Source organism: Rhea pennata, chromosome 8 (assembly GCF_028389875.1).
Source record: "Rhea pennata isolate bPtePen1 chromosome 8, bPtePen1.pri, whole genome shotgun sequence".
NCBI classification, from domain to species: domain Eukaryota; kingdom Metazoa; phylum Chordata; class Aves; order Rheiformes; family Rheidae; genus Rhea; species Rhea pennata.
Window position 1 is genome coordinate 531,663 of NC_084670.1, and position 71,353 is coordinate 603,015.

Below are 71,353 nucleotides of genomic sequence, written 5' to 3' on the forward strand. Positions count from 1 at the left end.
CAGGGAAGTATACAAATTGCAAAACGAAAAAGAGAGAAAGGGGAAAAAAAAAAAAAAAAAAAAAAAAAAAGGCCTGAGGGTTAGACAGGATGTCATGATTTTAAAAGTGCTTTTAATGTAATTTTCATTCTTGACACACAGTCCAAAAATCAAAGGAATCAAAGCCTACATTGTACATATGATTCAGTATTTTATTTTTTCATACATAAATATTTCAGTAAAACAATGTGTTGCAGAAACATATTTGAAACAATTTTTTATAAAAATACAATTAAAAAAGAATGACAAATGTTTGAAAGGATATTAGTTTTATAGTAATGTCCCTCTTCCTGAAAACCAAAAAATTATCTCTACCTATTTAAAACACTAATTTAAAAAAGATGACATGAAAAGAGAGGAATATAACTTGTACTACATCGCACTATTTTGTTGGAGCTAATACCCTACTCTGAAAAACTTTAAAGCAGTTTTCAATCAAATTTCTAATTAATATGTTCTCTATCGTTTTCTTACTGACAAAGACTAGAAAACATAATGGGCATCCTGAAAAAAGCCACCAATTAGTATTTCCATTGATTTGAAATATTTCATTACTTTTTTTATCAAAGGAATACTTTATCTGCATTTTCTGCATTATTAATGTTATGCTATAACAATGCTGTTCATGCAATTTCATTATTTCTACTTCAGTGAAACCAGGGAAGATCTGTGTATTGTCTCTTTGTGCTTCTACAAGCTTGAAAGTAATCAATCATCCAGAAACTGAAGACAGGAAAAGTATACAAATACTGGTCTTCTACAAATTAGATTTCTCTTTTTGTCTTTGTAGACAAATTTCTTCATAAATTTGTTTCCTAAACTTCAGCATGTCTTCTACATCTTTGTAGGTCAGCATTTCTTCAACAGATAAGAGCTTAAAGTCACTCAGTTTGAAAGCTGACATGTGCTGCACAGAATTTAATAGTTTTAATGACATTCTAACTGATTCACTTAAAGTAGAACAAACAGGAAAAATCCTAGCAGTCCACAATCCAAAATTTGTGTTATCACTGGAGAAGAGCTGGTGTGAAACCTTTAAATCCCAGAGATCCAAGCATTCTAGTAAGCTGACTCCAAAAAACTGCAGAGAATGTACATCTGACAACAATTTCACATTCTTTTTCAAGTTATCTTGTACACTAAACACCATACTTGCATACTTTACTTGATCGTTCATCTTTATACTCAGTGAACTCAGAAAACAGTCTGAGGGTATATCTACCTTCAAATTTATGTATGTCCCACTAATAATGCTATTACTCCCTACTATTACTTCAGGTCCAATTCTGGAGTATTCAATAATGGTTCCAGGTCCTACAAAACATCCAGGCTCAAGTATACTTTGAATGATACTTGCTGATGGATCGCAGGTCTCGGCTTTGTCAGAAAAGATGCTAGAAGCTACAGACAGTAAGTCAAGCTCAAATTTCAGTTTGCTATCAGATGTAAAATGAAACAAATACTCTTGAGTAGTCCCTATATGATAGAACTTGGAATTGTTTAATACTATAACATTGAGTGCAGTTCCTTTGAGAAGAGAGTATAGCTTCTGTCTTACTTCTACTAACTGTGATTCCTCTTTTGTAACATTACTTGTATTTTTTGTGTAATCTTGAGTGGCTCCAGGTCCCAGTGCCTGGAGGAAGTCACCATATGCATCTATTTCACAGCAAAGAGTATCTATCTGCTTATAAAATGCCAGTAATATTTCTGCAGTGTTATGATCAATGTAAAATATGCTGTCTGTATACACAAACTCTGAGTTCATTTCTGAGTCACTGTGGTCTCCAGAGGAACTTAGCATAGAACAATTTCCTCTTATGCATACTGCACCACACTGGTGCATCTTCTCAATGTCAGGCTTGTGCAGGAAACAATGGCAAGATCTGTATTCAAGTCCTCTGTTTCCTGAAAAACTGGCTGGATCTAAAACAAACACTCCATGAGTGGTCCCAATTGCCAAATCTGAAGGATGAGCTAAAGCAGTAAATCCAGGTTTATCAAATGTGATGGTTTCTGTTATTCCAATGCTGTAAAGTTCTATGTCATCTGAACAAGTAATGAGAATTCCTGGCTTCATGTGACTGGGGAAATCAATATACATTGCAAGCTTCAGCTCCAACATCTGGTAAACAGGATTACCAAAAGGCAAAGCTGTGAAAATTTTTCCCAGTGCACTTGCACTTGGTAAACGTTGACTATAACCACCTTGAAGAAAAAGATATTTTTTAATTATAGAGTACATGCTTTCTTACAGACTGATATATAAAAAGGAAACCCAAAATTTATATGGTTAGTTTTTGTATACACTAAAGTACTGAAAAAAAGGTTAGTCTTAAGCTACTGCATTTCTCCAAAATTAAAGAAATTAAAGAAAGATGTTTAAAAAAAAAAAAAAAGAATCGTTCTTCTTCAGACATTTCTCAAGGTAGATCCTAGCCTCAATCCTACTTGTGTCTGAAATTTAGTATGCCTTATGTAGCTTTTTTTCAATCGTGTTTGATTTTATTATCTTTAGTTTGCTTCCTAGCTGGAAAATGAACCTTCTCTGTATAAAACTAAAGTGAAGAAACCAAGTGACTACTGCTCTTTCCTTGAAACATAGGAGGAGTAAAATGCCCTTTACCCCAAAGCCACTCTATTTCAATTTTAAATCAGAGATAAGTCAAATAAGGAGCAGTTGGGTAAGGTGATCTGTTATTTACCTAGTTTCTTTCTTGTACAGTTTCTTAGCTAACACTTCTTGGAAGTGCTCTGATAATTAGATTTGAAGCCAAGTATGTAAAAAGTCTGTATTTAGTTAAGAGGACTAGGCTTCCTATACAGCCTAGAGAGAAGACCGGACTCCTTAAGTAGGTATTTCAAGGCAAAAGGTTAATTCAGATTCTCTGAATTACATCTTTTTCTCCACTGATTGATTTAACAACCTAAACGCCAAGAAGAAATGGTTAGGTGATGGTAATATTTCCTGAAGTATTGATCTAAATTCAAGTGATCAGATCAGCTACATTTGCGAGTACTTTTCTGAGGGAATTGTGTTTCAGAACTCTTGTTCCTGTTTTGACAAAACATTCTTCTTAAAACAAAAAAACAAAATAAAGCTTGGATTTTAGATCATGAAATATAAAACAGAATTTACCAGAATGAATTAACAGCACAATAAAAGAAGTCCATGTATCACCATAGAGGTTTTGCAAGCACTGAAGAACGTGAAGTGTTGAACCACCATTTCCTAAAGAAAAGAACATTTTAATATGTGCTGTAAAGAACATCAATAATATCTGCACTGACACATGAAACATACTGGGGTCAGGTTATCAGGGAGTGTGTTTAAAAAAACTCAGGAGAGTCTTCTATTGCAGAAAATAAACTGTCATTTCTCTTTAAAAAGTCCTTATAACTGCATGAATAATTTCTTAAACACTGAGTGTAAATGGATGCCCAGGTGTCTTTCTGAAATGGCCTAAACTAGTTCAGACAGAATTGCTTTTATATTGTATTGTAGCTGATGAAATCATGCAAGAAAGATGACAAATCGTCACCTTCTGAAGCTTTGCGCAGTCAAACTGAAGGGCATCTTGAATGGACAGGTCTTGGGAAAATACCATGTTTCCCCTCCAAGTCATTCTCTTAACAACCTCAGCATTAAAAGTATTTCATAATTTCAAGGGGGCCGTCACTTAGCCATAGAAACTGGTTCCCATATGAAACATGCCATGCAAAGGTTCACTAATGACTTGAAGACAGGTTTCAAAACTACTTCTGACATTTACAGTATGGAAATGAAGAAGTGTAACAGTTTGGGATATTTTTATGTGTTCCTACAATTTAAAATACCTAGATTTCTGAAAATTAATCTTTGCTTATTGTTTTATACTGCAGACAAGACTATCTAGATTAGTTACTTTCTATATCAAAGAGAACTGGCATTAAGAATTACAGGATAGTATTACGAGTAATCAGACAGTACTTTCTTCTAAGTTCTTGCTGCGCACTGGGTAATATATGGAAACATATTTAAACTGTTGGAATTCTAGATTAAGGTAAGTAGTATGAATTTTAAAACCATGTATTAGTGGTACTGTGTACAATATACTTGCAAGAGAGCTGTATCATCATCATCAGCAGCACTCATTCAAAACCCACTGTAATGGAGTCCCAGTTTCTATAAAGTTTAATGGCTGAAATGAACTTCTATGAAGTCCAAAGGACTTCCGACCCATGAATACCAGTAGTTGCACAACTGAATCAAAACAACACACTATTTAATGGCATTAGAACCTAGATTTATAGTTTAATTAATATTTCGTATTTTAACTGCATTTTAGAACTCTTTTGTTGCAAGAGGCAGCTTTCACAGCACTTGCGCACAAAGCCTACTTTGACCTGACTGATGAGGTTAACTGTGAGTATAAAAATATTATATGAATATATGAGCACATGTAACATACTAAATGATGATGGTCAGTATAATAGTATTTGTAGCCCCACTCACAGAAATGCAGCCTGCCCACGAGGCGCGGGCCTCCTTCGCGTGCCGGGTACCACTGCGCAGTGGGTGCCGCAGGCCCGGCACCCTGCGGCTGAGCCCACGCACGAGTAGGCGCAGCTCTCCGACGGCCTCCCCGCTGCGCATCCAGCACATACGCCCGGGAGCGGTCAGACTCGCCCCAAATGGTGCCCAGCTGACGTGCACCGTGCAGCAGCTCATTCGGGTTTTTGATCCTGTGCCCCCAAAAGCTTGAATTCAACCCGGAGCTGGAGTCGGGGCAGTCTACGAACAGCGGGGTACGAGGGGTCCAGCCGGGGGATCACAGTGTCCCCGCTGCCCCTCGCAGTCAGAACTAACTTTGCACAGCTGATGCAAAACGTGCCTCAATGAACTGCTATTTCTTGGAGGCATCAAGCGAAAGTTAACAGTAACAACCCACCGATTTTCGGTCCAGGGGGATCCGCAAACACGTGGTAGCGGACCCCGAGAGGAAGCTCCTTTCTGCTCAGCTTTTCGGCCAGCTGCTGCCGGTAGGCGAGCTCCTGCGCCGCGTCGGCGGCAGTGATGGCGACCACGTCCCAGAACTGCCCCGGGCGCACGGTTTCACCTGCCGGGAGCGGGAGCGGGAGCGAGCTGGCGGGCGGCTCCGCACCGCACCGCGCCGCGCCGCGCCGCGCCGCACGCAGCCCGCCCGTCACGGCCTGCGCCCGCCCCCGCGCCGCGCCGCGCCGCCCGCCCACCTCTGAGCGCGGCGAACCGCGCCAGCCGCCGCGCCGTGGCCTGCCGCCGCGCCGTGCTCCGCGCCGCCGCCATGGCCGTAACGGCCGCGCGGCCTGCGCCGGGCCCCGGAAGAGCCGCCGCCTCGGGCCGGGGCCGGGCCCGGGGCCGGGGCCGGGCTCGTCGCAGCGCTGCAACATCCGGGCCCGCCCCGCGGCGCCACGGGGCCGGCGGCGGGGCGGGGGCCGGCGGCGGGCGGGGCGGGCCCTGCGGCGCCGGCCGCCTGTGCGCGCCCGCGGCGGGCGGCGCGGGAGGCGCTGCGCGGGGCTGAGGTTCGGGAAGGGAAAGCGAGGTTCGGCCGTAACCGGGACTCCGCGGGAGTCCGGACGCCCGTCGGAAAGCCGAGGGCGGAGGAGGGCGCTGCCGCGGTGCGGCGCCGCGTGAGACCCGCCGCGCCGCACGGGAGAGCGAGCGCCCGCGGGGCGGCCTCGCGCGCGGGGCGGCCTCGCGCGTGGGGCGGCCTCGCGCGTGGGGCGGCGTCGCCGAGCCCTGCCGACGGCCCGGCTGCGCCTCGGTGCGGGCTGCTCTGGTCTGAGCTCGATTTTCACCGTGCGCAGCTCCGTCGAGCGCAGTGAGAAAAAGATGCTGGATCCTGAAGTCCGGGTTTAAAGATCTAGCCGCAGGGTTCCGTTGCAGTGGGTAAACTGATCCCTTTCTAGCGCTCCTAAATACTTGTTTTCCCCATTCTTTCTGGCTATTGTAGCATTAGTGATGAATCCTGTGAATTCGGTCTGCTTCATGAACCCGGTTCGAAATGTATCGTCTGGATACGTCCATGATTACATTAGGAACTGTTGTAGAGCTTCAGCAAATATGTCCTGTTTTAAGGCAAAAGGAGGAGTGCTTCTTGACAAAGCTGGGAATCCTCACCTGCTCACCAGCCAATTTTTAGTGTCCCATTTTGTATGAGTAATTTATTTGCCAAGGGAGAAATCCTAAGAAAAGAATAGAAGTCAGGAGATCTTTTGTTGTGTTACAGTAGATTCCTCTTTATTTGATTTTGCTCTTACTAACCTATTCCTGACTCAATGTATTTTGGTTGTTTGTATATTAGAAATACAGTTTGGGAGAGGTGTCTTTTATGGCTGACATGCATCCTGCTCAAGAGTGACACAGTTTTCACAGTGTGATTTAAAATGTATGCTAATTTGCAAGTAATTTAGGAAACTACTAAAGAGACAAAGTAATGAATGGTTTTTTGAAAATAATAATTTCTTTTTAACTGCATCAAGCCTTTGAAGCTATAATTTGAGACCCTAATGTTTGCAGTAGGTACTGCTGTGGTTGAACAAAAAAATTGTTTTGAGCTTTAAGGCATTATTTAAATTACATAAGTTTTGTTTGTACTTTCTAAGACAATTCAAATCTAGAATAATGATTGAATCAAGCTATTTGTGGTAATCATTCCTCTTTTTAATTTCAAGTGGATGGTTATTCCTACTTTTGTTAGTAATATTTTACAAACAGTTAACCTTATACTTGATTCCAGGAAGTAACAGATTTTCGTCAGTACTGGATTGCTTTGTCCTCCATAGTCTCAAATCATACCTAAAGTAACGTTAATGATTCAATAGATCCAGCGCCAGAGGCAGTATGCTGCTCCAGGAACACTTTGAGTGATAAAAGCAGAGGTGTTCATTATTTCTGTTTAGTAAAGGATCTTGGTAGTTTTTGTAAGCAAAATTGTTTGCCCTGATATCTTAACTGAATTGTAAGTCTGAAGTGTGCATTTTTCTACGGAAACTGTGGATGCCCAATGGCAGAGATCACGTATGTTGTTGAGTGTTGTTAAAAGCTGCCTCGTCTCCCGTCTGGTAATGCTCGCCTCCCTCGTACTGCTGTGGTTGGTACAACCAACCTCGGGTACTGCCGAGGCCTGCAGTGCCTGCTTGGCCGCAGTAGAGAAGGTGGATTAGTAAGCAGGTTCATTGTATTTATGTATGAGCGTTTGGTTAAGCAAATACAGTGCAAGTGTTGTGGAATCAAGCCAATAATTAGGAAAGTACTTTCTGTGCCCCTTTGGAATGCAGTATGTTGTATAGAATATAATGTTAGCACGACAGTATTTCTTACTTAAACAGTTAGTCCCACCAGTTTTTTTTTTCTACCTTGTGGGTGTATGGTATTTCATAAGTATTGTAGCAAATACCTGGATATTTATTTTTTAATCTGAAATACTGTTTTTTAATGCTGAATACACATAGACAACACATGTAGTCTTTCTTATTTTTCTAGATTTCTGAGTGATGAATCAGAGCAGATAGCTCATCATGAGGAAGTTAACCGACTATCTTCTCCCTACTTCAAAAAATATGATACTTGAATGTGGACAAACTATTGATCAAAGTCTTGGAAAAGAGCTAGAAAATCTGATTATAGTTCAGTTAAATGGACTGTATCTAAAGAATGTGGAACATTTGCAGTATTGTTTTTCACTTAAAATATGCATCCTGTCAAATAATTTCATTACAAATATTGATTCACTTGTGTGTTGTCCTCATTTAGTTGAACTGGATCTCCATGGAAATCAGGTAAATAATGATGGTTTATGAAGAAGCATGAGCTATGTTAGTCTTTAAACTTAAGTATTTGCATTCCTTGGGTGCAATATATATTTCGAATTAAGTATGATTTATTTACGGAGGAAGCTTTTCTGATTTGATATATTCTGTTTTTAGTAAGAACTGGGAGTTACATTTTTGCTTCACACAATTAAATGGGAATTTTGCCATTAGTGAGAATGAGACAAGCGTTTTTCCCATGACTACCCTGCTGTTTTTAAGAAAGCATTTTATACAAGTGAGTTTCAGTTTCTGAGGTCTCCCTTCATTTTTATAACTTAATGGAAGTGATGATGGTTACATCATCAGTTAGTTACGTGTGAGTTCACAAGTTTTTCAGCATTCAAATGGATATAGGATTTGGCTGAAGAGCTATAGTATGAAGTAGAATTCTTTGCTGTACATACAAATGATAACTTCTCATTGTTTTTTTTTAAATGTATATAGATAATAGGAAAATTCTATATGACAGTTTATATATTGTAACCTGGTGAGGATGTATTGTTCTTAATGTGTGTTGAAGTGCTTCATTTGTGTGGTTTTAAGTGCTTAAAACAGCTCATCTGCTGCTTCCTCTATTCCTGAAATCACTCGTAAGTTTTTTTTGGTAGATATTTGGTATATATTTTCCAGTTCTCAGTTTTAATCTATTGCTCCCCTTAAAGTTACGATAAAAATGTATTTTTTTTTATTCGTAGGGAAGTCTGTTTTCCTGGGATTATATATATTATGTAATGATAATAATGGCTGTGCCATGTGTCGGTGGGAATCTCACCACTGATCACCCTTTCACTTCATGGAACGAAAGCTGAACTTTAATCTACAGTTTAAGATTTGTTCTTCTGAGTTTCATGTGTTGGACATGAGACAGAACAAACTACAAGAAGAAAAATACTGCAGTCCTATTTAGAAGAGCCTAACCCCAAATTCCAGTCTAATGGATGATTTGTGGTAACTTCAGTTTTGTAAGATGTGTAAACAGAGGTGGCATTGTAATGAATCCCTCAAAAGAGTGCTCTGTTTTTATCAGTTACAGTGACACCAGTTACATGTTTAGTACGGTCATCATGCAGTAATGAGATCAGATTCAGGCCTAGCCCTTGTCTAGTCAAGAAATTTGCTTCTATTTATTCCAGTACTTAGTTGGCTGTATATGATGTTTTATAATCCTAGGTGTTTAAAAAATACATTTTTGAGGGATGAATTTTCATTGTTATTTCAGATACAGCATCTACCAGGTCCAGTGTTTTGGGAAGGCATGAAGGAATTAAATCTACTGTATCTTCACGATAATGGAATTGGAGAACTGGATGATGTGCATGCATTATCTTGCTGTCCTAATCTGATAGGCCTCACCTTGTTTGACACTCCACTGAGCCTGAAAATAGCCTATAGGCATAGTGTTGTTAACAGCATTTTCTCTCTCAAAGCATTGGATTACTATGTAATTTCTGATGAGGAAATTATTGAGGGATGGAAACTTCCTGAAAGATATAAATCATTTTGCCACTGTCTTTTCCTTGATTTCTGCCCTGTTGCTAGAAAGGTAAGCCATCTCATAGCAGCTGGTTTTCTAAAAGGTTGAGTTGTGAGTTTTCTTTTTTTAATTGCATGGCTCTTGTTTGATTAGCACTGTATTAATGCAGTATTTTATTGAACTATATTATGATTAGGGATCATTACTGAAACTGTATTTGACTCTTACTGCATAATATTTTTAGTGTGATGTAGTGAAATTGTATGGTATCTTTTTTTCAGAATGAAACAGTTATATATTGGAAAGAATGCTTAACTGAAAATATACAGATACTAAAGTCCCCAATAATTTTTCCTTTATGTTTGTACTGTTCGGTGCATCCTTTCATTAAAAGACGTAACATCATAAGTGACCTTTTCGTGTATGTCAAAATTAATTTAGCGTCCCACTTTGAATGATTTGCAGAGCCATCAAGCTGGGCTGTAGTCATGCAGCCCTCCTTTTAGAAACAAAGAAATGGTTCGTGCTTTTTGGGGTGTGCCTAGAGCAATGTGCCCGTGCAGCAGCACTGACAGTGGCCCCTGATGAAAGTGGTCAGCCCTGCTGGACCGGCCAGGCAGCCGTCCTGGCGAGGCCGATGCGCGGAGCTTCGTTAAATTTCTGTAACTCCACAACTTTGTCTTGAGGTCTCTCCAGGATGTCTTCATACTTAAATAGGCTAGGGCATTTCTCTGCCTCTGAGGTCAGCTGGCACACAAAGGAAAGTTTTAGAAACATTGCTTAAAACCTCATTTCTGCTTACTTAGTAAGACAGTAAATGCGTAGATGTAGACAAATAAGAAGCCATATTACATTACCTTCCTGGATTTCCTTCCGGTTCAGTACCATGTTGTCCAGAGTCTTACCATGCGTTTCCTTGTCTTTTTTATAGAAGTCTTCTAGCATACCTTTACTCACCTTGGCTAGATCTGCAGCTAAACGAAATACTTCTTTCTAACTACAAAACTGTACTAATTTATTTTCCTGTATATTCAAGGCTTCCTATTTGTCTTTGTAAAATGTCCCCATTTACTCTCACTGTGAGTCCTTTCTAAACATTTTTATTGTCATTTTTGTTACTTTGTCCTTGGGGAATCCAAGTTCTCTGGCTGAAAGCAGATAGGGAAAAATTCATTCTCCTACCTCTGGCCATTCTCTGAGCCTAGTAGTTATTGTAAAGTATGTTCCATTTTTGTTGGCCAGTGGGCATGTTGCAATTTTTCATCAAAACTAAGTGCATGGAAATGTTTCATGGTAAAGCGATTTTTTAAATTCCTAATGTTAATCAAAATCTATAACTTAAATACAGGCAGGATCTCGCCTTACGTTTTGCTATTCGGACATTTCAAATGCTGTTGTAAACTGATTGTTGCCTTGATGGCTAAGGATAGCAAAGACACTACATAAAAACATTTAAACTATCTTTTTAAATTGCTGCCTGTATTTTGTGAATGGCAACACTTTATTTAATTTTACTCGGATTCCTTTTGAGCACATGGATAATTTCAAGGACCTGTTAATAATCAATCATTATTCTATTTGTAGAGTTTGCACTATACTAATAATTTAAAAAGAAATAATTGTTTAGATTTTCAGCTTTAAAAACAGAAGTTAAAAGTAAAAGGATTGAAAAATCAAGTACATAGAATAGACCATACTTTGGTTTTAGTTTAGCAGATTTTTATTTTCTAGGGTCTGTAAATTTACTACCATTGTATGATATGAAAATGTCTGTTATTTGTTTTCCTCAAAATAAGATAATGTGAGAGAATACCTCAAAATAAAAATACACAATAACTGTACTGTAAACCAAAATTTTAGATCTGAGCAATTTTGAACATGGATATTTTTAAATTCTCTCTGACTTTTTATGTCAGAGTGCAGTCTTTAAATTGAGATTGAGGACCAGACCAGTGCTTCATTTATTCACAATTTTTATTGAAGTAATAATGCAACCAGTTGCTACACAAGAGAATGCATAATAGCCAATAGTTATCTCTTTGTAGTAAAAAATTAGCACATTAATGACAACCAGAAATGGAAGTAATACTATGATCATATTATGTGGAGTGACATGTGCAGCTTCTGTCTATCCTGATGAGAGATACTGAATAAAGTACAAACAAAAAAGGACTTCCAGCCTTTTTAACTTAAAAAAAAAAAAAAAAAAAAGTGCAAGATTCTGGAGAAATGGATACAAGAATTGTAGAGCAGTACATGAAAGAATTCCTGAAAAGTGGGCTTTGGCTTAGGACAGGTAGCTTTCATGGATGATCACTGATGTTCATGAACTACTCATTTCTAAAGTGTGAAGACATGGGGGGAGTCCCCCAAACAAGATACCTGAGAACTGCTAAACACACTTGAGAAACATCGGCCTGAATTTAGCTGCTGTGCAGTGCCGCCACAGAAATGTGTATTTTTCTTCTCATAGCATACAGTTATTTTTCTTGCTTACGATCTTCAAATTGTTCAGTATTACTATATATCTACTAATATGACTAAACCACCCATACCTCGTAAACTTTTGATTTAAGAAACATTCCAAAATACAAATTAATATATTTCTCTAGTATTTTACTTCACTGTTTTAGAAACCTCTCTTAGTTAAACAGCTTTCCACAAATTCCATGAATAAATGATCAAAAATACTTTTATCTTTTTCATTCTCTTTACTGATGTTTTCTGCATCTGAATGTCTGTAAGTTCTCCTCTACAACAGAAAATGGCAGATGTTGTTTTGGGTCAGATCCTTGGAGTTTTTTTGTATAAACAGTTTTAAAAACTGGAGCCTATAGATGAGAAGAAACCTTATGCTTCTTGTTAAATTAAAAAAACACATTTTTTTTTTTCTTGAAGATGAGCTAAACCCTACGGAAGAGTAATCTGTGCTATGTTTTATATTGAATATACACGCAATAAAAATAATCTGATTTTTATAAAGTGTTTTAACATTTCAGTCATAACAATTATTCATTAAAATAACTATAAATGCATATGTTTGATAACTGTATTGAATAAATATTTTTTTCATTGTCCTATATTCACTAGTAAAAATAGTGCTTTAATAACCTTTATCTGTAAATTGAGAAGGCAAATAGCTTTCCTGTGAAGTAAAAGGAGAAACATTTCTGGGTAGGAGGATAGTGTCCTACACAACTGTTGCAATGTGTTTTATATGAGAAAGATACTACTTAGAATTGAATTTTTCGTCCAATTTCAGTAATGACAGAAAGATTTACTCTGCTTAAATTTTTCTTTCATGAAAGTGCCTGATGCTCCTTTGGATCTTCAGGTATGAGGTGAAGTCTAAAATAGTCTCTTTTAAATCTGTGTCTTGAAAATTATGTATGATAGAAATACGGATTTTAGGGCAGATTGTATTCAACAGATTTTTCATCTGAATTCATGCAGGAAGGAAATGCTGAAGAGGCATTAAGTCGGGTAAAAGATGTCATTTCAAAAATCAATCGTGTTTTAGCACACCATTCACCGATCATAATTGTTCAAAGATGGATAAGAGGATATTTAACTAGAAGAAGACTTGGGTATGTGTTTTTTTTTTTTAATTTAATTTACTTCAAGAAAAGAGTTTTTTCAAGAAAGCCGGTTTTAGCATAGTTATGCTTTAGTATAGTCCTAATCGTTTTTATAGACTGTAAATACTAGGGATTTCAGCCATTACTGAGGACATCACAAGCACTGTACCTATTGGTATTTTGATAGCAACGATGATATTGGGTGTTACAATAATAGAACTGTATATGCTGCATTCAACAAGATATTTGTCCTTGAGAGTGAATTCTTGTAGTTTCGGCATTTGTTTACTAATATATTTAGTTTAATATGTTAATGGGTGAGTAGCAGAAAACAAGTACTATAGATAGCATTTCTACTGCAGATAAAATTACTACTGCATTATTATATTGTTTTCATTTTCTCTTGCATTATTTAGAAGTTGATTGTATTTCCTTGTGAAGATTAAAAAAAAAGTCTTCATTTTCATGTAAAACTGTCCATACATTTTAACTACAAGAGCAATTACTCCAATAGCAATGATAAGGAGAAGATTTTTGATATTTATATTGTAGAATATTCAGTTGGATGACTATATCAAAAAGTATGTATTTTGAGTTTGCTGTTTCTTCATATTATAATGCTGAAATTATTTACAAGAATTATTCAGACTTAACACATTTTTACTATTTGGTGAGGTATTCGATAATAAATGATACTGTCAAGAGTTAGCTGAGTTATAGCTGTTCTGTCTTTTGCAAATAGGGTTCTAAAGTGGAAGAAGCTTATGAAAATTCATGCTCGCTATACTCTTTCTGTAAGTTAAGAATGGAATAAGAATCGAATTAAACATTTATTCTTCAATTGACAAGATAGGCTATTTTAGGAGAGCAGAGGATGCCCTAGCAAATCTTGCAATTGTTTGATTTATCTAGAGAAAGGTGACATTGTATGTTGTGTTTCTTTTTTTTCTTTTTTTTTCTTCTTTTTTTTTTTTTTTTTTTAAGAAAAGCTAAGTCATAGTAGGATACATTTTTCCTGAACTCTGAATAGGTAAATTGAAGAATCTACTTCTAAGAGGAACAGTTCGCCTTAGGTAGTCACAACTGTAGCACAAATACACACCCATGAAAGGTCTGATTAAAAAAATAAAAGCAACCCTTCATTTGAAGGGAATACTGCTAGATGTTAACATATCTGTATAGTTCTGATAAATGACATCTTTCACAAATAGAGCAGTTCTTACTTTTGTAGCTGATCACTGAAATATTAGTCAGAAATATTCACTGGCTGCTGAGATGAAAGGTCATCACTTCATTCTTGAAAGGTTTTCTTTCACAGACTTTCTTTCTGGCATGATGTGTGTTACTAGGTTGCTAAACTGATAGTAGACCAGAGGGCCAGGAGCCAGGTGTTGCGGCACTTCTCTTGTATCATTCTGGTTAATTGTTGCACTTCAATGTGTTTTAGTTTTCTCTCTCACCTGAAAAATTAGGATAAACTTGGGGAAAAAAATATATAAGAGGAATGTATGTTATTGAAAGAATCAGATGCTCTAAGGGCAGGTTCATCCATTTTTGTAATAGATTGTACTGATTTACTGAATTTTTTTCTCTGATTTGGCAAATTAATTGTTGTTATTTTGATAACAGATGCAATACAGATGCAATTCTGTTCATTGAACTGTTTTTTCATTCTTGCCCTTTTTTGATAAATCTGTATACTTTTTCTTAACTCCATAGGGCACATGGTTTATTCTGTGTGCATTTCTCTTCAGCTTGTATATGCAAGTGTGACAATTTGTAGAATTCGCTACTGTACTTGTGTCCTTGGAATGGAGTCATTTTGTTGGACCTACACGTTTTGACATTTTAACATATAGTTGCTCTTTTCGTACTTTCATGAAATAGGTTGTTTTCTTACCATCTTCTAGAATCAGGGTATACCTTACAGTTTTCATTTACCATCTCTGCTGTCTAGTATAAGAATATATTAATAGAACATCAAAGTGTTATTATACTTCAAGGGAGGAGAATTCCCTTATATAAATGTTTAGATTATATTGTCAAAAATGCATTTATCCTTGCAAAGTGCATCTTCAAATTCAGGAATCTACAAAAAGATGAAGTACATCATACAGAATTTACTTATTTTAATTCTCACAAACTTTGGTAAGCTGAAATATACAAAAGACAATGGAAAGTACAGAAGTATATCTGGAATGAAAAAGAGTTCTCATGAACAAATGAAGCAGCAATGCAGAAGAATGCCTGTGAAGCAGGGAGAGTATAAAATAATTTGACTTTATTCAACATAGTCAATAAAAGATTAGCTTTGAGGGCAGATTACTTTTCTTCGTGTCTTTCCTCCCCAAAATGGGTGGTGGGTGTAAATGAAGCCTCAGCTTGGTTATCTTGGTTTTAATTTTTACAGAACTGTGGTTTAAGTGTAAAAGAATCAATTTTGGCCTTAGCCTTTCCATGGTGACAAGTAAGGTCTGTAAACTTTGCTCCGCGTAGGTGGTTGTTCGTGCTTTTAAGTGATGTCATGTTTGTCCTGCATGTGTATAAAGGCTCTGACAGCGGAGTTTTCAGGGGCAGGGCTTGCCTGTTGGGTCTTGTGAACGTGTCCCTTTTCTCCGTTGTTGCTGTGGTTGCTTGTTTCAGTGGTGGCGGGAGACGCTGCTGAGAGCAGGACCCGGGGCGGTGCCGGGCAGGGTGCGAGGCTGCGCAGAAGGACCCTGCGAGCCCAGTGCTCGCGGGCGCCATCCCGTGCGCCCAGAAATGGATCCTTCTATACGTCCGTCCTTTCATCAGGAGTGGGTATTGATTAGGGTATGTGCACACACTCACACACTCACTCACGTATATTTAAAGGGTCTCTTTGGTGCTTGTATTTTCCCAGCTCACATTCCTTTCCTGAGAATCATTCTTTTCTTTGTATTCCGTCCATCAGAATAGTAATCAAGACAGACACAGGATCATGATGTTATTTTTCTTGCTATTGATCCTCCTATTTCAGTTTATCTCAGTGATATTTTAATCTATTTTTAGATAGTGAATTAAAAAAAAGACAAAAGTTCTGAGCTCCAATGATAGTTTTGTTGAACCACTAAGCTTCTGAAGAGTGGCAGTTTCTGTGTTATTTTGAAAGGTGAAGTTTTTCTTTTGGGAAAGTAACATTTTCTTTCTCCAACTACGTAATTAGAAACAACTTGAAAACATAAGCAGTGCAGTTTGCGGAGTGGCATGCTGTGCTTGCAGGAGAGCTGGTGGAGCTGTTGTAGGCCACGGTGTCACAGCTGGGCCGTCAGCCTGGGCTGTCTCGAGAACCTGGTAAAGATGCACTTGGCTTCTTCCGTGGTTCCCAGAAGCTGTGCTGGAAATGATTGTAACAAGTTTTTGCTCATGCTGTTTGGTACCCAGTGTTTGAAGAGTCTCAGTATTCATCAGCAGAGATAGGCTACTCTAGCTTCCTAACTAGCTCCATCTTTTAAAAATGTATTTTAGGTGTATGGGGGGAAAAAAGCTTGAATGAAGAAATACTGTGTCCAGAATTTTCTGTTCTGCTGTAGTGGGTCATGTGATTTTCCTTGTTATTTCGTGTAATTCCTTTGTTAGGGTAACCATTGTGTCCTAGTGATCCAGAAGAAAAACAGTTCATGGTTTATATTAGCTCATTGTTAATAACATGGAGAATAAAGCATATCACCACAATTTGGCTAGAAAACAACTACTATACAAGGTCTGTAGTAATGTCTAATGAGATTTTTACTACACAGATGCCATTAGAATGTTAAAATAAAATCTAAACTTCTGGCAGATGCTTTCCCACTGCAGTATGCTTTAATGTGAGTTTGCCACAAAGAACTTCCCACAACATTAGTGTGTATATGTTGCAGGTGAATGAATGCAAGTTGCTCAGGACCCTGTTATGACTAGCAAAGTGTGAACAAAAAAAAGCACATGTCCTGGTTTTCTTACTGGTGCTTGAGTTGTGTTTATTTAGAGATGTTCGTAAGTCCAGGACTTACTTTAGCTAGCTGCCTCTTTTTACATGCTTTATTAGCTTCATTCTTCTATCAGTTCAGATGTCAGTAATTCTGTAATAGATGTTCCTTTTCTGCCATTTAATACATTCACATACTGTTCTTACTAACATTTTTAGCTGTATGTTTTCTTCTGCAGTTATTTTCTTCCATGATCTAAGCAGCTCACTTTGCTCTTCATTTATTATTCTGTAGAAATTTGAGATTCATTTATACTGAATAAAATAATTGTACTCCTTTCTTTCCCCATTTATAACATGCCTTCTGGAGTTAAACAAATGTTTTTGATAATGAACACATACTGTGAAATAGCTGTTCATATTGACTAATAACACACTTCTGATAATGTTCATACTGAAAGCAATGGGACCGCTCAAGTCATGAGCCTTCTATAATGAAATAAGCCTTTACCTTAGTTATGCTTTTGTCTTACACTACTTCATTTTAGCCTGATTTTTCAGTTTTCCCATCTCTAGGGAAAGCCATTGCAGTCTGTGTAGTCTCCCTTCCTTAAAAACCTGTAGTGAATCTTTGATTATTTTGTTCACACCTCCGTGAATAGTTTTCAGTTCTACTGAATCCTTTGGGATGGCCAGCACTCTGCAGGATGAGTGTACCGGGGGGTGTCCTGGGATTGGCACAGCCACATAATGTGCTGTTTTGGGGTTCTTTTCTACTTCCCTCATAATTCCATCATTTGTTTTGAATTTTTGTTTGAGAGTGCTGAACAGTGAACTGACTTTTCATAATTGTCTGTCAAAACTCAGGAATCTCTTTTCAGACTGGAAATAGGTAGTTCAAAGCCCCATATTATGTACTTAAAGCTCTGATTTTTTTTTTTTTTTTTTTTTTGATGTTCGTCACTCTGCATTTATTAGTACTGAATGTTTATTTAATATTTTATTGTCATTCCATATCATGAGATCTTTCTGTAACTCTTTGCAGTTGACCTTTTCTGTTATTACCCTGAATATACTAGTATAATGTAGAATAATAGTGTATGACAACAAGCTTTGTCATCTATCTTTTTTCAGTCATTAATGAATGTGTTGAACAAGACAGGCTTTCACTATGATCTCTGAAATGCCACTGGTGATCTTTTGCCAGATCAATCATTTTTTACCCTTCATTTCCTCTTTTATAGTTAGTTAGTTAAAGCTGAGTTCTTTTAAACTCTTTACATGTACACTATTTGTTTCTAGTTATTTGTTTCTGCTTTTTTTCCCTGACTTTTGTAAAGCCACATGTCAGTACTTGAATTATAACAGATCTTCAAGTGCACCCAAGAGCTAGAACTGAAAACTGAAATGGTTAGGCTTCTTGCATACCATGGTGGAAGTAGTGAAATTATAACATGATGCATTTACAGGACAGATAACACAAGAACTACTATGCAATGCAAGACTGTAGGTCAAAATACACTACTTTGCAGAAAATTCTGGCCACTGTGTCAGAGTCATATACTGGAGAAATTTGTAGGTGTTGCCAGTTCTGTGGCAGTTCTGTCCACTCCCTGCGGAGCATCAGAGTTAGTTCTGTGTTGCAAAGGTGACAGTGAAGTCAGAAACCTGTGCAACAACGTGGTATCTCTCCCACGAGGCACTCTGTGTGGGGTGGATAGGAAGCAGTGGAGAGAGGTGGAGGAACAAGCAGTAAGTCAGAAGAGTAAATAGAAGAATTAATGGAGGTAGGATTAGAGAGAGCACGAAAGGAACTGTGGGATGAAAGCCAGAGAAGGTAGGAGAGCCTGGCATAGAAACAAAACCAGTAATACCAACCCTAGGAGGCGAAACTCAGAAGGGTAGAATGGAGAGCGGAATGTACAGTACAGCCTGGTGCAAAGCAGAAATGGGAGGATGGTTTATCATACACCTTTGAGTTGGTGAGGGACTAGGAACCGAAGGATGAAAGGAGAAAAATGATACTTTGCTTTATTATTTTGTTGGGAGATTGTGTGTTCTGATAAGATTCAAAGAAGGATATTTGCTTAATACTTTCCTGATGTATCTGGTGTTTGATATGAAATCCTCCAAAAGATTCAAGCAGCATGACTGTTGACTAATTATCTGGGGATCTTAGAACAGCAGGATTAAACACAGTCACTGCCATAGTGTCAAAGCTTGCGCATTTTTCTGACTTCTACTCAAAACATGCTGGCTTATTTATTCCAGTATAGTGTCAGTGCTGTTATTTATTACAAAGCAAAAAGACGTGTTTTGCAGAATTGTGTGTGCAAGTCCTGTGTTGCCATTCTGGAAGATAAGTACATGCAAGTGATTTCAATGCCCTGATCGTTTCCAGAGGGGAGACAAGTAGCTGTAATTCCTAAACACAGCTGTACTCTTAAACATGTTCAAAGCATGGGCCTTTAAAATTTTTGTCCTTCGTGGTTGTGCATTTTACAGGTTATTAATGCCATTTTGCATATTACCATTAAAACTTCAGTGTCTCCATAATTGCTTGAAAACTGTTTCATTAGTATGTTAATATGAAGTCCTTTGTAGATAATGTTTTGTCAGTCTTTTTAAGGTACTGTATGTTGCATTTTAAAAACTATATACTTATTCTTTGTACTTACTGAGTAATTACTGTGACTAGTCAGGGTTTCCTTGAAATTTGAAGATCACTTCCAGACAGTCTTTAATTTGATTAAACTCTTGTTATATTAGGCTAGAGTTAAATCTTTCAGGACAAAAAAATCGATCTTTTTATAAAAATAATAATCCTAATTTTTATTTCTGATATATTAATATCAATCTCTACGGTTAAATAAAGAATACGGTTAAATAAGTTAATTTAGAATCACTGATGCCTCTTCAGTAAAAAACTGAAATTTAAATTGAACCAAAAATGAATGTTTTTCAATATTGTGTCTTTATCAATTACTAGTGCCAGGTGCTTTAGAAGATTAAGAAAACTCATGAAAAATGAAATTCTAGAATTTACCTCATTTTTATATGCTAAAGCATATGAAAACATATGTAAACATTCGAAATCTATGAAACTACATGTTTAACACTTTTTATGTGAAAAGCCTGTTTTTAAGGTATTGTGCCCGTGGTATAAGGGGGTGTTACTCCAGAGCTTGCTCTGCGCAGCCCGCGGGAGCTGTGGGTGGGCGCGGGGCTCCGGGCAGCGCTTCGCTCTGGTCTCTGCCGGTGTAGTGTGCGCAGAGGAGCTGCCTGCGCGGTGCTAGCTGTGCCCCTCGGGAGCTCCCGCTCCCTGCCCGCCGCCGCCGCCGCCTCCTCCTCCTCGCAGCAGCCCTCCCCGCGCAGCGCGCGCCCCTCTGTACTCCTCCTGCGCTGTGTCTCTCACCCTGGCTTTTTACTTAGGAGTCAACGTCTAGAACAGTGTGTACGGGGAAGAGCGGCAAGGCAGGAGAGGGGCGAGATGACTTCTGGAAAGGAACGAAGGTCTCTGTATCAGCATCTGTATTCACTGCGGGATACTGCCAGATTTACTTGAAAGGCACCATATCCGAGCAGTTAATTTCTAAGATCATATTTTTTAAAGAGAGTGGGGTATACCAGGTATGAGTTATATGCATAAGAATAGGCAACATGCTTATGTCTCTTTATGTGTACTTGTATTTATTTTAGTCTTTATTTTTAATCTTCATTTGAACAGTTATATATGCCTTAAGTCATTTCCCTTTTCTCCCACCACATCTTTTCTAATTGGTGTAATCAGAAATGAACAGTATCCTTGATGATAGGATCTTGGTGATCTAAAAGGGTTTTTTTTTTTTTTTTTGCCTTTTTGTTTTGCTTGGCACTCATTTATTACGTATTTTTATTAGTCCTGCACATTTAAATTGTTTTCCAATGATGTTTCATTGCTACAGCAATTTGCTTTCATGATTTTACTAATATTTTAGAAACCAATGAAGTTTATCAGTAAGTCAAAATATCCCTTTAAATATGCACCGCTTTGTATTTATCAACACTGAATTTCATCTACTGTTATTTGTTCATTTACTTACTTTCTTCATTAGTTTCCTCTAAAGGTCCTCTAGACTTTACTGTCCCATTTAGTTTCATGACGTGCACTTTTTGCCATGAAATAATAGTTAAAGATGACTAATAAGTCCTCGTTAGGCTTCAGGAGAGTGTGCTTTGTATCAGCCATGTTCGTTAATATGCTGGCGGTTCCAGCAGGGGACTAGGAGGCATTTTTCTTTCTGCTCAGAAACTGCGCTGCTTTGTCTCCGATGTTTGGGAGGCCTTTAGTTCTTAGTTTTGATCATTTCATTTGGCCCTGAAATAGGGCTCACTGTTGGTCTCTCATTTGCAGAATTACTGCTGATGCCCTAGAAAGAAGTTACTTTTACTGTATACTGGCGTTTCTGTAAAGCAGCAGATCTGAAATGAGAAGGAATATTACTGTTGCTTTACATACCCATAAAAGAAACCCCGTGTTAATACTGCGGTTCCATCCTGAACATTGGTTAAGATCTTGCAGTTGATTCCAGTGGGAGAATCGACTTTATGGGTGTGAGGGTGAACCCTAGGCAAGAGTGGAAGAGGCATGAATAAAGCTCTGGGTTAATGGCAATGTGATACAGCACAACAGTAGTAAGATGAAGTAAATTTGGCACCAGACAGTAGAAAGATTTCCTCTCAGTGCCTGATGATGATGCTACAATGCTGTGGGAAAAATGCTGTTCATCATATGTCATTGATCCAGTATTGTTACCAGTACCATCACTTCTGGGGCTGTATTAAATGGGAATGGTTATGTCTAATGTAATTTAAGTGATATAATTCGTATCTAAATAGAGTTGTTAGCTGTAAACAGCTAAAGAGATGGAAACTCCATCATGCTTGTCAGAATACTGTAGTTTTCATTTTAATAGCTGTGAAAAGAAAGCAGGCTGTCTCGCATAAGTCAGGTATTATCCCTCAGATAGATTCTACCTTCTAAATAGGACAGATTCACCTTATTAGCAGGTTGTTAAATTCTTAGTTTAGATAGGTCTAACACTGATAAAAGTAAACCTCTTTACATTCTGTTTTGTTTCCAATTGATGTCAGTCAGTCAGTCCACCCCAACTTGGCAGACTTAATACACATGTAAGATTCTTCCTAAAGCCTTTGAATGTTTCTTATCTGGGAACATCACTGTGTATTGTATATGAAAAAATATTGCATATTTCAGCAAAGTGGATAAATTATGTAAGCTTTAAGGCTTATAACTGTGGATTTTCTTACATTTTCTGAAGTTTCCAATTAAATATTTCATTAGTATTAAATATTTCAGTATGGAGGTTTGCTTTACTTCAGCTGCAACAATGGAATTAACTCAAGTTTATTCCAGTTCTGAATACTACTTACTTTGTGTACTGTGAAATAGTAACAAAGTTTCTGTTTTTTACAGTAGAATTCATCTGCATGAAGTTCCACTGCAGACACACTACAAAGATGAAGATAAACAAATTCGTAGTCAAAGAACATCTGCAGTGTGTGGTAGTAGAAGCTTTATGTATCACATTGTTAAACCAGGACAGAACGCTAAGGATGAGAAGCATTCATCTGAGAAACAAGTAAGTATGCTATTTAGAAACATTTTTTTCTCCCCTAAGCAAATGTCTGAGCTCTGCAAATAGGAGCAAGAATCATTCTAAGCATTCCAGGAAAGACTATTAAAAATAAAGACTAGATAAAGAAAACTTTCATGGAATGGTTGAGGTTGGAAGGGACTTGTGGAGATAGTCTAGACCAATCCGCCTGATCAAAGCAGGGTCACTTAAAGCAAGTTACTCAGAACCGCGTTTAGTCATTCAGAAGATCTGGTCAGTCTTTTCCTTTAAGCATCTCTGATGCCACATAGTCTGCTGACCGCCTTGCACAGCTCATTTACGTGACAGCACAGATCCTCAGCAAGCACCCATCTCCTGTAGGCTAGGAGACCTTCTGCTGCTGTCACCATGGTGAGAGGCCTCAGACACTCCCTGCAGCTTGAGAGCTGCATCCTTCTTCTGGAACTCCATTTGGGTCAAAGCCTCAGGCATTTTAGAGACAGTTGTGGCAACAGCTGTGGGGGACCATGTCCTGTGGTGCATCATTACCGTTGCTGAGGACATGCATACTGAGCAAAGCTGCTGTACCCCTTCCGCATAGACTGTTCCCTCTGACAGCTGTGTGCTAGGCCAGCATTTACATAGCCTCTGCCTAGTGCCTGCTGAAAGGGTACCTGGGCAGCAGTCAGCTGGGACAAAAACTGAAAGGACCCTCAAAGATCAAAAGCAGCTGACAGCTCATTAGAGGCTGCTAGAACCTGCTGGAAGTCACTGTTTTCCGTAGCTGCCCTTCCCCGACAGCGGCAGGCACCCTCACGTTCCTCAAAGATAACAGCCTCAGGTGAAGTTTCCAGAAGGTCCAGGAGATACCAAAATGGAGCCCAGAAACTGCTGTGCGGAAAACTGCTGTGTCTGTTGACTACCTCTGTTAGCTGCACTCTATTCTTAGTGTTTGAGATTCTGTTTTACAAGTAAGAATTATGTTGACATTTAGTGCAAATGCAGGATAGAGGTAAATCTCTAGGCTTAAATGCTTTATTTACATATGTAAAACCTACACTCTTGATAAGTTACTTGTGTTTAAATGTCCTGGTGCTTGAAAATAAGTTCTTACAGGACTAATGCAAAATTAAAATATTAAAATAAAATATTAAAATAAAATATTAATTGTTACTGCTATGGTGTTTTGCATAAGCTCCCTGCCACTCAGCACAAGGTACATGTTTAGATATGCCCTTCTTTAAGTAAGAACTGCTGTACTCTTTTCAGGGGTGCAAAATACAAAGAATATACTTTTATGAATGGAAGAAAAGGTTTGCTTCCTTTTTACATAAAACTTTCTCTGTTTTTCTGCCATTGCCGTGTCTTTTTGCCCTTTACAGTTACAAGATAGTATTGTATTGTCCCACTTTTGCCAGTTAATGATAATTCTCTCTTCAGAGAGAACTGAGATTTTCTTCTTCTTAAGTTAAAAATAACTAAATTATTTCATGTAGGCTATATGGTAGAAGGAAAGGAGTTGTGGCAGATGAAAGGAAATTCAGAGGAAGTTTGGAAATCAAAGAAATGGGTTGGTAGAGTTGTTGGATTTGGTTCCTTCTTGTCTCTGTAATTGATTTACCTATAACATCTCTCTGTTCCATCTTTAAATCCTATAGGAAAAAAAGCCTTAATGGGGAATGAGATTATTATTAATATCTAACCAACCATCCTGATTATTTGAACTTAAAAGAAGCAAATATTACTGAAGAGATGGACTCGAACATAGTTTTTTGGAAGCCAGTATTTAATAACAGAGACAAAATAACCATCATTTTAAAAGTGTGGATTTTTTTCTCATCAGCTGTGTTTTCAGTGAAAGGATGTTACATCTTTATTCTTTGTGCTGATCCATCAGAAATAGAAAAGTCCATGGAGTATTTTCTCTCTTTGATAATTTATGAAATATCTGACCTTAAAATAAGAACATTTTTATTAGAACTTTACTCTGTCTGTCCCTCAGTTCATTTCACAGATTTTAACAAATGTGTAATGAAGTATTACATTGGTTGATTCATGCGTTATTCTTGTGAGTTTGGTCACTGGCTTCAGTTAGTAGATCAAGCTCTAACATGTGATTGAGTGAATTAAAGGTTTCAGATGCATGTTGTCTTGATTTTAACACACAGTGGCATGCTTACTGTAGCTGAAGTAAAGCGTAGAGAGAAGAAAACAAACAGCAGAAGGATGCTGTTGCCAGCAGTGCAGAAGTGCACTGTGATACGCAATGTTAATTCCTAGCTGTGTTAGTATTGTTTAAAACTGCCAGTTTTCTTTCAGTGTAGCAATGCGTTTTGGTGTAGGTCTAAAATCAGAATACAGAGATTCCATAAATAGCATAAACTGTAAATAAATAAAGTTTTGAACTATGAGACCCTAGAAGGAGATGTGCTACTGAAGGTGCTGTTTTTGAGTAAGACATTCAGAAAATCCTGACAGGTGGCAACTGTTAGAGAAGCCATTCAGCAGCGAAGTGAAACTGGATCTCGTATTCGTGAGGTATTCGTGTTTCAAATTAAATCTTGTAACAGTAATGGTTTTGGAAGGTCTATAAGAACCAATAATCCTTTTGAAAAACCTACCTAAAAGATTTTCTAGTTTTGGTTAAATATGTGGAAGAGTAATTAGTGCAGCAGAAATAGGTACAGTGTCTTGAAATAACTGTGAAATAGTTTTGCTTTAACATAAAAGAAAGCACATGTTTTTGTTAAGGGAGTAAAAAATTGCAGTTACTGTTGTAGTATGTTATGTTACATTTGAAATGTTTTCAAAACAGATAGTCACGATCAAGCAACATCAGGTTTGCTCATAAAGTCTCTGCTTGTGAAAGGGAATGGCCTGCTTAGAAAGGGCTGACAAGTTCCCTGCCCCTTGTTTTCCAAGCTGTGCCATCAGTCTTTTAGAATCATAGAATCATTGAATCAGTAAGGCTGGAAGGGACCTCTGGAGATCATCTAGTCCAACCTCCCTGCTCAGCACGGTCACCTAGAGCATGGCAGACAGGGTTGCATCCAGGCGGGCCTTGGAGATCTCCAGAGAAGGAGACTCCACAACCTCCCTGGACAACCTGTCCCGGTGCTCCGTCACTCTCACAGTGAAGAAATTCCCCCTCACGCTCAGGCAGAACTTCCTGTGCTTCAATTTCTGCCCATTGCCTCTTGGCCTGTCACATGGGACAACTGAAAAGAGTTTGTCCCCGTCCGCTTGACACCCTCCCTTCAGGTACTTGTACACATTGATAAGATCCCCCCGCAGTCTTCTCTTCCCCAGGCTGAAGAGGCCCAGCTCTCGCAGCCGTTCCTTGTAGGGCAGATGCTCCAGCCCTCGGATCATCCTCGTAGCCCTACGCTGGACTCTCTTCAGTAGCTCCATGTCTCTATTGTACATTTATCCATAAATGTCCAAATCAAACATGAATCAGCTGCAAAGCAGCCCCAGTCTACAGCCTGACCATTTAAGATCTGAAAAGAATTTCTGGCTTGCTCTAGAAATTGTGAAAAAACTCAGTAGCTGATTCACAGACAACTCTGAATAATTTGTGGAGTACACAGCTGTGCAACAGAGGTGGAATAGGAGAATGGTAAACTTATAACCTGACCTACCTGTGTTATTTGACAATCATGGTCAAGCCATCAATGAAGTCAGGATGTATTTTTTCTAGTAGTTAGAAGTGAAATATTTGACTTCAGCTGATGGTATTTTACAGAATCAAAGAATGATTTAAGTTGTTGGAAGGGACCTCAGGAGATCATCTAGTCTAATCCCCCTGCTCAAGCAGAGTCACCCAGAACACATAGTCCACAATCATGTCTAGACTTTCAAAATGAGACTGTATAGCAGTGGTATATCTACAAAGCAGTTTTTGGAGCACTTGAATATAGTTTGTGAATGTGTGCTAGAACAGAGTCATAGAAAAAATTCAGTTGAAAGGAACAACCTAGGTGTTTGGGAAATATGTTTGAGAGCTCAAAGGCATTGGTTCCATAGGATGAAGTGGTGGGTGAGTTTGTGGATGAAATTGTGGTACTAGTCGTTTCATTTTGGAAAGCACATAAAGCCCACAAAGCTGAACGTCTTGCATAACAACACTCTTTGCAGCATGTTTGTTTGTTCGTTTTTTTTGGATGAAGTAATACATGTACTTAGGAGGCTGATTCTGATTGTTGTTTACTTCTACTTTGTAGCAACAGAGCTGGAAAAATTTGATGTGGCCTTGGTGTTAGGGAGGAATCAACCTCATCATCTCCCCTTTCCATAAAGCTATGAAAAGTTCTGTTTTATATGTATATTATTTTTGTGTTATTGTTTCTATTACAAGACTTTCCCTTATTTTTCAATATTAATCATTCTCAGGTTAGAGTAAATAACTCCCTAAAACCATCATGACTTTGGTGACACATGGCTTTGAGTGATTGAGCACTGGAACAGGTTGCCCAGAGAGGCTGTGGAGTCTCCTTCTCTGGAGAGACTCAAAACCTGCCTGGACACGATCCTGTCTAACATGCTTTAGGTGACCCTGCTTGAGCAGGGGGGTTGGACTAGATGATCTCCAGAGGTCCTTTCTGCTCCACCGTTCTGTGATTCTGTGACAAAGTGTAATGATTTCAAACAACCAGAGCCAGTGACAGTTCCATGACTGTTGGTGAGTCATAAAGTCAAGTCAAGGTCAAATCCAGCCTTAAATAAGCTGAGAAAATTCCATTAACACCAGTGGAGTTGCTTTGTTTTGACCTGGACCTGAAGCCAACTTCACCTCCAATGCCTTTAGTGTTTTTGCTTCTGTTTAATACTTTCTGGATTGCCTATGAAGCCATAAATACTGATTTAGCAAAATCTGCTGAAAGCAGTATTTTGAGTCATAAAAAAGCTGAGGAGTTCAAAAAATAGATACTGTTAGGATGAGTGATTATATACAGAATTAACCTTTTGTTTCTCTTTAAAAAGCAGAATGAAAATAAATATAGCTTAGTTTATAATAAATGTTGTTGGTATTGCTTTATTAAAAAATTTAAAGATTAGAGGAAGGGATGGGAGACCTACATCAATTTTTTCCCAGCTGAATATTTATATGTTTACAAGTTAAAATGTACTTCTAGCAGTTATGTATTGTAAAATGCTCCTTTTTGCAACTAAGGCTGACATAATGCTAGTGTATTTAAGAAAAAGGCTAGTTATCACTTTAGTAGTGAAATTGAGGGCATCTACTGTAAGCTTCTAAATTGTTTTTCAACCCTTCTAGAGCAAATATACTTAACACCTGTATGTATTATTGAAAAATTGGAATTCTTTCATGGTTCAAGCCATTACTTACAGCAGAGTGAAGAGTGAAATAAATTGTTTTTATTCTGGATGACATTACTTTTCAGTAGCTTGACTTCGTTAATCACAGTGAGAATTCATTCTTACCCTGTGAATTTCATACTGGAGGATGGCATTTTCCATTCATTCAGAGGCAGAAAAACATTTTCAGTAAATGTATTTATAGGCAATAACTGCTTAATACTCCTTGGAGAGCTGGAACATGGACAGTCAGAATAAAGTGTTTGGGGCAGCATTAGTATATATTACCAATTCTGTAAATTATCATAATATTATTTCTATAAATTTTGCATACTTATAGTATAGGAAAATGTTATCAACATGTCTCTTACTAATGAGAAAAGTCATACTGAGCTATCCTTATGTGAAGTAACCTTATTCTTTGAAAGACCAAAGCAGCATCTTAAGAGAGACACATTAACATTTAGTTGCTAAATATGACTGCAGAATTAACATGATTCCAGCTTTAGAGCTTTTTCTTTGGCCATTTGTATTAACTGCCAATTTTTGATGCCATTGCTAGTGTAAATGTACAGAATTAAGTTTACTGTTTGACATAAAATGCAGAAAATGTTGAGTGTACTTTCTGAAGATTTACTTTAACTTATAGCCAGAGTGCGTCTTTGTCCTGTTTCTGTTACATTTATATATCAAATTGCTTTAGATTGCATCATTTACCTGCTGTGTAACAGCACTGCTCATGTACTTCCTCAAATTCAGTATTTTTCTTTCATCACTTCCATACCTTGTTTTCTGTTACTCATTTCCATGCCTGATGGTGGTACCATAAAAATCCTATTGTGATCACTTTCCGTGTTGGGATATTATTCATATTCCATGTTTTTGTTGAATTTTTCAACACATTTTTTTCAAAAATGTTGTTCTCTAGGCTGAGATATCTTTTAATGAGAATAAAATACTCATTTTAGCATGTATTTTTAACTTACGGCATGTATTTTTAACTTACGACCTCACTCCACAGTTAGATCATGCAAATTTTCGATTTATTTTATAGGAGATATTTATCTTCTTAGTATTATGAGAAGCTACTACCATGAGGGGGAAAAAAAAATCTGCTGATGTTAAGATGGCTCCTAAATAATCACATAGACCTGTATTAGCATTTCTGGACAAAGAAGGAGTAACAGGATAAGAATATTAATGCAATGATAGCAATCTTATTACCCTGGTAGAACCTTTTAGTGATGATGTTAGAGATCTGGAGAAATGCTTTAAATGCACAGTGTTGCTGAAATTAAATGCTACTGTTAATGGCCAACAACATTCACGAGTACTGCAGAAAGCTTCCAGGGGTGTGATCCAAAGTGGCTCATGTTCCTAACAGATAGAACTACAGAAGGAAAAATAAAACCTAGGTGTATATCTGCCATCAATGCAGTTACATAATGCAGATGTATGTAAAGACATGGTCTGCTTTATATAAAAACAAATACATACTGTACAGCCAGTAAATGTTTAATTGCTATCTGAATCAGATTTTTGCCTCAGAATACTTAAAGACATGATGCGCAACAGACATGGCTTTGTCTCTAATGGATTAATTTAGCAGCCCATATTAATATGACTTTGGTCATCAGAAAAACTACTTGTTACATAATAGCATTACAAAACTCAACCTTTTGCTAGGTAACATTTCGTGTATATTAAAAAAAATGTATATTATCATTGCATATAGTAAGATGATGCTGAAAAATATGTTTTTTAATAACTGCTTAGGGAAAAACTGCTATTTTACAGAGTGTACTTAAATGTGAAGAGTTTATTTTACTGAATAGGCAGTTTTATTAAAGTACACGTGGGCAAAAATAATATTCTGTCCTGTGAACATATGATCTTTTTCTATACTGTGCTTATTTCTTTCTCTTGTCCTTATCTTTATCTTTTCCTTATTCTTTTTCTCCCTTCCCCTTCCCTTTTCTGTTCCCTTTCTTCTTCCCCTTCCCCTCTCTTTCCTTCCCCTCTCTTCCACTCTAATTTGCATCCTTGAGAGTACTAGATGAATCAGGGATTAGCTATGAGACAGAAAAACTTACGTATTTAACCTGTCACTTGCATTCTGACACAGATTGGGAGATTGACAATATGAAACAGGTTTATGTCTGAATTCTCCTGGGGGTTGACATCATTCTTCAGAAACAAATTTGAGAGGCACTGAGAAAACATTAGGAAAAATACAAATTTATTATTGAATGAAATAGTTACAACTACTGTTTTGAGTGAAATGTGTAAGATAAGTATGTCGTGTGTAAGATAAGAGTCATATGTTCTTGCATCATATCCAAAAGCAATTTGCTCTGTTTTCCTTTTCTTGGCATGGAAAGAAAACAAAAAGCAGCATATCCTTTGCAGAGGACATGGAAATGCGTATTACAGTTGATCTGGAAAAATTACATGACAGAGCTACAAAGGTAAAATTAAATAGTTTATTGGTTCAAGTACTGTTTTAAATGCTACTGTAAGGAGTCAGATTGGTTTGCTTTTCTGAGAAGATGTTAGGTTCCTCCGGGGGATCTAGCCCTGGCTATGTAAGCGCTGGACGTCTCAGCCGTCGAGGCTCTCCGTAGTCAGCGGAGCAGGACTGCTCTGTGCAGGGGGTGGTGTGGGCCCTGCCGCGGGGTGGTTAAGGTCGGGCAGAAAGCACTGCCCTTGTGTCCTGTGCTCGTCCCTCTCCGCTGGTCACAGCGGCGGCAAGAGGCAGCAGGCCACCGCCGCGCCCGGCTGTCCCGCGCCGACCTGTGTAAGACAAATTAACCGCTCGAATGTGATAAAGTGTGTGGAAGTTGTGAAAGTGTGTAAAAGTTAACCAGTCTTGTACATCTTTTAATACGTAAAACCTGTAATAGTGCTTGAAAAGACATTTTGGGCAGTGACTGTATCAGATACTGTGTGCATGTCAAATAATGTGTTCAACCTTTCGTGAATCGTGACGACAGACCCATGAAATACTACAAGCCGAGGAAGCTGGATATTTCAGGTTCTGCAAACTGTTGTCATTCTTTTCCAAATAGCTGTAGGCTGTCTGCTTGAATCTGGTTCACAGAAGTAAGATAAGAGCATTAACATCTGATGCTGTTCTGTAGCTTGTGCAAAATGGTCTAATTTTCAGTTAGCAAATATTGTCCTCATAAAATGCCCTACTTGATGTAGTTCCTTTGGCACCTAGGTTGTCAATCTCAGAAAAAGGGCCAAAATTACAATAGGTAAATGGTAAACACTTCTTGTCCTAAGTTGGGAACTTTAGGTCAGAGAACAAACATTTGCTTGATAAAGGATTGAATAGCTACTGTGTATCTTGCAAATAAATAAAAAATATCAGTTGCAGCCAGGCAAGCTTTACATGCGTTACATTCACTTAAAAATTTGAGGATCTCCTAAGCTGTAGCCTGGAGGCACTGTATGTTTGTTCACGCTATTAAAGGAAAGGTGCCCTTGTCACAAAGTGCAGAGGAATACATACATCTTGGTGTAACAGATGATGAGTGAGGGGCTGGCCAGTCTAAAAGCTAGGATTTATTCCAGAAGCACAGAGGTGTGGGGTTGGAACAAGAATTCGTCCACCTGAGTAAATATTGACACTGCCCAGAATTTTGAAGACAGAGGTAGTTTCTTTCTTTCTTTTTTTTTTTTTTTTTTAACAAAAGGCAAAAGAAGAACATCCCCTGCTTTAAATCATAGAGTAAGTGTATACTTACTATACAATAAGTGAGGTATTCTGTATTAGTCCCTCAAGGCTTCATTTTTATTAGTATGGTGGCATTTTAATTAGAATAAATTCTGTTTTGTTAACAGGTCTTATATATGAATGATTTTAAAGAACTTCCTGGATTATGTTTTGGAAGAGAAAGACAGCTAATTACCTCTACTTTGCCTATATTGCGAAAAGAAACAGAAAAGATTAATGTCAGACAAGAAGGATCTCCACGGAGGAAGGGTTAGTCATAATGCTTTCATAATACATCGTAAAATAAAAAAATCAGTAATCATAAATAAGATGAAACTTAGTATGAAGACAAGAGATGTTGCCATCCATATTAGCCAGGTATGATACTTACTAGTAAACTTATCCAGAACTAATGACTGCCTCAGATAGAAATAAGTAAGCAAATCTGCAAGAGCCCCTAATTCCTGGCTCGCAGTCCTTCCTGGGAGAGCTGTCATGCTACTCGTTACCAAAATGGCTCGCTATGTTCCAGAGCCTACCAGCGTTGTCACTTGTGGAAACCCATCTACAGGTGCTTTAAGTGCTGACAAACACAAGCTTTGACACCTGAGCAGACCTTTGAATGTCTTGTAGTAGAAGTGTAGGTAGTTCTCAGTTAAAATGTAGTGAAAACATTGCATTTTGTCCCAATTAGGAAAAATGAAATTCAATACTCTAAACAATTCTTATAGCTTTGGATGAAGTAGCTGAGAAGCTTGGGAAGGATCTGTTTTGGTAGGGGCTATTTTATTCTGTCCTTATAGAAGCTTGGCCAAGTTTGGCAAATTCAGAGCGCATGTGCCATTTCCACAACGCACCTGAGGAATTTCCCTGCAGCCAGGGCTAGGGCAAAGCTGAACTGCCCTCCATTGATTACTCCGTGCCGGTATGAGAGCTTGGCACTAGGATGGAGACTTCTAGCCAGTCTGCTCAGTTTCCAGTGTTGCCCTCTTCTGGTATGAAAAAATAAACTCTTTGATTTGTGAGATAAAATGAAGCCCCAGGGAAATGGCAGAAGTAGACTGAGACAGGAGCCTGTTGCTGCAAGGCTTGAAGAGAAGGGGACTGAGGTATGATTAAGAAACAGAGAAGGTGTCTTAACTTTTACTTTTTTGCAAAGACTTGACAAGGTACAGGCCTACCACCTTTGATTACGCTCAAGGAGTACAGAACAAGGAGCATAGTGTAGTGTCTGAAATCTCCATGGGCAGCCACATAAATTTCAACATATAATTGCCGCATCTCAGCTGTGAAATGTATTTTTTTTTTAGTTTGCTAAGGCAAATACCGTGTTTAAGCATGCTTTACCTGTTCCACAAAGAATTTTCTCCCAAAATAGTCCCACCCTTAGTAACTTTGTAGAATTGTTATCCGTTTTTTTCCTCATACCCATCTGTTTCTGTACCATGCTTACGCTTACATGAGGTTCATTGCTGTGTGCCTGTCAGGGTCTCTCAGACAAGATTTCCATGTGTAAGGTGGAAGAAAAGTGAGTAGGTGCTCAGCCAAGGGTAGGGAAGTCTGTAATCATTAGGGTGAGTGTGGAGTCTCCACAGGGTGCTGTGAGCTGCGTTCAGCTACATTGGGCACTGCTGCAGCCCAGACACAGCGAGGATGGACTGGTCACCTGCACTGGCAGCATCTCCCTGATCACCACCTGCACCGTGGGGTCACACATCAGGGTTTGAGCATGGTTGTGACTGACTGGGTTGTGTCCTGTGGAAGTTTCCTATAGTTCAGAATAGAAGGAGAATTTGTTTTGGAGCTGTTAGACTGATTGTTTCCAGGAATTATGTTCTCTGATATTCTTTTGTCTTGTGTTAGTGAAAAAGAAAACTTTCAGAAGCCAGTATAGTAATTGTGCTGGTGCTTAGAAAACATACAGCAATAGTTAAATAAATATTGAAATGATGATAATGGTGATCCTTTCAGTTGCGTAAGAAATGACTTTCTAGTTGTGTTTAGTTTGTCTTGATATCCACCCAGCATATTCATGCTTGATGTATGTTTTACTATCCATAATTTTTCAGGATAATGTAAAACTTCATTAGACTTGAGGGAAATGAACTTGTGAAAGCAACATGAGAACTCCAGAAATGTGCAGTTTATAATAGTGTCTTATCATTGGACAAAATCTTAATTTGTCATAAATATCCAGGCTGTCTAATCTAGATGATGTTGGAGGAGTAAATGATGCTTAAACACAGGCAGGCTGAGGCCCTCTGACACACGCTGGTGTTCTGCTTCAGCAATGAGTAATGTGATCCCACAAGTAACATCTGGAATTATGATTTGCCTCCCAGAATGAGAGAACATCTCAGCAAAGGATTATTGTACTGAGGATGGAAAACAAAGTTTTTGTGAAACATGAGACACAAACTAGATCTGTATTGTTTTCCACAAAGTTTAGATTGTGGAATTGGATTGTCACCAGTGTGACAGAACATGACCTTTCCCAATGAAATTTCATGTTTTCTTTCCATTTCTGATGAGTGAGAATTCTTTCACTTGGAAACAGTGAATGTTTTCATTCCGCTCTTACATGTTGACAAATAGAAAATTGATCCTTTAAAATGTAAAAATTTGGTATTTACTGCTTGTTCCTTTTCAGTTGCTCTGCATCTGATTGGTTTCCACTGATTAGAAATCAGTGTATTTTTCAAGATGATAACTGGCAGTCAGTAAGTCTAGTTTGCAGCATGGTCTCCTTTAAACAGTAGTGCATGAGCAGAACAAATGAGAGTTTGTTCCTGTATAGCTACTACATACTGGCTTACATGGTTTTGCTTGCATTAGGAAAACATCTGTAAATTTTATTGGAATAAAGGGAAAAGTGGATTTGATCTGTAAACATGTAAGAAATCACTTTTTTGACGGTGGCCGGGCAGTAAATCCTGGAAAAGAAGTTAAGAAAGACAAATTCGTTGAAGTCTGTTAAACACAAAGCTATTCTTGTTCAGACAGTCTTAAGATCTGGATCGTTACGCTTGCCCTGTTAATACTCTCTTCCTTGTGTATTTGCCACTGGACATTATAGATATCAGTGTTTGGTCCATAATATTAAACAATAAGAATAGTTTAATAATAAATGAATAAAAAGAATAATAAATTAATAATAAGCCATGAATTTTAACAATAAAATCAACCATTAAATAATAAAAACACTTCAATTCAAAGAAACAAATCAGCAAAAAATTCTACTACTTGGTCCCTAGGTGCTAGAGAGAGCTGGAAGGGCTGTATAGAGCGATACCTCAAAGCAGTGAATTTCAGTGTAGAATCTTGAGGTAAATGCAGATGGTTTTGCTGCTTTTTAAAGTATTAATTTCTGTTACTTCTAGAGAGATTTTTAATGGTGTTTCACACCTCTGATTCATTTTTATTGGTCATATAAAAAAGTCCTTAAAAATTAAGAAAGAGCTACATAAGGTTATACCTTTGACCCTGCAACACATACTCTTCCCAAGAGCTATCACAATGTACATTTTTTATTTTGCACTACATAGAAAATTCCTGCCACAAGATGATATCACCAGTCTGAAAGTATAAGATGAATATGTTATTGATGAGAAGGGTTACTATCTATAATACTTACTTAAATGCCTCCGGAGTAGGTAAATCATGTGTATTGTAGCAATTTAATTACAAGAAAGGTAGCCCACCTTTTCCATTTTCGTTACGCTGAAATATTCAGAAGACTCTCAGAAAGCCATTCGTGATCTGCTGCTTTCTGAGAACCGCCACTCGCGCAATGATGCGGTTCCAAACCACAGGTAACCTGGCGAGGCGCAGGCGAACGTGCCCTCCGCAGAGCCGCCAGCTCTGTTCGCGGGACTGGACGCTCCGCTGCGGCGTTGGCGGCGGCGCGGGGCCGCTGGACGGGCCGCGTGCCGCGTGCCGGACGGCGCCGGCGCAGGCGAACGTGCCCTCCGTAGAGCCGCCAGCTCTGTTCGCGGGACTGGACGCTCTGCTGCGGCGTTGGCGGCGGCGCGGGGCCGCTGGACGGGCCGCGTGCCGCGTGCCGGACGGCGCCGGTGCGGGCGAACGTGCCCTCCGTAGAGCCGCCACTCTGTTCGCGGGACTGGACGCTCCGCTGCGGCGTTGGCGGCGGCGCGGGGCCGCTGGACGGGCCGCGTGCCGCGTGCCGGACGGCGCCGGCGCAGGCGAACGTGCCCTCCGCAGAGCCGCCACTCTGTTCCCGGGACTGGACGCTCCGCTGCGGCGTTGGCGGCGGCGCGGGGCCGCTGGACGGGCCGCGTGCCGCGTGCCGGACGGCGCCGGCGCAGGCGAACGTGCCCTCCGCAGAGCCGCCAGCTCTGTTCGCGGGACTGGACGCTCCGCTGCGGCGTTGGTGGCGGCGCGGGGCCGCTGGACGGGCCGCGTGCCGCGTGCCGGACGGCGCCGGCGCAGGCGAACGTGCCCTCCGCAGAGCCGCCAGTCTGTTCCCGGGACTGGACGCTCCGCTGCGGCGTTGGCGGCGGCGCGGGGCCGCTGGACGGGCCGCGTGCCGCGTGCCGGACGGCGCCGGCGCAGGCGAACGTGCCCTCCGTAGAGCCGCCACTCTGTTCCCGGGACTGGACGCTCCGCTGCGGCGTTGGCGGCGGCGCGGGGCCGCTGGACGGGCCGCGTGCCGCGTGCCGGACGGCGCCGGCGCAGGCGAACGTGCCCTCCGCAGAGCCGCCAGCTCTGTTCGCGGGACTGGACGCTCCGCTGCGGCGTTGGCGGCGGCGCGGGGCCGCTGGACGGGCCGCGTGCCGCGTGCCGGACGGCGCCGGCGCAGGCGAACGTGCCCTCCGTAGAGCCGCCAGCTCTGTTCGCGGGACTGGACGCTCCGCTGCGGCGTTGGTGGCGGCGCGGGGCCGCTGGACGGGCCGCGTGCCGCGTGCCGGACGGCGCCGGCGCGGGCGAACGTGCCCTCCGTAGAGCCGCCAGCTCTGTTCGCGGGACTGGACGCTCCGCTGCGGCGTTGGCGGCGGCGCGGGGCCGCTGGACGGGCCGCGTGCCGCGTGCCGGACGGCGCCGGCGCAGGCGAACGTGCCCTCCGTAGAGCCGCCACTCTGTTCCAGGGACTGGACGCTCCGCTGCGGCGTTGGTGGCGGCGCGGGGCCGCTGGACGGGCCGCGTGCCGCGTGCCGGACGGCGCCGGCGCAGGCGAACGTGCCCTCCGCAGAGCCGCCAGCTCTGTTCGCGGGACTGGACGCTCCGCTGCGGCGTTGGCGGCGGCGCGGGGCCGCTGGACGGGCCGCGTGCCGCGTGCCGGACGGCGCCGGCGCAGGCGAACGTGCCCTCCGCAGAGCCGCCAGCTCTGTTCGCGGGACTGGACGCTCCGCTGCGGCGTTGGCGGCGGCGCGGGGCCGCTGGACGGGCCGCGTGCCGCGTGCCGGACGGCGCCGGCGCAGGCGAACGTGCCCTCCGTAGAGCCGCCAGCTCTGTTCGCGGGACTGGACGCTCCGCTGCGGCGTTGGCGGCGGCGCGGGGCCGCTGGACGGGCCGCGTGCCGCGTGCCGGACGGCGCCGGCGCAGGCGAACGTGCCCTCCGCAGAGCCGCCACTCTGTTCCCGGGACTGGACGCTCCGCTGCGGCGTTGGCGGCGGCGCGGGGCCGCTGGACGGGCCGCGTGCCGCGTGCCGGATGGTGCTGGCGCAGGCGAACGTGCCCTCCGCAGAGCCGCCAGCTCTGTTCCCGGGACTGGACGCTCCGCTGCGGCGTTGGCGGCGGCGCGGGGCCGCTGGACGGGCCGCGTGCCGCGTGCCGGACGGCGCCGGCGCAGGCGAACGTGCCCTCCGTAGAGCCGCCACTCTGTTCCCGGGACTGGACGCTCCGCTGCGGCGTTGGCGGCGGCGCGGGGCCGCTGGACGGGCCGCGTGCCGTGTGCCGGACGGCGCCGGCGCAGGCGAACGTGCCCTCCGCAGAGCCGCCAGCTCTGTTCGCGGGACTGGACGCTCCGCTGCGGCGTTGGCGGCGGCGCGGGGCCGCTGGACGGGCCGCGTGCCGCGTGCCGGACGGCGCCGGCGCAGGCGAACGTGCCCTCCGTAGAGCCGCCAGCTCTGTTCGCGGGACTGGACGCTCCGCTGCGGCGTTGGCGGCGGCGCGGGGCCGCTGGACGGGCCGCGTGCCGCGTGCCGGACGGCGCCGGTGCGGGCGAACGTGCCCTCCGCAGAGCCGCCAGCTCTGTTCGCGGGACTGGACGCTCCGCTGCGGCGTTGGCGGCGGCGCGGGGCCGCTGGACGGGCCGCGTGCCGCGTGCCGGACGGCGCCGGCGCAGGCGAACGTGCCCTCCGTAGAGCCGCCAGCTCTGTTCGCGGGACTGGACGCTCCGCTGCGGCGTTGGTGGCGGCGCGGGGCCGCTGGACGGGCCGCGTGCCGCGTGCCGGACGGCGCCGGCGCGGGCGAACGTGCCCTCCGTAGAGCCGCCAGCTCTGTTCGCGGGACTGGACGCTCCGCTGCGGCGTTGGCGGCGGCGCGGGGCCGCTGGACGGGCCGCGTGCCGCGTGCCGGACGGCGCCGGCGCAGGCGAACGTGCCCTCCGTAGAGCCGCCACTCTGTTCCAGGGACTGGACGCTCCGCTGCGGCGTTGGTGGCGGCGCGGGGCTGCTGGACGGGCCGCGTGCCGCGTGCCGGACGGCGCCGGCGCAGGCGAACGTGCCCTCCGCAGAGCCGCCAGCTCTGTTCGCGGGACTGGACGCTCCGCTGCGGCGTTGGCGGCGGCGCGGGGCCGCTGGACGGGCCGCGTGCCGCGTGCCGGACGGCGCCGGCGCAGGCGAACGTGCCCTCCGTAGAGCCGCCAGCTCTGTTCGCGGGACTGGACGCTCCGCTGCGGCGTTGGTGGCGGCGCGGGGCCGCTGGACGGGCCGCGTGCCGCGTGCCGGACGGCGCCGGCGCAGGCGAACGTGCCCTCCGTAGAGCCGCCAGCTCTGTTCCCGGGACTGGACGCTCCGCTGCGGCGTTGGCGGCGGCGCGGGGCCGCTGGACGGGCCGCGTGCCGCGTGCCGGACGGCGCCGGCGCAGGCGAACGTGCCCTCCGTAGAGCCGCCACTCTGTTCCAGGGACTGGACGCTCCGCTGCGGCGTTGGTGGCGGCGCGGGGCCGCTGGACGGGCCGCGTGCCGCGTGCCGGACGGCGCCGGCGCAGGCGAACGTGCCCTCCGCAGAGCCGCCAGCTCTGTTCGCGGGACTGGACGCTCCGCTGCGGCGTTGGCGGCGGCGCGGGGCCGCTGGACGGGCCGCGTGCCGCGTGCCGGACGGCGCCGGCGCAGGCGAACGTGCCCTCCGTAGAGCCGCCACTCTGTTCCCGGGACTGGACGCTCCGCTGCGGCGTTGGCGGCGGCGCGGGGCCGCTGGACGGGCCGCGTGCCGCGTGCCGGACGGCGCCGGTGCGGGCGAACGTGCCCTCCGTAGAGCCGCCACTCTGTTCCCGGGACTGGACGCTCCGCTGCGGCGTTGGTGGCGGCGCGGGGCCGCTGGACGGGCCGCGTGCCGCGTGCCGGACGGCGCCGGCGCAGGCGAACGTGCCCTCCGTAGAGCCGCCACTCTGTTCCAGGGACTGGACGCTCCGCTGCGGCGTTGGTGGCGGCGCGGGGCCGCTGGACGGGCCGCGTGCCGCGTGCCGGACGGCGCCGGCGCAGGCGAACGTGCCCTCCGCAGAGCCGCCAGCTCTGTTCGCGGGACTGGACGCTCCGCTGCGGCGTTGGCGGCGGCGCGGGGCCGCTGGACGGGCCGCGTGCCGCGTGCCGGACGGCGCCGGCGCAGGCGAACGTGCCCTCCGTAGAGCCGCCACTCTGTTCCCGGGACTGGACGCTCCGCTGCGGCGTTGGCGGCGGCGCGGGGCCGCTGGACGGGCCGCGTGCCGCGTGCCGGACGGCGCCGGCGCAGGCGAACGTGCCCTCCGCAGAGCCGCCAGCTCTGTTCGCGGGACTGGACGCTCCGCTGCGGCGTTGGCGGCGGCGCGGGGCCGCTGGACGGGCCGCGTGCCGCGTGCCGGACGGCGCCGGTGCGGGCGAACGTGCCCTCCGTAGAGCCGCCACTCTGTTCCCGGGACTGGACGCTCCGCTGCGGCGTTGGTGGCGGCGCGGGGCCGCTGGACGGGCCGCGTGCCGCGTGCCGGACGGCGCCGGCGCAGGCGAACGTGCCCTCCGCAGAGCCGCCACTCTGTTCCCGGTGCTGGACGCTCCGCTGCGGCGTTGGCGGCTGCGCGGGGCCGCTGGACGGGCCGCGTGCCGGACGGCGCCGGTGCGGGCGAACGTGCCCTCCGTAGAGCCGCCACTCTGTTCCCGGGACTGGACGCTCCGCTGCGGCGTTGGTGGCGGCGCGGGGCCGCTGGACGGGCCGCGTGCCGCGTGCCGGACGGCGCCGGCGCAGGCGAACGTGCCCTCCGTAGAGCCGCCACTCTGTTCCAGGGACTGGACGCTCCGCTGCGGCGTTGGCGGCTGCGCGGGGCCGCTGGACGGGCCGCGTGCCGCGTGCCGGACGGCGCCGGCGCAGGCGAACGTGCCCTCCGCAGAGCCGCCAGCTCTGTTCGCGGGACTGGACGCTCCGCTGCGGCGTTGGTGGCGGCGCGGGGCCGCTGGACGGGCCGCGTGCCGCGTGCTGGACGGCGCCGGGGCCGGGGCCGTGCCGAGCGCCTGGCCGGCCGCCGCGGGGTCCGGGCGGCAGCAGCCTTCCGGCGTCACGCCAGAACGGGCTGCGCTTGCCGCCGCTCGCCCGTGCGGAGGGCTGCGGTCGATACAGTCGGTTTTCCCTTCTGCTGTACCTCAGGCCCACTTTAATTTTCTTACCACCGTCCAGTGTAGTCTGTTCTCTTCTGTGTGTCTTTCTGCCTCGTTTTTTTTATTCGTTCTTTGAATGTCAGTGAAGATAATTCAGTGTTACTGTGATGTGCCTTTGAGAGATCCTGGCTGTTTCGGAGGCTGTTTTGAGTTTTGGAGGGTTTTTGCACAGAATTTTTAAAAAGAATTAGATGTTTCTTCATAAATGTGGATTATCCTGCTGAATTCATTTGTTTGATTTGGATTCTGCAAGTTACAGAAGTAGAAGCCTATGCTGAGCTTTCTTACATTTGTCTTCATTGCTTGTCTTCCACGGAGCGAATGTATTCCATCACTACTCCTTTTCTTCAGTCTACTCCTTTGAAAAGCTTTTAATCTAGCCCTGATTAGTTATTCATGCTATCTCCAAAGTAGTATAAGCGGAGAAAAAAAAAGAGGGAAGGAAGCATGTATTCTAAGTTTTTGAGTGCTGTGTGGAATACTTGAATTGCTTTTGTAACAGAACACAATAAAAAGAACTCTGGCTTTATAAGAGACTTAGAGGACTTTGGTTTGCAAACAACATCCTTGCAAAAATGATTCAAAGTCTTGTATATGGACATACTGTTAACCTAGCTCAGGAGAATTGGATTTTATGTACGAATATAGTGGATGGAATATGTGATTACCCATAAATCTGATGTATAATTTCAGGGGAAATATTGGAAGAACTATTAGACCAGTAGATAGGGAATATGTTACAAATGTGGACATGAAGGAACGTCACTTGTGTTATCGTATTCTATTTGTATATAATTTCAAGTTGTGAATTTTGCATTTCTAAGATTTTAAAGTCTCTATTTAAAAATGCTGCTTATATAGGAAGTTGTGAAACTTCCAGGAAATAACATATTTATACATATATATGTATATATATATTTTAAATAGATTTCTGGGTAGAGAAACTGTTGATAGAAAGGCTTGATCTGACATGTTTTTTCCGGCCTATCTTTTTGGAATAGTGCTGGATTTTCTCTTGGCGATCAGCACTTACGCTTTCTCAGGGAAAGTTCCTTGTTAACTTTTTAGTTTGAACCACTGCTTAGTAACCATGCTTATTAACATGTTTGAACATGCAGATTCTGGGAGATGGTAACACAACACATAGAGGATAACATATTTTATTTGTATCTCAAAGGAACGTAGTATTTAATTCATCACACCAAGACACTAACTTGCCTTCCTTAGTAAATATGTTGATACCGAATCTAAATTCTAATAAAAAATAAAAATTTTGAAATTCTGCATTTTATATTCCAAAGTCTGGATTTAATATCATATTGTTTATCTTATAGGTCCCCTGAAAATGGAAACCACTGATAGGAAGAAACAAACAGCAATGAAATTTAGCCCTTTTACTTCTAAAAAACCTTTTTATGCAGCTGATAAGCTGACATCATTTCAAGATAAACTGGCCACCTGGTGTGATCTACAACAATGTCATTTTCACAGTCATTCTGCTCCACAGCATAATGCCAGACACCATCCAGTTAGCTTAGAAAGGAGGGGTTTTGCTAGAACGTATGGATCTATGAAGTTTTGCCCATTTTATGTAATTGATAAAGTCTACTCAGACAATGAACAACATGGTAGCCAAGCTCAAAAGCTGCATAAGGTTACACAAATGCAAATTGACAAAGAGAAAGGTAGCCATTATATTCAAGAGTTTCTTGAAGAGAAGCAGCACAGTATTCAGAAAAAATGTGAAGAAGAGGGCCTGAGAACTCAAAAAGCTTTACAACAGCAGCAGAAGAAAAGATCAAGATTTATTGAAAATGTGAGGCAAAGGCATACTCAGTTCTTAGAAAGCAAGAAACAAAAAGCATTTGAGTATTCATTAGGTCAAGACTTCAATGCTCGACATACTGCTTTGACACAGGGTTTGTTAAAACTTGACAGATGGAGGAAAATTGATGATGGCATAAAGGAAAGACAAAGAATTGTTGAGGAAAGTAGGGAACAAATGAAGAAATCCAAGCAGCTGATTAAAAATTTTCAGGATCAGAGGTATGTCTCTTTTAGCATTCTGTGCAGTTAATGTGAAGATATTTCACAAAAAGCAATTATTTTCATATACTTAAATATATCCATGTGTTTGATAGCTATTTCAGCACTTGTTTGTTGAATAAATCGAATACAGATAAATCATATTCAGCTTCACAAAGAGATCAACATTTTTGTTGTAGTATTGTAGAAGAACATTCTTCCAAAAGAAGAAAATAAAAAAAATAAATGTAATTCTAGTCCTGTTACAAATTGGAAGAGCTACACTTCATGTAGCAATATGAAAGTTCACTGTCTGCAGCACTGCTATAACAGAAAATAGTAATGAATATTTGTACTCATTCATGCTGCTGCCCAAAATACTTTCTTAGTGATATCTTTAGATAAGATGCAGTCATTTTATGCAACTGTGTTGCATAATGCAATGTTAAATTGAATGTTGAATTGAAATCTTGAAGTGTTTCCTAACTGAAGCCAATTCAGCTGCAAAAAATGAATCAAGCATGTCAGTGTTTATTTTGTAATTTATCCTGGTTCAATTAAGATGAGATCTTGAACTATGAAAGTAATAATTTTGTAAATTAATAGTAAAAATAAATTGCCTGATACATTTTTTCTCTTAAATGAGAAATTACTATTTCATCATTTTATGTATAAACAATCTTTTCAAAACATGTAATGATAACTTAAAAGGTGCCTTGTGCTTTGAAAATTGACTTCAAAATAAATGTGAAGTTTCAAGTTTGTTGAATCTGAGAGAAGAGAATCAGTTTCCATTTTGTATATCACTATGGTTAGTAGAAGTTCTGCGCAGTACAGTAAGTTACACTTGTCACTGATTTCTCAGGTTATGACCTCAGTGATCATAGAATCATAGAATCAATCACAGAATCAGGAAGGTTGGGAGGGACCTCTGGAGATCATCTAGTCCAACCTCCCTGCTCAGCACGGTCACCTAGAGCATGCTAGACAGGGTTGCATCCAGGCGGGCCTTGGAGATCTCCAGAGAGGGAGACTCCACAACCTCTCTGGGCAACCTGTTCCAGTGCTCTGTCACTCTCACAGGGAAGAAATTCCCCCTCACGTTCAGGCAGAACTTCCTGTGCTTCAATTTCTGCCCATTGCCTCTTGGCCTGTCACGGGGGACACCTGAAAAGAGTTTGTCCCCGTCCCCTTGACACCCTCCCTTCAGGTACTTGTACACATTGATAAGATCCCCCTGCAGTCTTCTCTTAAAGATGCTTAAACCAATCGGTTGCATTCTCTTGAGTTAGACCTGTGATTAATAGTAAGTTAATAAATTATTTAATTAATGATGCACAAAATGTAATTGAGTTCACCTCACTCCGCTTAAGCTGTTTATTCTTCAGGCTAAGTGGAATCAAAACCAGTAACGGTGTTGCAAATGATAAATCAATTACACAAGCGATACTTGAATTCACTGGAGAAGCTCGGTTTCTTCCATTTATCCACGAGGAGCTTGGCAAGTGATGTGAGCGTGGTCTGTAAGGATCTTTGTGAAGAAAGAATCTCTATGACTGGAAGCTGATGCTATAGGCAAATTTAGAGAAGAAATAAGTTGCAATTTATTTAGTAGCAATTTGCCATAAGAAGAACTTATTAGAGATATGGTTGATAGCTTGAAGTCTCTCAATCAAATTGGTTATCTTTGCTGTAGTCATTCTGAAATTACGGGCTTGATATAGGAATTACAGAATGAAAATACTCTAGAAGGTTAGCCTAGATAATCATAATAGTCTCTTTTTAACTATTAAATCTGCAAGTCAGTGAGTGTCTGTTTTTGTTGCAAATGTTAATGGGTGTAATTCTGAATATACATGAGTTTGAATTCTGGAGAGTAATAGGATATTATTTTCATATATCCAGTTTGCATACTCAAGTAAAGCCATGCATCTTAGGGTGCACTTTTTATGAAATGGTTTGAATAAGATGTATTTGAAGTGGATCAGTGTTACATTTATGTATAGTGTGCATACATGGTATATCCCATGGTGACGTTGTGAACCTCAGTTGCACTTGTGGTACCAGGACTATTGCAGCACTGACACTGTGATGATCTACGAAGTTTAAACTTGCAGCTTGTTTTTGGAGAAGAATAATGGCGTTGTTTTCCCCGTTCTGTGCCCTAATCCCTTTGGTCAGGTTTTCCCTACTGTTTGTTTCATCTCTAAAGAGAGAAATTGCCTCACTAACTGTGATGCTGGAGTTAAGTACAGTATTTTTAACAGGCACACACATTCATTTCTGAGCATGATGATTCTACATAATCAGGCTGAAAATAAATCCTCTGAAATTGTATTTTTATACTAGGAGTAGATTTCCTACATTTATAGTAAAAAAAAAAAAAAAAGTAGGAGGTATATTAGTGGAGTGCAGTCTGGTAGGGAAATCCTCTACAACTTAATTTACAGTGAAGAGTAGTGGTGTTGCAAAGTCATGGTTACTGTGGTAAGTAAGATTGTTCTGTTTCATATTGGCTAAGCAATAAATCTCAAGTGCTTGATGCTAATTATGTGCAGTGCTTTATCTCTTTGGAAATACGATGGTGTAATCCCTGGCCCGTTGGTAACTCTGCGCCCTGGCGACTGGGGCAGTGGTAGAGCAGGGACTCCCTGCAGTGTCTCTGGCGTAGCACAGCTGTGCAGTAGCTCCTGCTTCTGAAGTCTTCTCTTCATGGTAACATGGTAAAATGCGCTTTGAGATAAGAAGAAAATTCTACTCCGCAAAGAGAAGAAGCCACTTGCCTGTGCACATGCTGTGGGAGGAAACTGAAGCATTTGCGTACTGTATCATATTCCAAATCAGTCAGTAGAGGTATCGTTTCAGCAAATTAGGTATTTGTTGCTCTGAAAGATGGAAAAAAATAAACTTTTACAAATGTTACATTTAAAGAAACAGTATAACCTGAAAATGGAGGTTTTTTTAAAGTATAAAAAAGTCTAAGAACATTTCCTATAGAAGAAAAAAATTACACAAGAAACTTGTATAGCTAATTTGTGAAAGTTAAACCATAAAAGGAGGTTATACGAATTACCTAAAATTTCTCCCTTGGTTTTCTGCAGGCAACAGAGGATACAAAAAGAGAACTTGGCAGAAAAAACAGTCATGAACTCTGTTGTTTCACAAAAGGCTAATGAAAGATTGCAGGAGGCAAAGGCAAATGTTGAAAGAGTGAAGGAACATCGAACCAAAATTGAATGTCTATCCAAGGTACCTGTGCTTCCAGCACAAGACATATAAATCATCTCTGAGGGCTCAAATGTTACAATAGTCACACTGTGAATATTTATGAGAATGCAAAAGTTTGATGTCACTTCTGTAATTCGAATTGAGCTCTCACATAGGCACAATGAAAAGAGATAATACGTCTTAGAAACACTTATTAGAAATGATAAAACTGTGATATTATACTCCCTTCTCATATTTGCTCAGTTAAAAAAATTAAATGTTGTTAGCCACCACATGTAGTCTCTGATTTTATTCAAATATTTCTTTAGTACTGCCAAAATAAATAACTGGTATTTCGGATTGAATTGTGTGGCTTTAAACATTTACATTTATAAAATAAGTATTGCAAATCTATGAAGTTATATGTCCCTTTTTGTAAGACTAGAGTATTAGTACTTCATAATAACTGGATGAAATGCCTACGTTGTTAAGGTAATTAAATGACAATTAAAATTCTGACTTCAGTTATTTGTAGCAGATATGTGGAAGCTTTGGCTCAGTAACTGTATACATACCATACCGTATGCCATTAGCTCTACAGGAATGTATTTGTACTTCCTCTCTGGTAACTTCTCGTACACTAATTTTGTCCTAGCTGCTGACTTTCCATAGCACATTTTGTACTTGGATTAGTTTCATTTTCTATTTTCATACATACAGTTAATTATGCTTCTAGTTTATTTTGCATAATTTTTTTGTGCATCTGTATTACTGCAGAAATCTACAAGCGCTGTATTGGTAGCCAAATATCTACATTTGGTATATATGCTCAGACCCAGACTGACAGCTTTCCTTCACTGTTTTCTGTTTCCAGCTCTTCTTCTATTTTGGCTTTTATTTTGTCTTATAGTATGTGTTATAATACAGTCTTTCTGTAATTGTCTGTAGTGTGCAAATATCTGGAATCCATTCTTTCTGTATTTTAAGTCAAGTGTGTAGAGACATAAGTTTAGTGGCATGTTACAGTAGAGGGTTTTGCTTTTGGTCTGATAATGAGACGTGCTAAAGGAACCATTTACACTGAGATGTCAGGATGGCTTTTAAAAGTTCATTGGTGATGACATTTTAAGTGTGAAAAGGTGTATTTAAAATGTCGTGTCACCTATGTATTTTAAGTCCAGTTCTGCGAAAGTGTATGTGAGACATTTAAGAGAGTTCTGTACAGCTGCTTGCAGCATGAATAAAATTATTAATGTTCCCAGGAGTTAACTGTAATGGATCTTTTATAATATCTGTTTAGTCTGACAAAGCTTCATCTTCTTGCAGACTTACTTAAATGAAATACTTGAAGAGGAGAAGGAATTTGGACATGGATCTTAGCTAGACCAATAATTTTTCTTCTAAAACAAATATCCCAAACTACAGAAATCCTCCCTTAGGCCTCAGATCAAATCATAGAAAAATGACTTATATGTATTGTTGTTAATATTACTCAACTGGTGGTACTGTAGAAAAGGGAATAGAGTTCAGAACATTTACCTGTAAATAGCCTTCCTAAAATCAGCTTTTCTTGGTAGTATCTATTCATTTTTTAGGAATGCATAAATCAGTTTTAAAAAAGATTCACAAAAACAGAAAAGAATATTTATAAAAGTCATATGTTAAACAAATATTTTACGAGCATATCAGCTGTGCCTGAAGCTTCTTTGCTCTGCTTAGTTACCAGTTGAAGGTGATATCTGTAATTTACTGGAGAAAAAAGCAATTGAAATACCCAGCCTAAGATAAATGATCTTTTTAGATGGAGTATAGAGTCCATAATTATAGTATGAACAGATCAGGAAAAATAACATTTCATCATTTATTGTTCAGCATTTACAGAAATTCTAGATATTTATTTAATATTTAAATAGCCCACCTCTAATAGTGTTTTCACTGTTTGATGTGGCAGTTCTCTATCACCTTTCATCACTCATTATTTTTGTAGGCATACGATATTTTAAAATTCTATCTTTTTATCTGCTGTTTTTACTCATGCATTGTGTTAAAATGCCTACGAGCTGCTGGGGCTGCACTCCCATGACGAGCCTCCTCTGCGGTGGTCTGTACCGGAGCCCGGGGCGTCTCGGGATCCAGTCCGTGCAGAGCACGCGGGACGCCGCCCTCAGGACGTGATCTACGTGGTGCCTCTGAATTACCCTCAGTGCCTGCATTCCGCCTTTGCGAGGCAGTTTACTGAAACTCTGCAGTTATTTATCAGTTCATCCATGTGGGGTGAGAAGCTGGCGCCTGTGGAGATGAAGTGTGTGTATGTATGTGCCTGTATCAAACTGCAAGCTTCGTTTTGCTCTCGAAGTTCCTTTTAATCAGTAGAATGCACTGTGCCTTTGCATCCGCGGCAGAGGAGGGTCCTGGAGCGTGCTTGCAGCAAGAGCAGCGTATGGTCATTGACCTACGAGCCTGCTTTTTGGGCAGGAGTGTCCTCTCTGAGTCAGCCCCAGAGAAGTTTTTAGCCCACGTGACTTCTTTGCCTAAGCAACAGATTAGCTGATGAGAAACTTGAAAACACTTGAATTAGTCAGCTGATAAAAGTAGTACGAAATTGTGCAAGGACTTTCTCAAAACCTGATTTTTGGAAATGAAAGATTCAGTGTTGTCTCTCCCATAGTGATGGTTTCCACTAGCTGTGCTATTCTTGCAACACATATATCAGTACCTGCTCAACTACATATGCGCTCTTCACAGCTTGTTACAGGAAAGCATATGGGTTCACTTGTATTTAACTTTCTATTTTCTGATTTCAGAAGTTCACTTGTTAGTCAGTTTGAGCTTTGGAAATGAAAAGAAGTTCCACAGAGCAGAGCTTTGCTGTGAATATTTACTGTGAAGTTACTTAAAACTTCAAGAAGGATAAGGCAAAACTAATTTTCAGTGAAAAAATAAATACTTATAACCTTAAGCCATAATTTTTAATCTTAAAATTTGCTTTGTCTTTTTATAGCAAATCCAACAGAAAACAAACCATTTCTAGTTCTTTCAAAATAACAGTTTTCAAAAAGAAAAAAGAAAACTGGTAAGAGACATTCACAAACTACTCATAAAGAATTGTAAAAGCAGATGAAAAATTTTTTTCATGTGCATAGATCTGTTCTACGTTTGTGTAAATATGGTACCTTAACACAACCTTAAGCTTTCAAGAGTCCTGTAGAGATTCAGAGCTCATCACAGGATTGTAGGATCACAGGATAATTCGGGACCTCAGGATGTCTCTAGGCCAGCCTCCAGCCAAAAGAAGAGTCAGCTCTGAGGTCAGACCAGGTGGCTTGGGGCTTTATCCAGCGTTGGAGGCTGCATAACCTCCTGTGGCAACCCATTCCCCTGTCCTCATGACTGTCCTCACGGGGAAGGTTTTCTTTATACCCAGTCTGCACCCCTTGTTTCAACTTTTATCTGTGGTGTCTTGTCCTGCCGTGATGTATCACTGCAGAGCCTGGCTCCGTCTCCTCCATCGCTCCCTGTGGGCACTGGCAGGCTGTTGGGTCCCTCTGCTGAGTGAGCCCTGCTCCCTCAGCCTCTTCTCACAGGGCAAGTGCTCCAGTTCCCAGCCGTCCTGGTGGCCTCCCCTGAGCTCAGTCTGGTTTATCTATGTGTTTCTGGCACTGAGGGGCCAGAAACTGGACACAGTAGCGCAGATGTGGTCTAATGAGTGCCAAGGGGAGTAATCACTTCCCTCGATCTTTGTGCCCCTTTTCAAAGAGCCCAAGATGCTCCTGACCCTTTTCGCTGCCAGGGCATGTAGCTGGCTCATGCTCAGGAGGTCCTTTCCAGCTGAGCTGCTCCCTAGCCAGGCAGCCTCAGCCTGTGCTGTGGGGATTTACTTCCTCCCATGTGCAGTGCTTTGCATTTGTGCTTGTTGAACTTCATGAGGGTCCTGTTGGTCCATTCCTCCAGCCTGTCTTGGTCCCTCTGGGTGACAGCCCTGCCCTTGAGTGTAACAGATCCCCCCCCAGTTTGGTGTCATCTACAAACACGAGGATCACACACTTCATTGCCTCCTGAAGGGCTGTTGATAAAGTTAAACAAGACAGGTCCCAGCACAGACCTGTGATACTCCACTTCTAACAGACCTCCAGGTAGAGTATGACTCACTAACCACTATCCTCTGAGCTGCAGCGTCTCTTACCCATCCAGTTGTCCTCTCATCCAGACTGCAAATTCCTAACTTGGATACAAGAATATAGTGAGAGCTGGAAGCCTTGCATCTTACTGCAGAAGACACGAATGAGGTTCATCCTGCAGTCTGGCTCATTGCTAAAACTGTGCAGATAAAAAGATTCTTGTGCAGATTCTAGATATTACAGAGTCACAAAAGAGTTGGGATTGGAAGGGACCTTAAAGATCACCTAGACCCTGCTCCAGCAAGGTCACTTAAGAGCATCCTCAAAAGCATGAGTTTCCTTGTCAGGAATAGTATAATTGATTTCAGTGTGGAACATCAGAATAAAAAAGTGCCTGCATGTAAATATGATGAAGCTGGTTATACTTTATGAGTACTATTAGCTCTGTTTGGCCATCATTGCAAGTTGAGTGCCTGGACTCTACGAAACAAGACTCTTACCATTTCAAGCCAAGCACAAGCTGAGGTATTGTGAGTGGATAAGACAGTCAGTTTAGAGAGGTCCCCATGCAGGTCTGAGTATGTATTCAATATTCACATAGAAAACGTGCTAAAATCAAGGCCAGGCATCGAAAGACTTCATCTCTAAGGAGTATTTCTCAGGCAGCCTGGGATGAAATATAGAAAATGAAATATAGAAAATTAAAGTTAGGAGTGTCTAAAAAGAGACGTAAAGCCCTTTTAAAGGATACAATGTAAAATTGGATCTTATTTTAGAAAGTGAGAATAAGGTCATCTCCTTTATTGCCATGTGGGATACAAATCTAGGTATTCTTTTAAAAACATGCAAGCTAGTAAAAGTAATTCTTTGTAGCATAATAGTGGAACTGTTGAAACTTATACCCCATGTAAATGCCACATCAGGCCAACTTGGCATTTCAGGTTGTGTCCTTACCTCTGATCTTTTACTGAGCCGTGCTGGCAGTTGCTCCAGGTGGAGTGTGTTAGCTGCAATCTGTGTTACAAAGGGCTCATGTGCCCTTCTGGGGGAGTGAAAGTTTAGGCAGTGGTGTGGGGGGAAGGTATGTGGCTTGTGAAGTGTTAATGTAAGAGTAAATAGGATACTGTTTAAGGTTTTGTTGCTTTATGACTGTTGGCAAGAGTGTACTCCATGAGAGGTAAGATGTTATTTTGTTTTATTTGGATGGGAAATGCTGTTTGGTCATACTGATACCCCTGTGTTTAAGAGGAAAGTAATGCTGACTGCATTGGTCTTGAGGGGAGAGAAGCACTGTGTTAATGTGTGATCAGGTATGAGAGAGGTCAGATTTGGGTCCTACTAACCTTGGTAGTACTGCTTCAATGTGCTTTCTGAAGGGCACTCTATAAATAAAACTGAATGAGAGAGACTGTGAATTATTTCTTGCTCCTAAAATCTAGGATATAGAATGACCATGTAGCAGATGCAATGCTGTAATTCCCTTGAGATAAAATAAACGTGAGCTTCTTGAGCTCACAATTTCCAGCTTTATGATACACCCTTGTATCTTATTTATGCATGTCTACTTTCCTAGGGCTTTAGACCACTTTGCAGATTGAATTAGTCTGCTCTGGTGTATCTTCTTCTTGTTTCCTCTAGCTTAGTGCTCTTCTGTGAGATCTTGCATGGTCCTCCAGATTATTAGTGAATGGACTGAAAAATACAAGTGGGTAAAGACTGAGCTCTAAGGAACCTTCTCAATATTTGGAAATAATTAGTTGCTGTTCTTTAATCTTTACTTGCTTCTGGCAGTTTGCTCAGTCATTTTATTTTTCCTTGAATTGTTCAGAAAACACAGCTTGCTTTTGTTTTCTTAGTAAATCAGGTCACTTATTTTTGAGCTAAACTATGCCTATTATGTTCTAGCTGTCCAATGTTACGGAGCTAATAACCTTTTAAGAGCATATTAGGCCAAATGTTTGCCCTGATCTGAATTTCGTTAGCCCATATCCTTTCTAATAAATTCCGGAGCCCCTATGTTTGTTCTCCGGAAAAGATGATTTGTTTCTAAACACTTGCTTTCAAATTTCCTTACTGTTAGTTCTGCTCCTTCCCTGTGTTGGGCCAGACTGATTAATGCTATGTTGCTTCATGCTCCCTGAAGTTGAGGCAGTCTTGATGTTTTTCCTGTCAGGTGTTGTAATTACTTTTGCTATTTACTGGTTTCTTGGATGCCCCTTGTGCTGTCGTATTGGACTTACACTTGGCTTTCCCAGATTTCTTCAATTCTTTTCTTCACTAGTAGTAACTGTAGTTACCCAATAACTAGTACTTAACTGAAGAACTGCATTTACTTTCTTTAGTACTTCTTCCTCTATTGTTTCTTTTCTGAACTACTTACTAACACAACACTCTGGACTTTTTCTTAAATATGGTTCCTGTCTAGACCTTTACTGCTATATCTTTTTAATATTTTCCAGTTCTAGTAAAATATCTTGCCTTTCCTGTATCTGGTCTGAAAAGGACTGCATCGTTTTAATATCAAAGCGTAGGCGGGTACTCCTGGCATTGCAGGATACCAGCAGCAAGGCAGGCCCTCTCTAGGGAGGAGACTTCAGAGGAGCCACTGGCCATCTCGACAGCAACGAAGACTACCTGGCTGGTGGGCTGCATCTGAATGAGGAATGTCTTGTACATCACCTTTTGCTTGTGCTACTCCCCGTTTGTTATCCTGTCCTGCTGCATCCAGCTGCAGACTGCCCTAACCAGGGAAGGGGGGAAATAGTGCTAGGAAATGCTTCCCCCCACACCAGTTCACTAGTACAATAGTAACTGCAGTTGCAGAGGAATATTGTGATTCTACTGAGACCACTAGTAAGTGCTTTAGAGACTGCAATTTAGGAATAAGAGTTAAGACACTTGGCGGCTTCTTAATAGGGCAAAGAATATTTAGGCTACGCCATAGCAAGTCCTGTTCCCCTGCTACTGTGCTTTGAGTAATAGCCCTGAGAAATACAGCCTGAGTAGTGTTTTCTGCAGGGTGACTCGAGGCACGAAGGGCTGAATGTGGAAGTGGCCGTGCGTCCTGGGAGCAGTGTGCTGCGGGGCTGCGTCGCCCCCTCCCTCCTTCCCTCCCTCCCTCTGCCTGCCGGAGAACAGGGTGTGAAGTGTAGTCTGAGGTGGAAAGACTATTTATTGAATCCATTACAGCTAGCAATTCTTGCTGAATTGGACACGGTGCTCAAGGGGGACTGAGTTGTGAAAATGTGGGTGGGGGGAGATTCTTGTTTTAGGCATTTCTAGCAATGTTGTGATACTGTTCTCCATTATTTCTTCCTCTGAGTTAGCAGGCTGTAAAGACTGATTAGTCTGAAAAGCATGAATTCCATGTAACACTTCAAATAAAACTTGAGATAATTGTTACAGGAAAAAGGTTGCTCTTTAAGACATATTGCCAAATTTCAAGTACAAATTTCAAGTACTTGTACAGGTGCAGTGAGTTAGAAACTTTCTTGCCTCTGGTATGGGGAGAACAAACCATTGAGGTGTGTTAGGAAATTTCCTAATGTTTACATTCTAGCTTATTTTCTTCACTGTTTTAAACCAAGTCTTTCTGTATATGCTTAATTCTAAGCAACTGAATTAATCCTCTTGAGTTAAACAGAGCAACTTCAGGAAAAGAAAGTTGAGCTCCTATTAAGATTTCTGGGGAAATGCATTTAAATTTTGCTTGATTAAGCATATTTCCAGTAGATGGCAGCATATTTCCAGTAGATGGAAGCATATATTCAGGTTTTACTTTAAGAAAACAAAACAACTTTCTAAGATATGAGGAAATACTTACAGAAATCCAAAATATTTACGATGTTTGATAGGTATCTATTTTTGTCATAATTATCAGATATGTAGAAACTGTTGATTTTAATAAGTATATCTAGAAATTCATGTTGAGAAGCACACTCTGGAGTGGCTCAGCAGAAGAAATTCAGTGAAGTATGAAGCAAATGGAGGCAAACCTCCATTTCTGACCATGGGATACTTTTTCAGGTGTGAAACAACTGAGAAAAGTAGAGGTGTCCAGTGGTTTGGTTTTCTTATTTTTTTTCTTAAGAAAATTAACTTTATGACCCATATTCTAGTCTAAAAGTAATAGTTTTGTAATAGTCCTTACTACAGTAAGGATTCAATTAAAATTCTCTTGGGAGCAAATGCATCTTAAAGGTTATTTTTTCCTGTGGTCCTGGTTGCAGTGTTGTTTAAAAACATCAGAGAATGAAGTACTGTAAAAATCTACGTAGTCCCTTAATGCTGTTGATTAAAATGCGATTGTCTGCTTTAGGAAAATACTCTTTCTTCAGGGGCCTTACTGAGCTGAAGGACATGGCTCTGAGAGCTAAGAAGTTCAGCCTGCCCAGGCCCTGTGAGACCCGGGATGTAGCTGGCTCTCGGCACCCCAGAGAATCTGGCCTTGTGAAATCAAGACTCTTAAACTTGTATGAAAATGTCAATTTTTATTAACAAGACCTTGTATGTCTGGCATCTCTAAATATTGGACATGAAAAGTGATGATAATGCAGGGAGACTTTTTTTTTTCTAATATACTGCTTTTGGCAGTAGTTTCAATGTTCTTATTTACTGTTTATTGCCAGTACTTTTCCCTTTATCTTTTCAGTACTGTACTTCTTCTTAGTCATGTGGCTTTTGCTTCTGTTACACTTTGTTATCATAAATACATTATTCCACTGACTGCACTGATGTCTTTTTGGGATGCTGTCCCTTGAGGGTGGAGAAGGAAGAAGGGAGCCAGTCAGTGCTGCTAATGCAGTGGGCAGGTTGCCCGCTTCGGTTACACAAGTCTCGTTGAAGGAAATCGGTGTCTTGTACTGACATCAGCCAGTGTCTCAGATTTCTTACTAAGTTTATAGAAAAGCTGCCCAGGTACTCGGATGGCTCCTTGGTTTTGTGTGAGTCCATACTGATTGCGAAGGTCCCTTGTGTTGGGTGGTGTGTGGATGTCCAAGCTGGTTCCACAGCCGCCAGCTATCTGGCCTGTTGCTCATGGTGAGCTGCTGGTGTGGTGGCTGGTGCTAATGGGAGGTCCTGCCAGCAATGCCACTACTTTTAGCAGGAGAAGGTGCTGCTTTCACCTGGGGGAGATCCCATGTTTGTGAGTTCAGACTTGTCCTCTCCTATTGTTCCAGCGCAGGAATGAGGGTGGGGGAAGAAACCACCACACTGGTGAAATCCAGTTCTGCGTTTGTCCTGCCTGATCCAACCAGGGCCGGGGAAACGAAGTCAGCTGAGTGCAGTGTACTTCTTGTGAAGCAGTGCTTTTCATTTAAAGTCTTGTATGATCCGTCCACTGACGAAACCTTTCTCCTGCACTTTAGAGGCCTGGCTGTGGTCAAGCAGGCTGCCAGCTCAGCATCCTCTGTGTAAGGTCCTCAGTGTTCTGACCATCGCTCCAAAACAAAGCAATGACCGGAAAGGTTGGAAGGTTTTCCAACCTTGCATTTCTTAACCTTGGAGACACGCTTGCAGGGCATATGTGCTCATTCAGATCTTGAAAGAGAAAAAGGCAGGGTCGAATGTTTGTGTTGGCAAGATGAAATGGTTAGGGTTTGTGTACTGTGGCTGGCTAAACGCCTTGTCTGGAGAGTCAGAAGCAGTTTTCTTTTATTGTTTGTTTTTATTTTATAGCTTTTTTGGCAGATTCCCCCCCACACCCCCCACGTGCTACACACCAAAAAAAAACAAAGCAAAACCCTCCGTGCTATGCACTACTTAGGATATGAATGTAAAGAAAATCTCTGACCCCAAGTATTGTCCTGTTTCTATAGGAATGACTTGCTTTAGCCTTTTCCTGTCTTGTGGGGTAGGAAAGTATTGTTATCCCTTTTGCACAAATGAGACTAAAAACTAAGATACTTTGGCTCTTCTGTAACTAGTAAGTGCTTTTTGTATGTTTTTTTTTCTTTATGATCATGGCAGGTGGGACTCCAGCACGGAAGTTCAAGTGACCTCCCATGCCACCACATGGGTGTGCAGCGATGCGTGGTGCAGCCCCCGTAAGCAACCCTCCCTCTTGCTGCTGCCCACAAGGTGAACCTCATGAACAGGCCTCCTGCAGCAGCTGGTGTGTGAGGTGTGTTAGCCCTTCTCCTGCTCCATTTTTCTGAGACTGCCTTAAACAAAACTGAAGTTGTATTTTTACATAACTGTTGGTGGATGATGCTGCCCTTGTGCTGTCAGTATCTCCCCTGGTAGCTGGTGTTGGCTGTTGCGTGGTGGACTGCTTCCACTGCTGGAGCCAGCGTGGTGTGCTGCATGTGGCAGATAAGCCAGGTTCTCACTGAACTCTTCAACAATTTCTCTCATGTATTAGGCGTAAACAATTTTTCTTTCAGAGGCAGGCATGCATGTCTTACTGTAATTATTTTTTCCCTTCTAACCCATTTTTGTTCAAGTTGTTGCCACAAGCAATAGTGATAGTGTTCTCTTTCCATTGTTACTATGGAGAGGATATCTTCTGTAATTATGGCTTAAATTGAGTTTTTCTTCACTGAAAGTGTTAAGTGTCAATGGATGTATGATAATGTATTCATACATCTACCAAATATTCCCCTGTCAGGCCAGGCAGGGATGCTCCTTCCATCTCTCGGTTGTCCTGCTGTCTGCTAACCAGTGCTATGTTGGGTGTGCAGGTGGGAAAAGAGGCACAATGAGGCGCAAACTGATGCTGCTGTGCCAGTCATGGCAGGTGTGTGAAGTGCTGCGTTCACTACGTAATCCACAAAGAGTTCGGTGCTCACTGTCTTCTTGAGAGGCAATCTAGTTCCTTGTGATTTGTTGTTAGCCAGCAGATAGCTCATCTCATCTTCCACATCTTCACAGAAGCACTATGTTTGCACCATTTGGAAACATCTGAGGAAATGCCACTCGAGCAGCGTGCTTGCTCTGTGGGTCAGCTATCACCAGGATAAAGCTGTCCCAGAGACTGTGCTGCTTGGCATGATGTGATTTAAACTATACTGGCTGCTTAAAGTCAAACTATGTTGTCTGACAGTTGTGTAGCAATGTTTGCAGAGCTACAGCTAAGCTCTGATGCGTGTGAGGTGTGTTAGTCTCAAACCTGGTCTGACTAACACTGTGCTGCTGGGAGTTCTATCAGCTTCCAAATGTGGCTTAGCATGTGCACTTCAAATAAAACTATTCTCAAAACTAGATCAGTTAGCGATCAACCTGGACAGGGCTTATGTCTGTTTCTGTACTAACTTGTAATGCTATAAACAGTTACAAGCTTGTTGCAGACTCTCAAACTGAGTGAGCAGAGGAACACAGCTGAAAATGGATTGCAGCAGCAGAGGGGAGAAACTGAGGCTGGTAAGTCAATCCAGTTCCTTGTTAGAAGAAGCTGCAAAAGGAAAACTCAAACAAAAAGAAGCACAAATGCAATGAGCCAAGCTGTCATTTGACAACATTTGCTTACCCTGGGGTTCTTGCTAGGACATTCAAAATCCTCTTCCTTTCTTTCACCTGTCTCTTTGCTTCTGACTACAAAAAAATGTAAGACCTCTACTTGGAAACTGGTATTGCTCATCAGATGCCACTGGATTTGGATCAGAGCAATGCCAGCCTTGCCTTGGCTGCTGTGGTGTGGATGGTCAAAGTTTGAGAGTGGGAGGTAACCCAGCTCTTCATCTGTCCCTGTGGGATGCTGCTGCAGAGCCTCCTTTTCAGTGCAATATCTGCACATCTTTACTGTCTACCTGCTGTGCTGCACCTGTAGAAGAAGCTGTAATGATATTCTTCCTCATAACTTTCACTTACACAGTATTACGTAGTCATCCAACCAACTGCAGAGTTAACTTATCTTTAGTTATTGAATTTAAATGATTTCCAGCATGCCCCAGTTACACTTGAAACCCATGCCAAAAAGGTTCTGTGTGATTTTTGTTTTTTTTTTTGTTTGTTTGTTTTTTTCCTCCCCGATCTAGATAGACATTGAATCGATTGATACTGGACTTACTGGTATCCAGGCTGAAATTCTAGCTTGGTAGCATTCTTGGAGTGTGAAGACACTTCTCCTAAATCGCAGGTTCCTAAAGAATATCTATGTTAATTTCTGTAACAGGCTTGAAAAGAAAAACTCTTCATTTAGGTCGTTTTCCAAACATCTTTGGAACAGCTTGTTTAAGCCAAACTGAACTTAAAAAGGAAGATAGGAATCTTCAGGACTCCTAACAGAAGATAATCAGGGGCCTACATTTAAAGCGTAGAAGTTGGGTGGAAGACAGTGACCTAAACTTAGTACCTCTGCAGAGGAAAAATCGGGTGGGATCAGTGCAGTAGGTTTTGTCCGACAGCGGCTGGCCAGCCTGTGCAGCCTGGACACAGCAAGGGCCTTGTCCTGCCTGAAGGCTCGGTGATGCTGGGAGCGAGGAGCTGAGGGCAAAGGAAGTGAAGAAAACGGGCAAATCCACAGAAAACCAGATTTCAGTAATTTTTCTGATGGAACAGCTTAGCTGAAATAATGCTTCTATAGTCTCAAGAAATAACTTCAAAAAGTGTTTTACAAGAACAAAAGTTAGATCTGGGATCTTATTACTATTTTTTAAAGTTAGAGTAACTTTCATTTTCCTAGGCCCTTTTTGTCTGTGCCCCAAAATGATTCTCCTGTAGATAATAGTAACATATGTAATTCTGAACATGAGTAGGAGAGCATTTCTAATCTTACAGGGTTTTTTCTGTTTATGTGGAGTCCTAAAGCACTGTCTGAGAAGTGTCTTGTTGGCTGTGAATGCCAGCTTGCTTGTACAAATCACTAACTACACCTGTGAACGAATAGTTCAATGCTACCTTGTGTGGATTTTCAGAAGCTGAGTTTTGCTGGATAGTTAGACAGAAGACCACTTCCAAAAGGTGAAGAAGTAAAGTTCAGTGAAATCACACCATCTCAGTTTACTGACTACAGCACATTTTTAGGGCAGAAACATCATCTGTGGCTTTTTATATAGATCCCTTGCTTCTGATAATGCAGAAGTGAAAAGAACCTTCTACTGCAGTCCAGTTCAAGTGCAGACATATCAAACATAGCATCTATAATTCCTGTAAGCCAGAAGGATTGGAGAGAAACACTTTTTCTCTCCTCAGCTCCCCAGCATGTCAGTGATTGGCAGTACTGTATACAGACACTTTTATTTATTTATTTCTCCCCCTCAGCCAAACCAGCTGGTCACTTTGTGCAGCTCTTCTAGACTGCAGTGGAGAGTGAAATCAAGATGACTATAAAAATATATCAAGGGAGATAGACTATGCTTCACAGAGCGATCTAAAGTGCTGGGAACACCTCTGTGTGTGCTAGTGGCACACTCAGAGTTACGTTTTCTCAAGCATAACTCATGAGACAGTAAGGATGTCTGTAGAGCACAAGGAGCTACGGCTGCCTCGTCCCTAGCTCAGTTGCAAGCAGAGGGAGGAACTCTCCCATGCCGATTGGAGACATCGGGCTGCTTCTCTCCCCTGCCAAGTGCTAATGTGTTTATGTTCTGATGAAATTAGTCTCTGAATGTGACCCAAATTCCTGTAGTTTCAGTTAAGCCCATTAGAAACTTTCTGGTGAATCTCTTCACCATTTGAGAAAACTTCTTGCGCTTCTGTGACCAACAGGGCAGATCAGCTTGGTCTAGACCTGCCTGCATCCACTGGGAAGACAAGTAGAAACTTTTTTTTTTTTTTTGGCAGCTTTTTTTTTTTAAGTAAAAATATACAAGAAAAAAGTATTCATTGCTCGCTCTCCCTAGCCCTACCTTTAATAAAAGTCTAATGAAACTATGTAGAAAATATGTGAATAACTGTTAGATGCATAATTAAACCTTCCTGTGTAATATGAGGCACTGCAAGATGAAGTGAATTATATGAAATTTCCCTTCTGGATATATTACCTTACTGAAAGCTGTCAATATTTTTTAACAAAAAAGACTGTAAGGATATGGATTTTTTCAAAAAATGGGAGCTCTAACTCACTTAGCTAATATTAATTCTTAGAAAAAAGTGTATAAAGAGATATTATTGACTACATGCAGGACAAAAAGCTGTGTGTCTAGCTGTCTGGATACTGTATTTCTGAAGCATTGTTGTCCTGATCCCTTTGTTTGACTTCCTTGCCAAGACTCAGTTCTGTAATATAGGATAAATGAAAAGCTGAAGAGTGTGATCAATGGCATTTTAACAGAAACAATGAATTCTTGGGTTTGCCCTCTTTATGACATCCTTAGGTTAAAAAAAGAAATAGGTATGAAAAAATCTGCACAGCCAGGGCAGAGGAAATGAGGATCCAGGCAGATTTTTTTTTTTTTTAATGCTGCTCTGATCAGACTCCAGACAGTGCAAAGGAGCAAAGCAGCTCTTAAAATGCAGGGGAAAATAAATATTTTTAAAGGATTTCAGCATATTTAACATAAAACACTTTGATTTATGAGAGTCTAATTATTACAATCATTAGAAGACCATGATTATCATTAAAAGACTATTATCAGAAATGAAATGCTAAAAACAAATGGTATATATTAAATAGGATCATACATATTTCATAGAACATATTATACTGCAAAATAAGTTGTCACGTAGCCATGGCAATGACTTTTAAGTTACCTTTTTTGATGCTTTAATGTACTATTCTGCATGTTTTAGTGTCAAGTCTCTGAGCAGGCCAGCACTCGAGCTCCAGTGGAGGGTGAGTATCAAAGGGACGAGCTGTGCACATAACCAGTCACTTGCACAGATGGATGCAGTGTGCCGGCATGTGAAGAGCTCTGTGTGCTGCGAAGGGCCTTTGGTGGCTGTGGCGCAGCTCCACCTTAGGCAGTGGTGCTTGAAGAAACCGCAGTGGAAGCAGAGTCGTGGCCTGCTCCCTCCCCAGGAGACCTTGGTGGCCAGAGGGCAGCAGGACCCTCTGTGGTGGGGCAGGGGCCTGTGTCTGCAATGCTGCTCTGCCCCAAGGGCCTGCTGCTCTCTATTGGGCACAGGTGCCATGGGATATCCCTGGGGCTGGGCCACGTGTGTCCTCATCTGGTGCCCAGCTTGCTGGATCTCATGCTGTGCCCAGGTCAAGCACTTGCTGCAGCCCTGGGCTGTCTCTGGCCATGCTCTGCAAATGTGCCATGGTGCTGCTCCCTGTGCAGTGGTGGGCCTTAGCACTGGACCCTTTTGGTTGCTCCTTGTGAAAGTGGTGGTGGTGTGATACTTGGAGTTTAACTTCTGACAGTTGCAAGGAATAATTAGGCTTTTTTCTTGACTTCTACTGGTCAAATCACTTGATGTTAATGCCTCACAAGTGCAATTTTCAAAAACGCTTTCTGTGCAGTTAGACATTTGAGCTTCAAATACATGCCTAGGTCTTACAAACCACACACCCACATAGTCATTAAGACCTATATTACCTGTGCTTCTAAACACCCAGTAACTAAGAAAGCTTTAAGAATATAATTAAAATGCCAAGACCAACACTGACTTATAAATTGAGGCTAGGACAGGTAAGAGTAGTCTTACTGTAGACAATGGAGCTACTCTTCATTATGAGTTTTAAACTGGACCTCTGTCTTTAATATCTTCAGAAAATAAAACTGATTTAGGATTCAGAGATATACTTGTGTGTGTGAAGTTCATCGTACTTTTATCAATGTCTTCCTCTTTCATTTTATGCAAGTTGCCTGCTTTTGTATTTCAAGTGTTGTCTTTGATTCTTTTTGTGTCAAAGAGCTGATAGGTACAGCATGTCTGATAAGATCCAACTGAGATTAAAATAAATTCTGTTTTGCAGTACAGAAGAGATCAGTTCTTTACATATCGGATCTCATAAAAGCAGGGGGGATGTATGCGTGGTGGGTGCTGAACTCTCATTTACCCTCTCATTATGCCGCCTGGAATGGAAGCGAGTGCTCAGTCCTCGTGCTGCAGAGGGCATTTTGGAAGGCTTTTATTACCATGCTTTAACATATCACTCTGGCTTTTTTTGTCATGAACACTTCCTTAAAGTTGAAGAGCTTAGATATAATTATATCTGTGTGATTCTTTTTTTCTGCGCTGATGACAGGGAATTCCTTGTAAACAAACTCTTCTCTGTCATATAAAATTTGTTTTGCTGTTTGGGCTCTGTGTTTCTCTCCCTGCTTGTGGTTAGTGTTTCAGCTCCTGTAAGTCCGTGTGGCTTGTCTGAAGTCAGTGGAGAAGTATCAGTGTACGTGAACTGACTTTATTCCCTGTAGTTTTGAGGCAAGCACCCCATCGGGAGAAACTGTCAGGGAACACATATATATTGGAAAATAGCTGGGTATCTTTTCTGGGAGACAGTCTGGAAAATAAACTTTAGAGGCAGAGTTGCAAAGGCGTGACTGCATCAGGAAGGGTAACTTCTGTATAGTCTTATTTCTTTCTCAGTGCTTCAATATAAATCAGCAATTTTTTAATGGAATGGAATGCTCTGTTCACGAGCTTATTTGGCTTTTAAATGGGCATTACAGGAAAGTATTCCAGGTTGTGCCGTGTTCTCTCAATTACACATTAATTCATGTGTTCAGGGCCAGGCTTGATTCCTTCACCTGTATGGGGATTAAAATTGTCCATCCAGGGCACATTCGTGCAGGCCTTCTCCCTGCGAGGCTGAGCAGGTCGGGAAAGATGGGAGGAAGGCTGCCCACGGATGTACTAGCTTCTGGGACAGCGGAGGGAAGGAAAGGGGGAACAAACGCGCAGAGGAGCCTTGAGTACTTCAGCAGCCTTATTGCAAGTAATGTTTTTGCAGGTCAGTTCATGGATGTCTTCTGCAATCAGTGTAAATATTGTAGCTTCAGAATGACCAGAATTAGAAACCTAATCTTTTTTTAAAGGCACAGACTTTGTCCTTTGTGTGACAATAGCATTAATACCTGATTAGATATTGATTATTGAGCTGAAAAAATGGGAGAGGAGAGAACTGCTGGATGCAGTACTGTGAAGAGCAATTCTGTATTAGTCCTTTAATACATTCAGTGTGGCATAACATGTTTGCCTTGTGGTGGTCATTGAGGTCTGAGCCCTCACATCAGCTGGCATAGGACAACACACTCCTGTGATGCCCATGGTAACCCAGGAGGAAAAAGCTACTGAAATCTGCCCATGTTTCATCCAGCCTTCTGTGTGTTGCATATGTTGCTGTCACTCATTCAGGGTTATCAGATGCAAGCCCTGAAGAAAGGAATAAGTGTGTTTTTGTGTGTATGAGGGTGGGTTTTTTGCTGAATGAACTTATTCTGGTTAACTTCTGTTAGCTTTGCTTTGGTTGCAGCCTTTTCAGCTACTGTAGCTGGAATAACGTGTGACCATGAGCTCTAAGATATCAGCAATCCTAGTCTCTCCCTACACCCAAATAGCACGCCCCACACGCAAGGTGACATTGCAATCATGTCATTGTTACCACAACGGAGAGCCTTAAAAAAGCCTCAAGGTGACACTGTAGTTGCTCAGAAATTACACGGATGTGCTAGATGGTGACATTCATGTCATCTTGACACAATGGTGACATTAGCATCTAATTATCTTGTAGTCAATTTAACATCAGTCACGTCTTGTATATCATGTGTTGTACAATCTTGACTAACTGAATCTCCAGGGAGCATTAAATAAGTTCAGGTAACCAAGATCTCAGATGATTGAGGAAACGTTCAATAAATTTGATAGGCATGTTGCAGAGCTGAACTTTGTCTTCAACAGCGGGGCTTGCTGCTTTAGGGTCTGGGTGAGCAGGGATGCTCGTAATGGTGAAAATGAATGAAAAGCCTGGACTAGGAGCACCAGATGGGAATAGTGTTAGTCATCTCTCTTGAAGAGCCCTGCACGCTATGCTGGGACCTAGTGTCTAGATGAAATAAGACTTCAGATGATATTGGCTGTGTAAAGTATTTGTAGAATTCCATCTTGGATCCTTGCTTAGCAGCCCAAATAACGGGGAGCCTCCTACTTAAGGGGTAGGTCACATCTTTTCAAAGAGAATTGGGGTGGGAGCAATTTTTTGATTGCCAGATCCCAGAAGTAGCAGAAAAAATCCAGTTTTGATTCCAAAATGATTTTTATATATGTTTCTGATGTAATATAGCCTGAAATACATTATTTCAAGTCACCTTAGAATACTTGTTTAGCCCTTTTAAACTTTTTAATCAAAATGGATTTTTTCTTAAACAATTTGTTTTCAGTTACCTTCTAATGAAGTCATTTCAAAATGGAATGTTGACCTAATTGGAAATAGTTTTCCATCTCTTTCATCTTGGCTGAAATAGTTCATGAAATGAGGTCACAAATGGCAAAGCTTTTGCTCATCCCACACTCTTTCTAGTATTCTACGTTTTCTGCTATCCAAGATGTCCAACTTTAACTGCGTCGCCTCTCCGTATTGCATATTTCTGTTACTGCAGATCTTAACTGCAGCCTCCAAGGAGCATTTTTCTTCCAACAGCTGTAGCACTTGCCTTCCCTTTTCCCCGTTGTCTCGCGAAGGGTCACCTGGGAGCAGATTCCCCGCAGGGCCGTGGCGGTGCGCGGGGGCTGCCCGCGAGCCCCGCTCCGAACCCCGCGGCCGCCCGGCACGGGAGCGTGGCTGGGGCTAGGGCCATTCCTGGAGTCCTGTGGCCAGCCTGGCACAACTGCAGCCGACCCACCTTCAGCGTGCGCAGCCCCTTCCTGTTGTTAGGGCATCCCTAATTTCTCATTAGCACCAGCTGCAGCCAGGGTTTTATTTGAAGTTGAGGCATTATTGTGTGAGATGGTGAAACTTAGTTTGTATTAGCAGAGGATAAAGCGATTGCTACTGTCATTACTGAAAACTGATCACTTTATTCAAACATCTGAGACTCCACTGAGGTTGGTCAAGCAATAGTGAGAAAATAGTGAATAATATATTCCACAAAAAATTCCAGTGTGAGCTAGGTAAATGATCTGCATTAAATGATTCACCCAGTTACACAGTCCTGAAGCCTTCAAATTCTGTTCTCCTGTGAGGTGCTTATTGTCCCCAAAAGGGTGAATTTTATTAAATAATATTGAGCTCTTCTGTAAAAGCATATACATTATTATAAAACAATACCAGTATTGTTGCTAATAATCACTCCTGAAGAGCAGCTGTGATTTTTAGGATTCTGGGAGTCTTGCTGCCAGAATGTTTTCCTCTATTTAATTAGATAAGTTGCCGTATTTCAGAAATAATGTCTCTCCCTCAAGAACTACTTGCTGTAAATGTCAAGTTTTCTGTTTCTAAATCACCCTTTATCAGAAACCATTTTTGATTTTGATTGATCTCTGCTTGTTAATGTCTTCCTGGCTGTTTTATCCAGCAAATGAAAACTGTAAATTGGTATCTGAGTTTAATCATACCTATATTACAGATCTGTAACAGAAAACAAAAAATGAGCAAAACTTTACATCTCAGTATTATTCCAGTGAGTTCATATTTTTCTCCAAGTTAATGGGGGACCTGGTTTGGCAATAGTTTTATGCATGTGTACTGTGTAAGTAATCACACCTAAATGCTATAATTTTTCTTACTTTGGTCACTTAGAGTAATTGCAAAACTTAGTTTTAAAGGCATGTTTAGTAATGAATTGCACTGGCTACCCAGAGCAGTTGTCCTAATGTTATCAGTCAGCTGCTTACATATTCGCAAGGGAAACCTTATCATTAGTCACAGAGACAGAGAAACAAACATTAAATTTAATTGCACTACCAAGCACCAGAATCATAAACTTTGTATGACAGTTAATGCTTTCATTACTTATCAATTCACTTATGTTACTCTCTCAAAAAGTTAAGCATCTAACAAATAGAGGTAGATCTTTCTCTTCTGTGTATGTAAAGACAGATAAATGACAGAGTATAATTGAATAAGTTCACTGAATAATTATATGAATAGTTTTACTAACTCCTGATGGCACCTCTATATATCTTGTTAAATACATTTCCCTTTCAAATCAAAAAATAATTTTTTGTCCTTTTTGGATAGATCTTATTTCAGCAAAGCTTGCAAGTACCTCTTTAGGCTTGAAAAGATAAGGTATGTCCTGTCCCCCCCCCCCCCCCCCCCCAAAAAAAAAAAAAAAAAAGCTTGGGCATGTACCTAATTCATCCAACTGGGATTCATAGTATTAGACCCTAATTCAGCAGATTTACATGCACTGTTATTAAGTACCTGTGTAATCCCATATACGTTGAAAATGCCCACATGTTGAAAATTGGTCCTGTCCTTCTATTTTCCTTCCTGACTATTTTCCTTGAACGCGTTGTTATTAAACATTTGTTTAAATGTTTGGAAGAATCAAGTCTGTAAGAGAATCGGAGTCACAAAGTCATATATAAGTTTTGACGTGTTGACTACTTTAATGGGTTTCGTTAAGTCCTTTCCCATAGCTGTTTTATCCAGAACTTAGCTGTGGTTGTCATTCCTAACTGGTTTTATCAGAGAGCTTCTGAGACCCAGTTCATTTAATTGTCAGACTATACCTGATAGCAACCACATAGCCAGTGACCGATCGGTCATTGCAGGCACCTGGGCGAAGCAGCTAGTGGAATCTGTGTAATGAATCCTGCTACACGGTGCCATTTATCTTGGTGCTGGAGTATATCTTAATAGTTGCCTTTAGTGCTTGTTGTGGAGTAAAAACACAGTGTTTCATAACTTGTATCCGGTTTCCAGAGTGAAATCAGAGCTGGCCATTCTTCTGCTACCCATCCGGATCCGTGCGATCAGCAGAGGCAAACGGAGACAAAACCCTGCTCTCTTGCCAGTGTGTGCGCTGGGCGCTCGGGAGCGCGGCCAACTGCTGAATGTCTCTTCCATGCTCGCGTCAGAGGAGCTGTATCCGTTGTTTCCCCTTTCGTTAGAGTCGGGGAGGTTTTCTTTGCTCCCTGCCATGGTGTTGCAGTTTTCTAGCAGCAGGCGCAGCGTGGGCTTTCTTCTGGCTTGGTAGTTCTTGCTGCGTACCTCTAGTTAAGCTCTAAAACCAGAACTCTTCAGCAGTCAAATGTTTCGGCTTATTCTTAAACAATTATGGTGCTGGTAATAAAGCTTTCATGTGGAGTAGGAAGGAGATAAACATTAAAATATTCAGGTTAAGTGGCACAATAATTGAACCTCCTAACAAATGGAGGTGGGGGGAGATCCTTTTTGTACTTTTTTCTTTGCATAATATTTGAGTCTAAAGCAAACAGTTTTTTCAGTGTGCTGTTGGTGTGTGTACATTTGATATGCCATGTTAATAAAGAACAAAAAAGAAATAATTGGCAGGTTGTCCTCTTACCACACAGGCTTAAAATTATCCAGAGCGTGCATAGAAAATGAATTTAATAATTCATAAATAGTGCTCTGTACTTAGCAGAATTTGGGAAGTGAGGGTAATCCTGCCTCGTAATGCAAGCTTGCCCTGAAGCAACCCCCTTTAGGAAGAACAAGCCTGAATAAACAAGAGGTGTCTGGAGCCACCAGTCTTTTCTGTTTCAGACAGCCATCTCCCCTGTTATTACTTTCCAGACTCATTTGATTGTTATGGTTTCTATCACTCTTTTCAGGGCCCAGCATCCTCCAAGCGTGCCAAGCTTTTGCTGATACTCCTATTTTTGCTGTACTCTGCCTGTCACTTTTGCAAATGCTGAGCTGCTCCTAATAAGCCTGCCACAGATTATGTCTCTAAGTAAGTCTGCTTGTTTATATGCTCCTTTTGCCCCTTAATCCAGGATGTCACAATGCATTCAGAGAAATAATTTGTTGTTTCGCATGACTGTGTAAAATCTGCTTTAGCATGGCACAGAAGAGCTCCCCCTAAGAGAAGTGATGGTGCTCACGTAATTCTTTCCTCCAAAGCGCTCCCTGCTATTGTGCAATTACGAGTTAATAGATTTCCCACTGCTCCCAGTACTCGGTGATCCAGCGTGGCTCTGCGTTGTCTTCATACAGCACGTCACCATCGGGCCTCTACTCCAGAGGAGATCGCAGCTGCACAGTTATTTCCAAGCCTGATGTATGTTTCCATGCATTATCCAGTAGTGTGTGCTAACTCTAGGCATCTCTGCATTACGGTTTCCTTAGTATTGCATCTTCTCCATTACTGTCTTTTGATGCTGAATAGCACAAACAACTCAGTAAAAATCACTCTCTTAGTTTAGTATCCAATGGGTTTCTGTCATTTTTAATACAGCATCCAATTTACAATCTTTAACACAGTTATGAAGCAATAAAATTATAACAAATTATCAACCTCATTTATTTTGTTGCATAGTTTGTTTTGTAATTATCAAATGATGGCAGTTACTGAATGGTAAGATTGGCTTTTGGGTTTCATTTTATATGTATTTTCTTCAGGAATAATAAGTCTTCTGAGTTGCAATTTAGTATTCACTCATTCACTGAAAAATGCATGGGAAAAATTGTTTGAACTGTGCAGTCTTTGAGGAGAGATGATGGTATTGTTTTATTTTGCATTGTTTCAGAAGATTATCCATTGATCATAAAGATGTTATCTAAAGGTGTGCAAGCTCCTGATGCTTCTGACATGAGAAAATGGCTTTATTAATGCAAGTGGTTCCTTGGAGGCATCTGTCCCTGTGACCACAGCAGGCTACCCAGTGCATGATGGTGGTGGGCCCCCATGGGGACATAGCTCCTGCTGGCCTTGTGCCTGCAGCTGGGCTCTTCTGCAGGTCAAAGGACCGTGTTGCACATGCTCTGTGGTCCGGCTGATGGTGGGTAGCTCCTCTGCTGAGATAAGAGGTCCTCCCGGATTGTTCCTCAAACACTAGTGTGGTGGTGGTGGTGGTGCTGGTGGGTGTGAGGTCTCCTGCCTGGCTCTCTGTCTGTGGAGAGCCGCAGCTGGGAAGGTGGGCGATGTCGCGGCGGCGGCGGCCGTGGGTGCCGGCGGCTGGTCGGAGCAGCGGTGGCTGTGGTGGGGCTGTGCCGTGGCTGGGAAGGGCGGCGCGGAGCCCCGTTGGCGTGTGCCGCCCTCTTTGCTGCTGCTGCACAGCCCCGCTCGGGACACAGGTTTGCGTGGGTGTAGCACTGCGCTGACCCCCGGGATCCCTGTGTGCACTGGCTCATTTAACTCTGAGGGTTTAGGTCATTTCTACGTTGTTGGTGCAGCTCTGGCGAGCTCAGCAGCGTAGCTGATATTTGCTTTTTCCTACCCGAACGACATGCAGGGCTACTAAGGCACTGCTATAATTTGTGTATTGACTTTTGATCTACAGGATTTAAATGTGCCTTTTAATTGTACATAAGATTTATGAATGTAATGTTAAATATTACATCTAGGAGAGGTTTTTTTTTTTAAGTAACAAAATGCCAATTGTAAAGCTTTTCTGAAGTTTAGAAAATACTTAGCTATGAGCCTATTGATTTCCTGACAATAGCCATCGTTGCAGTGCTGCTAATCATTTGTCTGGACGGGACATGGAAGAAAAATGGTCCAAATTAGCATTTTGTGCAGACTACTTAATGCATAAATATTCTAAGGCAGAACGATTGGGGGGTTTCCTGGAAAACTGCGAGCAAGCAAGGCAGGTTGTCTGCAGCCACCCGCCCTGCGCGGTCCGTGACGTCCCCGCCGGTGGCCTCCGCGAGCGCGGAGGAGGCTGCAGGCTGCCGGCTTGGGGCAGTGTGACCTGTAGGTCAGCTGAATGGAAGGTGATCGGGGAATCCTGCTGAATAGGAGTGTCTACCTAAAGATGTAACAGGGCTTAAATAATCTGCTTTACTTTCACAGCTCTTGTTAATTTGGGTTAACTTTTGCTGAGTGCCTGCTTGAGGAAGAGCAGACTTGCTTTGGGAAGGATTGAATTTACTCTTGTCTTGCTCACAGAGCATTCACGGCCATGAAGGAATTTCCACCGCTTAATACGGCTCTCAGACATTTCTGCAAGTGATTACCATGTATACGGGCCTTTTTCCTAGCGGCATTACCTTTACAGGCTGCATGGTCCTTGAAGGAAGTAGTTTCGTATTGGAGAATGTTATTATTGGCCTCTCCAGACTTAACTGAAGTTGGAACACAGCCACAATTTCAGCCTGGTTTATAAGTGACCCGAAAGATTACGTGGTTAAACAGTTACCACGTCGTGTGTATTGCCCATGACAACTGACACCGTTAAAGCAAATGCAAGCAATACTTGCATTAATTAATGAATTTGCTTTGCATATGCTAATACTGATTTTTTTTTTCTTCACTCTTTCAAATCCTAGCAAATGAATTTCCTGGCAAGAATGTTTGCCAAAAAGGAAATTTTAGCCAAATGTTGCAGAATTTTGATGAGATATAAAATGAGGGTTTAGATTCCAGAGTGTATTAGCTAGACCCCAATTCTAAGGTTCATCTAGCCAAGAAAAGTATGAAATACTATCTGGCTTGCTTGCAAACAAGCAGCAGACAGAATTACTTCCATCATTCCCATGCATGACTTAAAACTAAAACTACATAAGAGAACTGCAGTCTCCAAGCAGAAAAATTCAATGGCTATCGAATAGTCACTTGCTGTGTGTTGTTCACCTGGCTCCAGTGTGCCCTGTGACCTCTTTGAATTTCAGAACTGAACCGGGCGCAGGAGCCTCTGCTCTAAGACGCGGTGCTGTAACACCAGGCTGCAAGAACACCTCGTTCAGTCATAGCAGTTCGAAGAAAGCCCAGTTCCTCTGCGGCTGAGCGACTAGGAGACGACGTGGTCCAGGCACGTCCACGAGGGAACGTGGCTGCGCAGCCGGTCGGTTCCCCTGCGTCTCCTCCCCGCCGCAGGGTAGCAGCGGCAGCCGCTGCGGCTCTCCCTGGTCCGCGGGCGAGGAGGAGCCGCGGGAACACGTGCCCTTGTCTCGCTCTGCTCGTCGGCACCTCTCAAAGCCTCGTGCAGAGAAGGCTGGCGACAGCCCCGTCTTTTCCAGATGGGAAAAAGGGAAGCAGCAGAGATCCCAGCTAGAGGCAGGTCTGAATGAGACTCCGTTGTGTTTGATGTCATCAGTTATTTTAATTTTAAGCTGATTTTTTTTTAATATATTGTCAGACTCAATATCATCAGTGTCACCACCACACCTATCTGCAGCAAGGCCATCACTGCTGCTAACACCATGGTCATGTGTGTCACTGCTGATAATTTAAATCTGACATTAGAAAGACTAATTTACTATGAAAATGACCCTCAGGAGACTAGTTCAGACACAAGATGAATCATATTTGAAAAATTGGCTGTCTCATTGTTTCAGAAGTTCTAATTAACTTTTCTCTAACTGTCAAAAGTAGCGTAGATAGATAATCATGGATGCCCATTTCATGCCAGTGGGATGGCCACGGGGAGGCAAAAATCCCTTTCACTGCTCTGTGCGAGACAGCGCGACTTCTCTGCTGGGGCTGGAGCCGGTGGGGTGAAGCGGGCCCTGAGCTGGGGGTTCGCCACGGGGAAGACTGGAGAGCGCGGAAAACTCCCGTGGGCCTTGCTTGGCTCGCTGCCCCGTGGCTCGCTGCCCCGTGGCTCGCTGCCCCGTGGCTCGCTGCCCCGTGGCTCGCTGCGAGGACGCAAGCAAGCGGCTGGGCGCCGCGCGGAGCGCTCGCTCCGTCTCCCAGAGCTGGTCCGCGGCGCCGCGAAGGCGAGGGAGACGCAGAAAAACCCTGTTCGGGCTCCAGAAACCCTCACAAGGAGGGGTAGCACTGGGTCTCTTTA

General features: G+C 42.4%; 2 protein-coding genes across 7 annotated transcripts; one reads left to right on the forward strand and one right to left on the reverse strand.

The window, feature by feature from the left end:
- Positions 1-237: 237 nt before the first annotated feature.
- FPGT (fucose-1-phosphate guanylyltransferase) lies at positions 238-5,344 on the reverse strand. Its single transcript, XM_062580940.1, has 4 exons — positions 5,272-5,344; positions 4,971-5,138; positions 3,179-3,271; positions 238-2,247 (listed from the first exon to the last, which is right to left on the reverse strand). Exons 1-4 carry the CDS (start codon positions 5,342-5,344, stop codon positions 797-799), a joined length of 1,785 nt encoding a protein of 594 aa, XP_062436924.1. The 3' UTR covers positions 238-796.
- A 186-nt stretch (positions 5,345-5,530) lies between these two features.
- Positions 5,531-46,798, forward strand: LRRIQ3 (leucine rich repeats and IQ motif containing 3). Of its 6 annotated transcripts, none has more exons than XM_062581388.1 (9): positions 5,531-5,580; positions 7,814-7,839; positions 9,092-9,415; positions 12,800-12,933; positions 22,326-22,491; positions 30,168-30,254; positions 31,636-31,777; positions 41,645-42,356; positions 45,437-46,798. In XM_062581388.1, exons 3-9 carry the CDS (start codon positions 9,128-9,130, stop codon positions 45,612-45,614), a joined length of 1,707 nt encoding a protein of 568 aa, XP_062437372.1. In that variant the 5' UTR covers positions 5,531-5,580; positions 7,814-7,839; positions 9,092-9,127; the 3' UTR covers positions 45,615-46,798. The 6 variants fall into 6 exon arrangements, with proteins under 6 accessions (XP_062437372.1, XP_062437367.1, XP_062437371.1 ...); XM_062581383.1 differs by lacking the exon at positions 5,531-5,580 and adding an exon at positions 5,848-5,947 and having other exon boundaries at positions 7,544-7,839; XM_062581387.1 differs by lacking the exon at positions 5,531-5,580 and adding an exon at positions 5,848-5,947.
- The last annotated feature ends 24,555 nt before the right edge of the window (positions 46,799-71,353 follow it).

Bases quoted from the DNA above. Each gene is read 5' to 3' on its own strand.
- LRRIQ3 (XM_062581383.1), top strand. From the start codon at position 7,579: ATGAGGAAGTTAACCGACTATCTTCTCCCTACTTCAAAAAATATGATA. The intron at 7,840-9,091 runs GTAAATAATGAT...TTGTTATTTCAG, and splicing joins TGGATCTCCATGGAAATCAG to ATACAGCATCTACCAGGTCC. The intron at 31,778-41,644 runs GTTAGTCATAAT...TTTATCTTATAG, and splicing joins AGGATCTCCACGGAGGAAGG to GTCCCCTGAAAATGGAAACC.
- FPGT (XM_062580940.1), bottom strand. From the start codon at position 5,344: ATGGCGGCGGCGCGGAGCACGGCGCGGCGGCAGGCCACGGCGCGGCGG. The intron at 5,139-5,271 runs GTGGGCGGGCGG...CGCTCCCGGCAG, and splicing joins GCGGTTCGCCGCGCTCAGAG to GTGAAACCGTGCGCCCGGGG. The intron at 2,248-3,178 runs GTAAATTCTGTT...TTTTTCTTCAAG, and splicing joins TGTGCTGTTAATTCATTCTG to GTGGTTATAGTCAACGTTTA.